The sequence below is a fragment of the Gymnodraco acuticeps genome, unplaced genomic scaffold (genome assembly GCF_902827175.1).
Source record: "Gymnodraco acuticeps unplaced genomic scaffold, fGymAcu1.1, whole genome shotgun sequence".
NCBI classification, from domain to species: Eukaryota; Metazoa; Chordata; class Actinopteri; order Perciformes; family Bathydraconidae; genus Gymnodraco; species Gymnodraco acuticeps.
In genome coordinates this window covers 400,441-472,529 of record NW_022989900.1, presented here as the reverse complement: position 1 = coordinate 472,529, position 72,089 = coordinate 400,441, and the positions used below count along the sequence as shown (strand labels likewise).

The 72,089-nt window shown below is 43.7% G+C and overlaps 2 protein-coding genes across 2 annotated transcripts; one reads left to right on the top strand and one right to left on the bottom strand.

Annotated features, from left to right (window-relative positions):
• Nucleotides 1-49,101: 49,101 nt before the first annotated feature.
• On the bottom strand, nt 49,102-57,069 carry mettl23 (methyltransferase like 23). Its single transcript, XM_034206718.1, has 5 exons — nt 56,690-57,069; nt 56,020-56,124; nt 49,738-49,975; nt 49,551-49,635; nt 49,102-49,414 (listed from the first exon to the last, which is right to left on the bottom strand). Exons 1-5 carry the CDS (start codon nt 56,810-56,812, stop codon nt 49,243-49,245), a joined length of 723 nt encoding a protein of 240 aa, XP_034062609.1. The 5' UTR covers nt 56,813-57,069; the 3' UTR covers nt 49,102-49,242.
• A 5-nt stretch (nt 57,070-57,074) lies between these two features.
• Nucleotides 57,075-70,242, top strand: jmjd6 (jumonji domain containing 6, arginine demethylase and lysine hydroxylase). Its single transcript, XM_034206704.1, has 6 exons — nt 57,075-57,487; nt 58,212-58,600; nt 62,066-62,352; nt 64,080-64,215; nt 64,820-64,958; nt 67,171-70,242. Exons 1-6 carry the CDS (start codon nt 57,359-57,361, stop codon nt 67,300-67,302), a joined length of 1,212 nt encoding a protein of 403 aa, XP_034062595.1. The 5' UTR covers nt 57,075-57,358; the 3' UTR covers nt 67,303-70,242.
• The last annotated feature ends 1,847 nt before the right edge of the window (nt 70,243-72,089 follow it).

Below are 72,089 nucleotides of genomic sequence, written 5' to 3'. Positions count from 1 at the left end.
ATAAGGAGTAGTGTGAGACCCCCGAATGCCTGACAGTGTTTTCAGGTGGTGAAGCAGCTTGTTCTCAAATTCCCTCCCCAAATCATGATGCAGTCTTTCTGGGAAACCAAACTTGAGACAGAAATCATTAAACAGTTTGTCTGCAACAGTCTTGGCTGATTTGTTGGTAGTTGCATATGCTTGTGTGAACCGAGTGTAATGGTCCATTATGACAAGTACATATTCATAACCCCCCCTACATTCTTCCAAATGTAGAACATCAACAGAGACCAGCTGGAATGGGTGAGTGGTTTTGATACTCATCATAGGTGCGAGTGCGTGTCTGTTAGGTTTTCTCTTCTTTAGACACTCACACACGTTTGTCACAAAATGTTCTATGTCTCTTTGCATTTTGGGCCAAAAGAAACGTTCTCTTATCAAGTTTACTGTCCTTTCTGTTCCCAAGTGTCCCATTTCGTTGTGGAGCTCCTTCAGAACAAGTGGACGATATACATCTGGGAGCAAAAGCTGACTTTTTGTGTGAGTTTTGCGGTTCATAGTTCCATCTTCTCTGATCTCAAGCCTACTCCACTCTCTGACTAGAGCTTTAAATTCTGGGCCCTCCTGTTTCAGTTGTTGTACAGTGGGTCGCTTGTTTTTCTCTTTGTGTCCATACATTTTGCCCATCACCTGATCTTGTTGCTGTGCTGTCTTTATTTCTTCCCTGGAGAATGGCTGTATGGCACTGAACGTATTCTCTATGTCTATCTGTGTCTGTAGAGCATTACAAGAGACTGAGTGTAGGAATGGGCTGTTTTCTTCCTGATGCACCAAAATGCCCTGCCCTGTTGCACTTACTTCTTCCTGGCAAACAACCTGTGTGCATTGGTTCACATAACTTTCAAAATCAAGTGGCATTCTGGATAAGCCGTCTGCGTCTGCATTTGCTTTGCCTGGTCTGTACTACCCATCTTTGTCCCACGGCATTTAACTTTGCTGTTGTCAGTATATATGTCAGTGGATTATTATCAGTATACTGTATACCACAAAAGAAGGAGCATGAAAAAGATAGTCTCTGAAACGCTCTCAGATGGCCCACTTCAGTGCGAGAAACTCCAGCTTACCAGAGTGCAGGTTGTAGTTTCTCTCTGGCGGGGTGAGCGTTCTGGATCCATAAGCGATCACCTTCAGCTTGCCATGACTGCGTTGGTACAGCACTGCACCAAGTCCTGCCAGTGAAGCATCAGTGTGCAAAACAAACGGTTCATTCAGGTCTGGGAAGCCTAGGATTGGAGGGTTAGAGAGTTTGTCCGCTAGGTGGCTCAGAACCTGATGATGCTCTTCAGTCCATGTGACTGGTGATGATGAGGTCAACTGCCCGTGTTTTGTTTTCTTTACTTTTCCCTTTTTAGCCACATTGTGGTTTTGTGGTGAGGCAGGAACAGGGGATTGGGCTGCCAACAGTTCATACAGGGGCTTTGCTATGACAGAAAAGTGTTGTATGTATGTCCTGTAGTAGGACAGGAAGCCTAAAATCTGTCTCACTTCTCCCACTGTGTTAGGGCGTCTTTCCTTCAGGGCCTGCACTGGAGCCACCTCTGCCGGGTCCATGCTATGCCCCTCTTTTGACACTATCCTGCCCAAGAACCTAACTTTGGATTTAAACAGTTCACATTTTTTTGGTGTGAGCTTCACTCCATGTTGCTGGTATCGGCGAAGGACTGTTCTTACATGCTCAACGTGGTCAATGAAGGACTTGCTGTGGACTAAATTGTCATCAAGGTAAGGCAGACAAATATCATCACGCAAACCCCACAAACACTCCTCCATACTTCTTTGAAATTCAGCTGGAGCTGAACTCAGGCCAAAGGGGATCCTCACCCACTGATACAGGCCCCATGGTGTGATGAGGCTGACTTTCTTCGTCTACAAAGCCTTGGTGGTACGCCTTGCCTTGGTCAAGTACAGAAAACCATGAACTCCCAGTAACTGTCCAACATATCTTGTATGCGAGGAATGGGATGTCTATCTGGCACCGACTTCCTATTTAGCTCACGGTAATCTACACACAGTCTCAGTTCCCCTGATTTTTTTCTTACACACACTATAGGTGACGAATAGGGTGACCTTGATTTAGTGATCCAGCCCTTATTAATCAAGTCCTGTAAATATTCCTTTACCTCCTGATGTAATGGCTTTGGAACACTGATATAAGTCTTCTGGACAGGTGTCTGGTCATTTAGGGTGATGTGCATACGCAGAGAGTGTATGGAGCCTACATCATTTTCATCCCTAGCAAATGCTTTACACTCCTCCCTTAACACTTCTCTTGCTAAGGTTTGCTGGTCACTAGTCAAATGATCTAAAGTCACTGGGGGATCCCAAGTTTCATCACAGTCAGTAGTGGGGCAGCTTGTACCCGAGCAGTCTGTGTTTTGCTGTGCATTTTTGTCGGGACCTGGTTGTGTCTGTCCTTGTGCCGCTGGTTCTGTAGCTGCTGGGTACACAGCCTTGACACTCTCAATGTGTCCGAGGCTAACTCTGGGGCCTAGTGTGACACTGTGTGCTGTAGTGTTAATAACTGAAACAGGGACAGTGGCAGAGTTACCTCTTCTCATAGTGAATAGTACTTCTTGGATGTGCAATTCCTCAGGTAAACTGGTGTTCATAATTGGGCTGAACAACATGACAGTGTCCTCTTCAGTCTGCATGCGTGTGCGACATTTCACTGTGGTAACTTCACCTGGGAGTAACACAACTTTATCCTTGCCTGTTTTGACTATGGTCTCCTCAGAAGTAGCTTGATGAGTGTGTATTAGCTGGATACAAGTGTGTGCAGCATAAGAGTCAATTTCAAAAGCACCGCTCACAACTGCTGTAGTGCTGTCACTTCCTGCTGTGCCCTTCTGTTGCTTTAATTGTTCATTGATCACTTCCTCTATTACATTAAAGCCAACTATAGGGTCTTCTGCCACATTTTGATCACTGGAAACTAGAACTGGCACTAGCCGACTTGCACTAGAAGTCTCTAACCCGCTCAGTTGGAACTCTACTGGTATCCATCCCATAAATGGGATTTCTGTTTTATTTGCAGCAAGTCCATTTAGTGGTTCTGGCCCTAAGAGTTCAGCTATAGGTCTGATAGTGCTGTGTGGAAGGTGTTCAGCTCGCCATTGTTCATTTATTACTGTTGCCTGAGGACCCGTATCCCACAATGCTGTCACCGGTACATTATCAAAAGTACATTTTACCATTTTCCATTTGCCAATAAGCTTAATAAGTCTTTTATCTTCTTTAGCTGAGAGGTAATTAACTTTGCATATGTCTGGAAAGTTGTTCTTATGTCTCTTGGTTTCTGCCAAGTGTTCTGCAACTAAACTTACTGCTTTACACAGAGGTTTGTGTTCTGGCCAATGATGCTTCTGACAGGACCTGGAGCAATAAGCTGTACTTGAACAACCTGCACATGTCACAAGTCTCCTGGTTGCATCCTCCTCCTGTAGACAGTTGTTGCAGCGGTGGGACCCTGACGGCTGTTGCTGGATTACTGCTGGTCCCCCTGCAGCAACCCTCCGAAGTTTCCCTGCGCCTGGCGTGGAGCTCTGCATCCTCTGGATATGTGTCCCAGCTGTCCACACTTGAAGCAGCAGTGGCTACAGTTGACTTCCTCTCCTTTATCCTGGCAGTCCCTGCACGCTCTTCTCCGGATGCTGTTGTTCCCTGTAGCTTGCCTGTAGTTCTGTGGCCTGCCAGTGCTCATGGAAGCTAACACCATACGTTTCATTTCAGCAACCTCAGTTTGAAGATCTCTTACCAGAGTGTGCATCACAAGCTCTTGTGGAGGTTGGGCTGTCTCTGTCTTCTCCTTGTGGGTGCCTTTAGCATCCTCCTGCAGTGTTTTCTGCATGGAGGGGTCAGGTGACTTGTCCAACTTATTGTTAGTTGTCTGTAGTTCAGCCATTCTGGGTGTTTTGGTGTTACGTTTGAGCTTATTTATTCTTTCTGCCTCAAGGTTTCCTGCTTCATTTACTCTTTCAATCAGAGTTTCATCGGTCACCTCCATGTCATCAAGGTATGGCTTAATCTGGTATTTGATGTTGTCACTGAGCAACCCTGTACCAACTGACCGTAGAAACTTCTTCTTGACCAGGTCTGCACTGTAGTGCTCCTCCGAGTCTCTGTCCTTGGATGTAAACAGCAGTCTATCTGTTAGTTCAATAGCTCTGAACAAAAACGCTTGTGCTGATTCTTTCGGCTCCTGGGACATGCTGATCAATTTTTGGTACAGATCTGAAGTGTCATCTTCGTTGTTATGCTCCTTTAATATGATCTTTAGCTGAGGCAGAGTCAATTCAGTCTTTATTTCTAGCATGTCACGCAGCTTTAAGCCAGGGCTAATGGCCCTTATCACAGGCAAGCCTCGATTACTTCCGACTCGCCATGACCCTTGCGAAGCCCGCTCTCTATCTGGTGTATTAGGTTGGTATATGACAGTTTGTCACGCTGCCCTCCTTCACCGATTTGGCCGCAGATGCGGAACTCTCGCCTGATAGTTACCTCTGGCATCTTAGCTGTGAATAGTGGCCCACTAGTGCTGCTGCTGACACCATCTGATACGTTTAGTTTTTCACCCAGCATTTTTATTTCGTCTTCCAAACTCTTTCGGGACTGCTGCAGCTCCATATATTTATCTCTCATCTCAGTGTCATGGTGGCGCTCGCGCGCTTTTCTGTCCCCGTCTTCTGTCAGGCCCTCCATGAAAACTAGCAGCTCTTGGATTACTTTACATGCTTCCTCTGCATCTGTTTCTTCTTCAATTTCGTCAATTTCGTTTTCTGCTATTTTAAATAATGTTCGTCTGTTTTTATCAGCAAAAGTATCTTCTTCATCATCTTCTATACAATGCAGATATTTACAGACCTCCACCATCCGGTCCCGGTTTTGCTGACTCAGATCAATGGTGGCGCGATCTAGGAGAATCTCCAAATCCATATTTTCCTCACGGTACAGTGTTATCTTTCTTTTCCTGGTTCGTCTCAGGATAAAAGCCCTCTTATAATCCGTTAAGAGCTAATATCCTGGCTAGCTCGCCAATATATGTTGCACTCAAGGACTCAGGCGGACATCACTTGTCTTTTCTCACTCGTGGCAACTTTATTAATAATATTTCCAAAAACTCCGTCACAGTTTTCTCCACCACCGAGGAAGAAACGCTCTTCCTCACCTTCACGCCCTCAGGCGGAGCCTTTTGGAGAAAACAGGCAACTACATGCACCAACTAAACCTGCTTCAACAATAAACATAACATGTTGTGAACTATATCGTCACATGTGCAATTCATTTCTAAAAGACTTTCACATTACTATAATTATATTTTTATTTAAATGTAAGCTACATTTTACACCAAAACGGAACACAAAAGCAGGACCAACCATCATACATTGAATTCCTTGACTAACAAGAGAAAGAGTCATTCATTTAAATAAATATTTAACAACAAATGGGCCGGTTCTAAGGGGTTATTCAGTTAAGCCCGATGAGAGGGGATACAGCTGTGCACATGTCATCATTAACAGACGTCGTTTAAAAGTGACGTTTGAGTGAACGAGGACATCCCAATTAATACCTGAGGACTCCTCTGTCCTCGTGTCACCTCCTCGTGTCTCTCGCTCGCATCTTACGGAGGCGGAGCTAAGACGCAAGGAAGGGAAGCGAGTGAGGGAAAGGAGGAGTCGAGGAGGGGTATTGGGATGAGGCTCTTGTTTTCTTTTCTGTCTCCCTGCTGCTCAGGTGCACCTGGGGCCTATACTACGAAGCTGGTTCAACCTAACCTGGATATGTTTGAGTTAGCCGGTTGGCCTAATCCAAAACATACTGTCACGGTGTGTGAAGCAGGTAGGACCCAAATGCAGATTAAAGTGAAAGTTCCTTTATTTCAAAGCTAGGTGATAACAGACAGAACAGAACACTCACCGACGAACTAGTCATGACAAAAGACAACCCGACAAAGAGAGACAGAAAACCCAGAACTTAAATACACCCAGGACTAATCACATAAACACGAGACAGGTGAGGAGGGAGGAGAAAACACAGAGGTACCAGGTGAACACAATCGGGTAATCGGGGAGGGAAACAGACAGAAAGCAGACAGGCAGGAAACGGGGGTGAACACTTTACAAAATAAAACAGGAAACCCAAAGATAGAAAAAGACAAGAAAACACCAACAGACAGATCCTAACAGTACCCCCCCCCCTCAAGGGACGGATTCCAGACGTTCCAAAACAAAACAAAAAGTCCAAAACCTTAAGCAGGGTGGGTGGAGGGGGTCCGGAGGAGGGACGCATCACTAAGCCACCAGGGTGGGTGGAGGGGGTCTGGAGGACGGGACTGAGCTGACCGCCCAGGAGCACAGCAGAGGACCAGGAAGGGATCTCGGGCGGACGGCCCGTGGGCAAGGCAGAGTTCAAGGAGGGGTTCTCGGGCGGACGGCCCGGGGGCAAGGCAGAGTTCAAAAAGGGGTATTCGGGCGGACGGCCCGGGGGAAAGGCAGAGTTCAAGGTGGGGGTTATGGAGGGGAGAAGGCCATCGCGGGCGAACTCAGGGGGCCGAGCATGAGGGCGAGGACCGCGGCCGGGAAAGTCAGGGGGCCGGGCTCGAGAACGAGGGCAGCGGCAGGAAGAGTCAGGGGGCCGGGATCGCGGGCGAAGACCACGGCTCACAGAGGGCCGGGATCGCGGGCGAAGACCACGGCTCACAGAGGACCGGGATCGAGGGCGAAGACCACGGCTCTCAGGGGGACGGGCTCGAGGGCGAAGACCAGAGAGCTCCGGAGGCCGGGCAGGAAGGCGCTGACGGGCCAGCGCCGGAGGCCGGGCAGGACCCGGTGTCGGCCGGACAGGAACCGGAGCTGGTGGGACAGGCCTCGGCAGGATCCCCCACGGAAGAGGACCAGGACACGGGATTGGCAGGACCCCCCGGCGAGACAGAGGATGGCGGGGCCTCCAACGGAACAGGACAAGGAGTTGGTAGGACCCCTGGCAGGAGAGTAGTCGGCGGGGCCTCCAATGGCACAGGACAAAGGGTTGGCAGGACCCCCGGCAGGAGAGTAGTCAGCGGGGCCTCCAACGGCACAGGACAAAGGGTTGGCAGGACCCCCGGCAGGAGAGTAGACGGCGGGACCTCCAACGGGACAGGACAAAGGGTTGGCAGGACCCCCGGCAGGAGACTAGTCGGCGGGGCCTCCAACGGCACAGGACAAAGGGTTGGCAGGACCCCCGGGAGGAGAGTAGTCGGCGGGGCCTTCCAACGGCACAGGACAAAGGGTTGGCAGGACCCCCGGCAGGAGAGTAGACGGCGGGACCTCCAACGGGACAGGACAAAGGGTTGGCAGGACCCCCGGCAGGAGAGTAGTCGGCGGGGCCTCCAACGGCACAGGACAAAGGGTTGGCAGGACCCCCGGCAGGAGAGTAGTCGGCGGGACCTCCAACGAGACAGGACAAGGAGCTGGCAGGACCCCCGGCAGGAGAGTAGTCGGCGGGGCCTCCAACAGCACAGGACAAAGGGTTGGCAGGACCCCCGGCAGGAGAGTAGTCGGCGGGGCCTCCAACGGCACAGGACAAAGGGTTGGCAGGACCCCCGGCAGGAGAGTAGACGGCGGGACCTCCAACGAGACAGGACAAAGGGTAGGGACTTGAGACGTGACTCGAGAGGGGACTCGAGAGGGGAACTAGAGAGGGGACTAGAGGAGAGACTAGAGGAGGGACTAGAGGAACTAGAGAAGGGAACTCGAGAGGGAACTGGAGAGGGGACTGGAGAGGGGACTCGAGAGGGAACTGGAGAGGGGACTCGAGAGGGAACTGGAGAGAGAACTGGAGAGGGAACTGGAGAGGGGACTAGGGAAAGGACTAGAGAAGGGGACTCGAGAGGGGAACTAGAGAGGGGACTCGAAGAGGGACTAGAGGAGGGACTAAAGGAGGGACTAAAGGAGGGACTAGAGGAGGGACTAGAGGAGGGAACTCGAGAGGGGACTAGAGGAGGGACTAGAGAATTGACTAGAGGAGGGACTTGAGTCGGGACTTGAGATGGGACTAGAGGAGGGACTCGGGAAGGGACCAGAGAGGGGACTAGAGAAGTGACTAGAGGAGGGACTCGAGAAGGGACTAGAGATGGAACTCGAGAGGTGACTCGAGAAGGGACTTGAGAGGTGACTCGAGAGGGGACTCGAGAAGGAACTTGAGAGGAGACTGGAGAGGGGACTCGAGAAGGAACTTGAGAGGAAACTGGAGAGGGGACTTGAGAAGGAACTTGAGAGGAAACTGGTGAGGGGACTCGGGAAGGAACTGGAGAGGGGACTTGAGAAGAAACTGGAGAGGGGACTTGAGAAGGAACTTGAGAGGAAACTGGTGAGGGGACTCGGGAGGGAACTGGAGAGGGGACTTGAGAAGAAACTGGAGAGGGGACTCGAGAGGTGACTCGAGAGGGAACTGGAGAGGGAACTCGAGAGGGAACTCGAGAGGTGACTCGAGAGGTGACTTGAGATGGGACTCGAGAGGAAACTTGAGAGTTGACTGGAGAGGTGACTTGAGAGGAATCTCGAGAGGGAACTCGAGAGGAGACTCGAGAGGTGACGAGAGGAATCTCGAGAAGGGACTCGAGAGGGGACTCGAGAGGGGACCCGAGAGGGAACTCGGGTAGGAACTGGAGAGGGGACTCGGGTAGGAACTTGAGAGGGGACTTGAGAGGGAACTTGTGTCGGTCGGTACGCCGACAGGACACGGGGAGCTGGCGTCGTCTGGGGAGCCAGCAGGAGACGAGGTGCTGGAGTCGGCCGGTACGCCGACAAGAGTCGGGGAGCTGGCGTCGGCTGGGGAGCCAGCAGGAGACGAGGTGCTGGAGTCGGTCGGTACACCGACAAGACTCGGGGAGCTGGTGTTGGCTGGAGAGCCAACAGGAGACGAGGTGCTGGAGTCGGCCGGTACGCCGACAAGACTCGGGGAGCTGGCGTCGGCTGGGGAGCCAGCAGGAGACGAGGTGCTGGAGTCGGGACCATGACTGCTGGAGCCGGTACTTGAGCCGGAACCATGGCTTGAACTGGGGCCGGAACCATGGCTGTATGGGCCAGCTCTGGTGCAGGGACCATGGCTGTTGGGGCCTGTACTGGAGCCTGGATTATGGCTGTGTGGGCTGGTTTTGGAGCCGGAAACATGGCTGCTGGGGCCGGCACTGGAGCCGGAACCATGGCTGTTGGGGCCTGCACTGGAGCCGGAACAACGGCCGCTGGGGCTCGGGCTGCCAGCCTGGCCCTGCGACGACTCCTCTTAGCAGCCTCCTGAATACTCCGTGGACCTCCATAAGCCTGACGAGTTCCGGAATACGACTCCTGGACAGGAGCAGGAACTGGGGCAGAAGCACGGGTTAACTTCAGGCGGAACCCACCAAGGCGTATGGTGCCAGGTTGGGAATTGGGAGAAATGGAGTTAGCATGCCTGGGGCTAGCAGGCCGGGAATCACATGTTTCAAGGAAGTCCAAAATCCAGTCGGGTAAGAACTCAACAAAACATAGTTTCTCTGCTGCCAACCGGTGCGCCTCTACCAGAGCGGCCCTCTTCTGCCGAACACTGGACGCTTCCTTCCACCAATCGAATCGAACACTTTAGAAAATAAAACAGGAAACCCAAAGATAGAAAAAGACAAGAAAAACACCAACACAGACAGATCCTAACACATACGCGCTCTCGCTAAACGGTACTACGACGCTGGTTATCAAGTGGATCGCTCAAGCCACATGAAAGGGGTGGTATTTGAAGCATTCGACCAATCACAAACATGGAGAAGCATACTGACAGCGCAGCGTCATACTTCCTGAATGAAAAGTGAACTTTAATACTAGTCAAAAATGAAGAAGTTAAACTTTAAACATCCATGACTTAAACACTTTATCCAGGATAAAAGCCACATAGCTGCACCTGCAAGATGAATACAGCTGGCAAAAGAAAAAGTGTTTGAATGCGTACATTAACAGGTTTATGATATCACTGCCCCGTCTAAGACACGAGTGGATCTGACTTTAATTACATTTGACTCGAGTGTTTCGTCAACTTAATGTGTTGCTTAAAATAATACTTCTGCATACAGTAGGCCTATGTGACACTGTGAGTGTTGCACAGCCAGATACGGCTCAGCTGACTCAGATAAGAAAATATATGATACATTATGAAGTGATATGCCGCGGACTGTAGGCTACTTAATGTTTCTCTGATCCGGTTACTTATGTTGTGGTAGATATGTGGTAAGTGTTCTTAACGCTAATGTTATAATAGTCAGATTGCTCTGAAGATGGAGGTGATATTCTATTCATGTTTACGTTCACACAGTCGGTGATTTTTGCCGGCCGTCTTTCCTGCGACGGCAGCTTTTCTGTATTTCCTTTCTCCTGTAATATGACTTGATCGCTTTAAACTCCGCACACTGAGCTCTGATTGGTCAGCAGGCAGTGCTTTCACTGAGTTGAGCTCTTAGCCTGCAACCTAACCTGGTCCCGACCAGGTTAGCCGCTAAGCATAAGTTACCATGGAGATCTAGCCTGCTAAAAAGAGAACCAGCTTCGTAGGACCGGAAAGCCGGAGTTTTCCCTGAATTTAGCCGGCTGAGCGAAAATCCTGCTTCGTAGTATACTCCCCTGGTAGTCCAATTTTCGCTGCTTTATTTTGTTTCCCATAGGGTTTATAATTTATTTCTGGTTAGGGGGGGAAGCTCTGGGTCCTACGGCCCGTGGTGTGGCTGGCTCGGGTTCCCTCCTTCTGTTTGTTCCTTTTGGCCAGTCCTCCAGACCTCTTTTAGTTTCCCGTTTCGCTTGTGTGAGCAAACGGCTGATTATCAATAAATGCTCGTTACCAAGTACCGGTTATTGCGTGTATTCTTTCATGTTGCGGTCTCAGCACGAGCCACTACTGCGGAGTAGAGGTTGGGGCCGTAACAACATGTCCAAGACACTGTGAAATGTACTTTGCACTTCAATGGAGTAATACAAAGTTAAAATGGGCATTTTCTTTGTTTTTTGTTGTTGATTGAGCTGATTGAATTGTGTAGTTATGGTAAAATCCCAGTGAACTAGTCAGATTTACAATATATTATCATAAATTACTGGCTATTGTGTTTGTGCATTACTTCTACAGTAATGGTGGGAAAATACAGGTAATTACTGTAATTTATGTACAGCAAGGTAACATAATACAACAGCTCTGTACTGCTATATCACAGTAATTCCATGGGCATGGCAACTGTAAAGTCTCAGTATTTAGTTGTACTTTTATTCTAATTTACTGTCAAATATCTACAGTAAATTACTGTGAAATATTTATAGTCAATTACTGTGAAATATTTACAGTAAATTACTGTGAAATCCATACAACTAGTAGCCAGTAATTTACTGTAATTTTACAGCCAAACATTTTACAGTGTGGCAGAGAGTTTGACATCATGACACAGAGTTCATGACATGACCCAGATTTGATGTCATGACACAGAGTTTGCTATAATGCAGAGTTTTGATGTCATGATGCATAGGTTATGTCAGGACCCAGAGTTTGATGTCACAACGCTGATTTTGATGTTGTGACATCATGAAGCAGAGGGGTAACATAAAACGTTGATGTCATGACATCACATTTTAATGTGACGTCAAAGATCCATCAATAAATAAAAATAATATATTTGCAGAAGCGTGTGTGGAAAAAGAGGCGGATGATGAGAAAGAAGAGAAATGCAGAACAAATTAAAGAATAGGAATAGGGAGTAGGATGAGGAAAACAAATACTTTGCAGAGGAGAACAAATAGATGGAAGAGAAAGAGGAAGTACAGGAAGATGAAGAGGAGCAGGACAATAATCGAATGACATCAAATAAAAGCATGAATGGCCTTCAGGTACTGAATTTAAAGAAAAGCTCTTTAGTCGATAAAAACTTGATGTTTTTCTTGCGAAAGGTCACTGTCTGTCTCAGGGTCGGGGTCATTCGCGGGCCATGCCCCCCCAAATGAGTCACTGTGCCCCCCACAACGCAGGGTGGGCAAGCCTTTCCACTTGGCCTTTTTTTATTTTCTAAATCATATAAGTGAAAACGTTTCCACTAAAGTTTTTTTGTGTGAAATACATCAGAAATAAAGAATACAAATATAAAACACAGCCTGAGCCTGCTCACTGCTGCTCTCTGATTGGTGTGTTGCTTGACCAATGACACCCGACCTTTGTTTTGTTATCATTACGTGGCTGTGTGTTTAGATGAAAGCCCGGTGGCGATCTGTTCATCTGTTACACTGATTATACAGTAAAGCCATCGAAAATAATATGATACAGTACAGTACAAGTAGCCTACTTCTGGGTCTCTGTGTTTCATTCAAGCTCGGCTCTGTGTGTGTGTGTGGCACGAGCGCATTTTGTGAGTGCGCGAGCGGTAACGTGGAATGTTGTTGTTAGCATCTGGTTAACTAGCTATGCTAACGGATATAAAGAGCTGTTTCTACACCAAGGTGGAGGAGAGTCCTCTCCTGTCAGACTGAGAGGATCTTATAACGTCAGCTCAGTGAGGTAAGGACTCTCTCAGTGTTTAGATAGTGAACTTTAGTGTAGGTTAACTTATCTCAGTGGGTCTCAAACGGTTTGCTCACCATTTATGTAAACAAGTATTTGCGAGGAATACCTTTATATGATCATTATAGTTATTAAAGAATAAGAGAATAAATAAAAAACGGGTATGAAATACCAGAGGTGTGGACTCGAGTCACATGACTTGGACTCAAGTCAGACTCGAGTCACCAATTTGATGACTTGAGACTCGACTTGACAAAATCACAAAACACTTGCGACTCGACTTGGACTTGAACACCAATGACTCGGGACTTGACTTGGACTTGAGCCTTCTGACTTGAGGTGACTTGATACTTTAATTCAGGGGTCTCCAACACGCCGATCGCGAGCTGCCGCTAGAAGAGAAGACTCCCGTCGGGGAGAGCAGAATCTTCAGCCGCTCCTACTCTTGCTGAGAATTAGTGATGTGTCGGTCACGAACGAGCCGGCTGAAAGAGCCGGCTGAAAGAGCCGGCTCTTTTAAGTGAACGATGGGAGCCGGCTCGCGCCCGCGAACGAGCCGTTTTTATTTTTTTGTGGCGGAGGGATCTAGATCGGCATGAAGGCACATTATGCAATGTGCACATTATCCCGCTTATTACATGGCCACATTCTCAACAAAGTAACGACATGACTCCCAATATTAATTGAAATGCTTTTATGGATTTAGAAAATGATTTTATTGATTTAAAAAATAGTTGTATTTATTTAAATTGACATGCATCCGCTAATAAAAATAGTCCGTTGTTACTGTTTGAACTAACGTAGCAACGGCAGGAACTGCTTCGATAGTGTTTTTGAGGAGCTTTTTGATTACAGATTTGAAAACATCGTTGCTTGCTTTAAAAGTAGCACAATTCATTATGTCAAACCTTGGATAGTATCTAGATATCCCTGCCCTAATGCCAAAGTAACTGGCAACTGAATATGTGTCGCCGTTTGATGTCTATGTCTGGACCGCTGGGTAAAAAGGAGGGTTTCTGCCCCGTTACTTCTCTTCTTAATTCTATAAGAATAAAACACGGAGGACGGAGATCTCTTTTTCCCCCCCTCTTCTGACAGCCCATCAGCTGATCTCAGAGCACGCTCCCCTCTCATGCAGGGGGGCGTGGTTTCTATAGCTAATAGTTACTGAAATAGAGCCCTGCTGTTTTGTCAGGGCCTTTTCTTTAAATATAATTTTAAAATGTCGATACAGTAGCCCCTTTTTAAAAATAGCCTAGTTTTTATAGGTGTTGCTATCTGTTTTGTGTAGCGTGGTTCTACAAGCAAGTCAGTGCATTCATTGGGTGCTATCAGAGAGTTACACGGGTCTGTAAATGCAATGAAAACATTTGGCCACAGCAAATCATTTAAATTAAACATGTAATTTTCACTTTTGAATACTTCAGTACAAAGGATGTATTGAATAATTTAAGTGATATATGTGTACACATATACATCATTAATTAGTCAAAACAGGGCTACATTTGATTTAATTAAAAGGTATTGTTGACAGAGTCACATGTATAGCAATAAACTGGTCATGACGACGAGGTCTTCTTTAGCCTTAACTGGCGTGGTTTATTTTCATATGTGCATTGCACCACTTGACCTGCTCTCCATGAGAGCTACGTAGAGAGAGAGAGATAGAAGGGGAGGGAACAATCCCTTATATCTGATACCTGACGTCAGCTACAATAGCTGCGCCTCCTTACGCCTATAGCGCCCTCTTACTGTGGAACAGTTATAGTGCAGTTACATGCAGACATATTAATACTTACACTTAACACTCCCACTTATGAATGACATGTATACTGTACAACTTTTCCAAGAAAAATAACAGTTCAAAACATCAAAAGAACATGGCAGTCAATATTACATAATAGGAAATATTTTACACACCGAACATGAAGTGGTCTTCAATTAGACATGTATGAAGCATCTCGTTCCAATTTCGCCCAGACTGTTTCAGGCCGTAAATGAATTTTTCTAGCTTGCACACTAGCTTCTCTCCTTTCTTCTCGTAACCTTCAGGTTGTTCCATATATATGTCCCTATCAATGGGTGCGTGCAGGTAGGCTGTCTTCACATCCATCTGGTGTCAAATCAAGTCTTCTTCGGCTGCCTTCTGCATAACTACTCGTACACTGGTCAGATTAGCTGTAGGGGAGAATGTCTCACCGTAGTCTATTCCTTCCCTCTGACTGTAGCCTTTAGCTACAAACCTGGCCTTGTACCTGTCGTGCCCTTCAATACCCTCCTTGATTGAGTACACCCACTTGCCTCCCACTGTCTGTCTACCCTCGGGTAACTTTGTTAGAGTAAAAGTATGATTGTCCTCCAGAGACCTCATCTCCTCATCCATCGCTCTCTCCCATTTTCCTGACTCAGGGGATATCATGGCCTCTTTAAAGGTATGAGGTACACCACTCACTACTCTGTAGCAGTAATCTATACTGGTAAGTGTACTGTCATCCTCGTCACTTTCTCTCTGGGCATAGTCTTTCAGATACTTTGGGGGTTTATGTTCCCGGGAGGGATATCTCCCACTGCATGAGGCACGTGACGTCACCCTAGGGTGCTTCTCGCCATCATCCTCCGGTGGCTGTTGACCGTCTGTCTGCATGTCTGTGCTCAGTACACTAGGCTGTGGCGTCTCTCTTTTCTCACACCCTATTCTGGAGTCCAGCTCTGGCTCCTGTGTCTGTGTCTCGTTCTCACATGTTGTCTTTGTGACAAACTTTACTAACCTGTGCTTTTGCACTTTCCCCTTACCGGGATAATAGACTAGAAAAGCGGGGCTGTCAAAGTTCTTGAATCGGTTGATTCGGTTCCTGTCGTTGATAATGTGGGACGACGCACCTGTGTCCACGATCAGTCCCTTCCTTTGGGCCTGCTGCTGCTGCGACCGGCTGGCGTATGCTGTCTGCGCCCCGAAGGTGAAGTCCTCTCTTCCCGCTGCTCTCCGGGCGTCGTCTCGACTCGCCTCACTTCCACCGCTGCCGCCATCTTGTCCACAGCCGCGATCTTGCACGCGCGCGTACCGAGCGCTCTGTTCGCGCTTCTTTCTACACACTCTGTCTGCGTGTCCCGAAGTTTTACAGAAACTACACCAAACAGTTTTTGTGCAATTATCCTTTCGGTGACCCTTTTCTCCACATCGCCAACACGCCATCTCCGTCGGGGGTCCGGTCTTTTTCTTTGGCGCTGCCCGGGCCTTCATTACCCTTTCTCCTCGGCGACCGGGTCTGAGTCTTCTGAGGCCTCGAAGTTCCGCAACTTGGCCTTGAACTCCCCCAGCGACATGTCCGCTGAACCGTGCGTCACCAACAGTGTGAACGGTTTATACATCTCCGGTAGTCCCCTCATAACCATCGCCATCATTAGTCCATCGCTCGGTGCGTCTCCTGCACTTTTGAGCGCCGTGATGATCTGTTCCGCCCTGATGACGTATTCAGTCACAGTCTCTGTGTTAGCTTTCTTCAGCGCGGTCAATGTTATATACAGGGATACAATCCGGGGCCTACCTCTGCCGATGTAGTGTTCTCTTAACACTTTTAGACTCTCTCGGCCTTTGTCCTTTGTGTCCCGGAATATCAGCCCCAAGCTTGTGTTGTCTAGGAGTGGTGCTAGTTCGCAGTATGCGTCGGCGTTCAGCTTAGTATCCAGGGCTCGCGCGGCCTCCGTTATTTCTCCCGTGAGGCCCGTCAAAATTGTCTTTTTCAGCCCCACTCCATGCATACAGCACAACATCCGCTCTTCCCAGAGCTCGTATTCTTCTGCCCTTCCGTCAAACGTGGGCCACTTGCTTCTGCCTCTTGTCGCCATCTTTTGATTGTAGCTTAGCTTAGCTGCCCGTTAGCTTAGCTTTAGCGTCCCGTGGTTTTCCCGCCGCTAAACTAGCCTAAACTTTTCAGCTAACTAGCTATCGTTATTTCGCTCTTCCGTGATCTGGGCCCATAACCTGTTGACAGAGTCACATGTATAGCAATAAACTGGTCATGACTACGAGGTCTTCTTTAGCCTTAACTGGTGTGGTTTATTTTCATATGTGCATTGCACCACTTGACCTGCTCTCCATGAGAGCTAGAGAGAGAGAGATAGAAGGGGAGGGAACAATCCCTTATATCTGATACCTGACGTCAGCTACAATAGCTGCGCCTCCTTACGCCTATAGCGCCCTCTTACTGTGGAACAGTTATAGTGCAGTTACATGCAGACATATTAATACTTACACTTAACAGGTATAATATGTGGTAAACTGAAGAGCCGTTTGGGAGCCGAAAGAGCCGGCTCTTCTTGGTGAGCCGAGCCAAATGATCCGGCTCACCAAGAAGAGCCGGAATTCCCATCACTACTGAGAATCCTTGCAGGCAGGGGCGGGTCTTTATTTAGCTGGGCCACCATGTGGCCAATCATATGCGAGGACACACTAGGATCATACCATTATGTGAAAGAAGGGTGGGGGGCACAGCACGTGTAGTGGTACAGGCCAGCTGCACAGAGCGACGGGGAGACGGATTTAAATGCAAGCGCGTCGGAAAAAGTCAAGAAATTAGCGAAATCCGAAAAAAGAAGCAGCATCTGGCTGCTTTTCAATGATATTGGAGAAAGCAAAGCTGAGTGCAGGATTTCTAAAATGAAAATAACCTTTTTTGGTTACCTTTATTTTGGTAACCACTCAAGATTTACTGTCAGAGGTGGGAGAAGTTCAGATCTTGTACTTGAGTACAAAAGTACCAGAGTGTAGGAATACTCGGTTACAATAAAAAGTCCTGCATTCAAAATGTTACAAGTAAAAGTACAAAAGTATTAGCATCAAAACATAGTTAAAGTACCACCTAGAGAGGGACCTAGATTTGGGTGTTATTTTCCCCATAGAGACCGCCTGGCTGCACATTATCCCTTGCATAAAGATAGATTGTGGGTCCCTTACAACATGTTGTACACAGTGGAAATAAACATTCTGGTTACCTCAACATCAGGGATCTTATACATTAAACTCCTTCTGAATCAAACCGTCACGGTAGCCTGGTCTTACTGATCCCTCTTAAAATAGAAAAAAAACACGTTACTTTACCAGCAGAGAGAAAATGGATTATTAAATTATTAATGTGACTAATAAAGGGCAGTTTGATTATTAAGTATTATTCTGTTGATCGATGTCATTACATTTGGTGAAAAGCACATAATGACTTGTTTAAGACTCGTTTTGTCAAAGTTTAGGACTTGGACTTGACTTGAACTTGCCCATCCTGACTTGAGACTCGACTTGGACTTGAGCGCAAAGACTTGAGACTTGACTCGGACTTGAGCGAAAAGACTTGAGACTTGACTCGGACTTGCAAAACAATGACTTGGTCCCACCTCTGTGCAATACTATAGGACAGTAACACAAGAATACAGTTTAAAAGGGGAATGATTAGTAAAATATCCATAAAGAAAAAGTAAATCTGTGTACAGTTCTGTTTCATATGGATGCTGAGAGATGTAGGCTATCCATAGATCTCTTCATTTAGCTCTCAAAGTGCACCAGATTGATGCATTTAACTTCAATATTTTAAAAATAATCTTCCCCGGGGAGCATGCCCCCAGACCCTCCTAGAGGAGGTTAGGTCCACCCCCACCTAAAACATGTTCACATGGATAGGATACTAAATACATTTGCACACTTTTTGTATGGTGGCCTATGTCCATATGTTTCTGTTTTGGTGGTCGTGCCACAACTGTGCATGTATGCACAGGTCATAGGTGCGCTATACAATAGCACTACACCCTGCAATGTGTGTGAAAGACAATAGACTTTACAGCAGGGGTCTCAAACTCAAGGCCCGGGGGCCAAATCCGGCCCGCGACTTCATTTTATGTGGCCCCGCAAGAGCTTGCAAAGAATATAATACGTTTATTATACGGTTACATGCCACTTTACAGAAGCAGGTTGCCCGTAAACTACATGTCCCACAATGCATCTCGTTTTGTGACATTGCGCACTGAAGTGACTTGCAATTATTTGCCATGGACTTCTGCTTTCAGACGTAGTTAAGTTATTATCCTATCCGATAATAATCCAATTCAGAGGCAATAATGTCATATATAATACATTATTTTATATATTATATATAGTTACAACCGGCCCTTTGAGTGCATCCTTTATGCGAATGTGGCCCGCAATGAAATTGAGTTTGACACCCCTGCTTTACAGCATGTTTTTTGAAGTTGCGTTGGTTCTTGTGTGTTGGTTGTTGATGGCAGTGTGTGCCCCCCCTTGGTAAATGATTGCCCCCCCATTCGATTTGTTCTAAAGCCGACCCTGGTCTATCTGCAGGGTTGACATTTAAAAATAATACTTCAGCCTCAGATTTGTTTCCATTAAGGTGGAGAACGTTTTTTTGTCTGGCAAATAAGATTACAACAGATGAAAACTTGTTTCAATATTAATGAATCTTTATTTATGTCAATAATGAGATTTGACAGGTTTGGCTTACTGCTTAAGTGCATGTATTTATTTCTAATTTAGGGAAATGAAAACGATATATGTTTAAGCAATATATAGCCTAGAGAGAACAGGGATTGATTGATTGATGGAAAAAGACATCCAATAAAGTATTCAATTGTTTAATTAATTCCTTTAGAGCAGGGGTCGGCAACAGGCGGACCGCGATCCGGATCCGGACCCAGACGCCGACTATACGGACCCGGACCTATAATCAATACATTAATAGGGGATTTCAATTTTGACGAGGTGATTCTATTTTAACCGCTGCCGACAGGGGGCGAAAGAGAAGAGTGAGCGATACAGGGAGAGAAACACAGAAGAAGAGACGAGAGCGCGGCAGAGAGAAGCGGAGAGGAGAGTGAGTGAAGAGAATAATTAGCGATACAGGGAGAGAAGCGGAGAGGAAAGTGAACAGGCAGACAGGGAGAGACAAATAATTACACATGGCGCTCTCCAAGAAGAGGAAAGTGGACAGTGAGAACAGAGCTTTTAACCCTGAGTGGACTCATTCATGTTCATCCTGCCCACTGGGAGCACAGAACCAGTGTGTCTCATTTGTTCAGAGACCGTGGCGCTCATTAAAAGTGCCAAAACGCCACTTTGAGACAAAACACAAAGTGTTTAACCAAACATTCCCTCTCAAGTCAGAACTGAGGTCACAACAAATAAGCAGTCTGAGAGCCCAATATGATCAGTCCATGATCAAAATTAAAACTAAATATCGTTCCAATTTAAACTCCTGGCAGGACAATAAGCTCGAGCTCAATTCTCGCACTGAGTTAAAAAAAAAAGTGAGTGAGGGACTGCAATATAAGAGGGAAAGAAAGAGAAACTTTAAAACTGTTCAATTGTTATGATGTGTAAAGACTGATATTGTTCTATAATCGTCTGAAACTGTTAAGTCATGATGTGAAACGGTTAACAAAGAAAAAGGGAAACTCAAGCTGCTGCTACACTTTATTTTATTTATCTGAAATTAAGCACTTTTAAGATGCACATATTTTCAAAAGCTATTTTATTTATTTTCTCTATTTTATTTGTAAATGCAGCCCGAGAGGAACATTACACATATCCACAGTATTTACTGTATATCTGTATAGTTCAATGTTAATAGACAATACATATTGTTGTTTTTGAATTGTACTTTCTTTATTTGATTGGCAGTCAGTTGTTGATTACATGCAGACGTTGATAAAGCTACAGGCTACTTCAATATATATCACACTAATTCATAAAGCAACTTAGACATTTTGATGTTCCGGACCTTTGCATGGGGACATTTTCTCTAACTGGACCTCGTTGAATTTTAGTTGAATAACCCTGCTTTAGAGCAACCGGACATATTCAGAGCATTTTAATTATTTTACATAATTATTTTATTTTTTCTGCAAATATGCTGCTTAACACTCAAGTCCACTAGATGGCGGAAATGCATACATTTTCTGCCGACTGCCAAACAAAAACATTAAAAACAAGAAAAGATTGATCAGAAGAGGTTAGCCGCTGCCGCTGTGAATGCTTTCGGGTTAAAAATGTTACAGCATCACGTGAGACTATTATAATGTGCAGAATGTACAAACATTTTATTAGCGATGTTAACAGTTAGCATGCTAACTGTTTGGCTCGATAATCCTCCACCTGTCCACTGTGCGTGCTTCATCCATATCCCATCACCTGGTGAGTACGAACAAACACTGCACGTGCACTTTGAATGTGTTTTAGCCCTCCAGTTAACTGCAGGGTACACCGAGTCCTGTAATTAATCCTATTTTCTTTTAATATAATGTCCAACCCCTCCTGCAACACAAAGTAAATCATATTATTCCTATGTTCTGCTACACTATACTTAGGAAATATTTTTACTAAACTGTATTTTTCTGATAGCTTCAGTTATTTCTTAATGTACTTATAATAATTAAGACTTTACTTTGAGTTTTAAACTACATTTTACATCAGAATCAAAACTTTTACTTAAACTAATTTTTGCTGCACAGCCAATGCATTTTCTTTACTTACTTTAACCACAGTTTGCAGACTTGTAAAATGCTTTCGGGAAACACTAGAGAATTATTTTATTATTATTATTGTGTGTGTGTGTGTGTGTGTGTGTGTGTGTGTGTGTGTGTGTGTGTGTGTGTGTGTGTGTGTGTGTGTGTGTGTGTGTGTGTGTGTGTGTGTGTGTGTGTGTTCGTTCTCCTGTCAGTCTTGACCTTCAGGCTCAGCGTGAAGCGTCAGGCTCCATGGTGTGTGTGATGTTTGTGCCCTTGCATAGAGCACAAGGCAAGGCAAAGCAAGTTTATTTATATAGCACTTTTCAACACAAGGCAATTCAAAGTGCTTTACAAAAAATGAAAGACATTAAGAAAAGGGCATTTAAAATCAGTCATTAAAAAGAAAAGCTAATAAAATAAACGTTAAAAGAAAAAATACATACAGCACAGTGTGTTTAATGAATGTTCAAAGAGCTCCAGCTTTGTTTCACAGTCCCCAATGTGTCCCTCACATTCCTCTGTGGTGTGTATGAATGTTGAGCTGGTTAAAAGACATCGGCCAGATGGAGGGAGTTATGAGGAAACCTTTTATTTCAGAATCAGATTTTTTTAACAGTTATTCCATTTAAGAAAAATATAATGAAATTAAATACAAATATTTAAAGTTCAAATGTGCACTTGTACAATATGTAACTACAATAAATAAGTAAAACATTTAGTAATGTAATTAGTACAATATTAAAATGGAATAATCTCCAAATATCTAAGTCCTACATTTTAAAGAAGAAACTCCAAGAGATTTAAATGACACATTTACAAGAAAAAATACATCTTAATTACATTTCTGTCACAATAATTATAATTAATCTCATAAAGTACCCAACCAAAGACAAATGTTTTTTGTTAATTTGAAAACTGTTAAGGCTTTACAAAGGCGTGGAATTAAATGCACGATGCAGAGACAAACAAAGTATCAAAATAAAGTGTTTTAATGTAATCAGGTAACAACACACTGAATACATAATGTAACAAAACAAACACTCAATAAACTGTCTAACCTATACTATCAAAAAACGACTTACTTAACCTAACTCTCTATGGACGATAACTCTAAGGACAATGACAAAAGATCTTAACGCTGGAATGCTTGGAACACACAAGACAATCTGGCAACGAGACAGGGGAAGACGAGAACTATATATACTAGACAGACCACACCAGGTGAAGACAATTTAGACAATCACAACAGCGGGAAAACAGACAAGGCAGGAAACGTACTTTAGACACATGAGGGTAGACAAGACTATCAAAATAAAACAGGAACCTATCTAAACACAGAACATACAATCTAAACTAGGGAAGAATCTTTAGCAGAGCCGTCTACGCACAACAGTACCCTCCCCTCTAGGGACGACACCTGACGGCCCTGGGACCTCCGGATGACACCTGTAGTAGTCTTCGATGAAGTATTTGCCCACGATAAAACTGGACGGGACCCAGAACCGTTCTTCAGCACCGTAGCCCTCCCAATCAACCAGAAATTGACGACCTCGGCCTCGATTTCTCACTGACAGGAGACGTTTGACAGAGTACACCGGATCGCCATCAACAACACGGGAGGGGGGGGTTTGGAGGGTGGAACCAGGGGACTGTCCAGAACCGGCTTGATTCGGCTGACGTGGAACGTTGGATGAACCCGTAGTGACCTGGGCAGACGGAGACGGACAGATACAGGATTATTGATATTATTTTATTGACAGGAAATGGACCCACAAACCTTGGAGCGAGTTTCTTTGACAAGACCCTGAGTGGCAGATCCTTTGTGGACAACCACACCCGCTTCCCCGGTCTGTATGTAGGTGCTGCCCGCCGCCGTTGATCCGCCACCGTCTTCATCCGAGCCGAATTCCTCAGGAGGACCCGACGAGCTGCAGCCCAGATACGGTGGCATCTTCTGACTAAGGCGTGAGCAGATGGCACCACCACCTCCTCAGTTTCTGACAATAGAGGAGGCTGATAGCCAAAGACACAGTGAAAGGGAGACAGACCGGTAGCAGAGGTGGGCAAATAGTTTTGTGCATACTCCACCCATGTCAGATGCTCGCTCCAGCTTGCAGGGTTCTGAGAAACCAGGCAGCGCAGGCACGTCTCCAGCTCCTGGTTCAGCCGCTCCCTCTGTCCGTTGGACTTGGGATGATAACCTGAGGTGAGGCTGACGGACGCTCCCAGGAGGGTGCAAAACTCCTTCCATAACCTGGAGGAAAACTGAGGACCTCGATCCGACACAATGCCTCTGGGAATACCATGAATACGGACAACATGAGTCAATATTGCCTGAGCAGTCTCTTTAGCTGACGGCAACTTTGGCATGGCAATAAAATGGACCATCTTAGAGAACCTGTCCCCTACAGTGAGGACAGTGGTGTTACCCTTGGATGGAGGAAGACCCGTGACAAAATCCAACGAAATGTCAGACCAGGGCCTGCTGGGAACGGGGAGAGGCTGCAGCAGTCCCATCTGTGATTTTGATGACGTCTTGTTCCTGGCACAAACTACGCAGTCAGCCACATATATTCGGAGACATCCTTAACCAAGGAAGGCCACCAAAACCTCTGTCGAACGACGAATACGGTCCGCTTGACCCCTGGATGACAAGTGAGCAGTAATGTGTGAGACCAATGAATAACCTGTGACCGCATGGATTCAGGCACGAATAGACTGTCCAATGGACAGCCACTAGGTTTCGGCCCCTCACCATTGACACGTTTCACCTGATCTACTATAGGCCATGTCACCACCCCAACCACATGGGAGAGTGGAAGGATTGGCTCTGGATCCTTGGCCATGCATGGGCTCTGGGTCATGGAGGCGTGAGAGGACGTCAGGTTTGCCATTCTTGGACCCGGGTCTGAAAGACAATGTAAAGTCAAAACGGTTGAAAAAAAGTTGCCGCCTGGCATGAGTTCAATCTCTTAGCTTTGCGGATGTATTGATTGAAGGTTCTTGTGGTCGGTCCAAACCAAGAACGGCTGTGGCGCCCCCTCAAGCCAGTACCTCCACTCCTCCAGAGCCATCTTAACTGCCAACAGCTCTCGGTTTCCGACGTCGTAGTTTCTCTCTGTGGGAGATAGTTTGCGAGACAAGACAAAAAGGCACAAGGATGCATCTTATGATCCCCAGTCGCTCTCTGTGAGAGAATGGCCCCCACCCCATCATTGGAGGCATCCAACTCCACAACAAACTGTCGTTGAGGATCAGGAACAGTCAGTATGGGAGCTGTGGTAAACCTTCTTTTTAACTCATTAAAAGCCTCCTCGGCCCTGAGGCCCCACACAAAGTTAACCCCTGCTGAGGTCAGTGCATGAAGGGGAGCAGCAACAGAGCTAAAGTTCCTAATAAATCGTCTGTAGAAGTTAGCAAACCCCAACAACTGCTGTACCTGCCAGCTAAAAAAGTGTTTATGAATTTTGCTTACGTAATTTATGAATCGGTTCCCTTTTTAAATTGATCTTTAATTCACAGTTAGTGCTCTATTAATTAGTCAATACTTGTTATTATATTACATTAAAAAAAAGTATTAAGTCGGCATAAAAACATCTGCAGGTTCAATATGAAACCTGTAGAACGAACAGAAATCCTCGTTTTTAGATCATTATCGTGCACCTGAGTAACTGCAGTTTTCTATAATCTGGTTTACTGGCACCAGGTCGGGAGGGGGGGATGGCACGGAGGAACGATGCACAGATTAAGATAAAGTGAGAAATATATGAGAGGAGACAGCTGGAGAGAATTACAGTCAACCTTGAGGGATTTCATTATCCCGCTCTGACTCAATTATCCAATCGATGGATTGAATTAAGGCGGTGCCGCGTTTTCTGTCTTCTGTCTGCCTGATGTCCTCTGTAATGGCTGTCATGGCACCTCGCTGATAATATTCATTTTTAGAGGCTACATGTATTTATCCTTTGTGTTTTTTAAATGTATTTAAGTTTATTTGATAGGCACATACAAACATTGGTCTGTGCCAGAGGTGAACACACAGCCTCATATCTGTTCAGAAACTAGACAAAAGTGAAACAAGTACAAACCTAGGGCTGTCCCGAATACCATTTTTCGGGCTCCGGATAATCGGTAGTAATCAGCAGCGAATATTCGAATATTCGGTGCGGAGAGATTTGTATTTTTTTTTTCCACATTTCTTTTGCTGACCGCCCAGAGGCACAGCAGAGGACCAGGAAGGGATCTCGGGCGGACGGCCCGGGGGCAAGGCAGAGTTAAAAAAGGGGGATTCGGGCGGACGGCCCGGGGGCAAGGCAGAGTCTAAGGTGGGGGACTCGGGCGGCCGAGCATGAGGGCGAAGGCAGCGGCAGGAAGAGTCAGGGGGCCGGGATCGCGGGCGAAGACCACGGCTCACAGAGGGCCGGGATCGAGGGCGAAGACCGCGGCTCTCAGGGGGCCGGGCTCGAGGGCGAAGACCAGAGAGCTCCGGAGGCCGGGCAGGACCCGGTGTCGGCCGGACAGGAACCGGAGCTGGTGGGACAGGCCTCGGCAGGATCCCCGACGGAAGAGGACCAGGACACGGGATTGGCAGGACCCCCGGCGAGACAGAGGATGGCGGGGCCTCCAATGGAACAGGACAAGGGGTTGGTAGGACCCCCGGCAGGAGAGTAGTCGGCGGGGCCTCCAATGGCACAGGACAAAGGTTTGGCAGGACCCCCGGCAGGAGAGTAGTCGGCGGGGCCTCCAACGGCACAGGACAAAGGGTTGGCAGGACCCCCGGCAGGAGAGACAGACTCCGCGAGGCTGATACTCCTGCGAGCGAGCAAGAGGGCTGTCTCTCTCGCGAGCGAGCGCAGAGCCGCTCGCGAGGGTCATTTTATGCGTGTGTAAAAGCACATTTTCCGCTCGTGAGTAGCTTGTTTTACGCGCTAGAATATTGACCCAAATCTGACTCCATAGTTCTACTGCAACAATCCCCACGCATATACACAGTGTGACTGTTACAATGAAGGCTCGATAATCAGCTCGCGGCATATAGGTGTAAGCAGGGGTAAAGTGCTATTTTTATAGGTGGTGTGGTGTCTTCTCGGGGGCAAGCTCCCCGGGAAGATTTATTTTTAAATATTGCATCAATCTGGTGCACTTTGAGAGCAAAATTAGAGATCTATGGATACATCTCTCAACACCCAGATGAAACAGAACTGTAAACAGATTTACTTTTTCTTTATGGATAATTTCACCCTTTTAAACTTTATTCTTTTTTTAATTATAGTATTTCATACCTGTTTTTCATTTATTCTCTTATTTTTGTATAACTATAATGATCATATAAACGTGTGCCTCGGAAATAATTGTTTACATTAATGGTGACCAAAACGTTTGAGACCCACTGAGATGACACTGAGAGTCCTTTAGCTCACTGAGTCTCTCTGTCTGGCAGGAGAGGACTCTCCTCCACTTTGTTGTTGAAAAAACTCCTTATATCTGTTAGCGTAGCTCGCTAGCACCAGAAGCTAACAACAACGATCTCCAGTACTGGGTTGCGTTCCAATAGTCAATTTAGCTTAGGAACCTTCCTAACCCAGTGAAATGACCCGGAAATACGTCAGTGGCAGCCATGATAAGTGCCGTTCCAATTCTCTAAATGAAAGGAAAGGAGGTTTCAAACTTCCTTTATAACCTCCTTTAGCTTAGGAACCACTGGACCTCCCTTGACGAAAGGAGAGGAGAAAATGCTGCCCCACAATGCATTGCAGCCGCAGCATTTGCCGTCACTCAACAGTCGGCCGTTCACGGAAACAACCGATTATGACCGAGAAATTATATCATGAAAGTTACGGTGCTTATTAAGCATTTTAAAATGTATGTGGTAAGTTGCCAAAGTGCTTTGTTCTGAACGTTCATCAGTATTATAATCAAAAAGAGAAATATGAACGTTAGTTTTTACTGAAATGATCAAATAAAGTCAACATCTCACAGTCTTTACTGAGCTGTGTGGAGTTTGTTCAACTTTTAAAAGATGTTTGAATGGTGATATACACAGTGATAGATGTTAAGGACTAACGTTTATAATAAATACATCTGTATTGATTTTAAGATATTTTCATAGTTCATACAATCATACGTTTTGGGATCATTTGTATTAATGTGGACCTGAGGGAGAGGGTGACGAGCATAAGTTTCACTTTCCTTTTTTATTTCAATTCCAACTTTGGTCATGAAGAATATGTTTCTCTGTTGTCCACGTTCATAAAGCATAAAGCAACAGCATCAGAGCACGGTGCAGAGTCTCTAGATGAGTTTACAGTAGTCCCTCCTTCTTATTATACATCCATGTTGTAGTCCGCTGTATAGAAAACTGTAGTTTCCATAGTTTCCCCACAGCAGCAGACGCACATTCATGACGTCCGCTGGCGCATCATAAACACGTCGGATAGTGAAAGTGCAGTCGGATTCTCTAAGTACCGCAGTCTCTTCTCCTAAATCATTTTGAATTCTCCTATCCACTATCCCTTAACCCCGTGACGTTTCATTCAGAGGTCAAGGAATAGGAGATAGTGTTAGAATTTAGAAGCTGATTTTTGGATTATCGGAACGCAACCCTGGTGTGCTCTCTCTCTCGCACATACAAAATGGCTCATTCCACACACACACACACACACACACACACACACACACACACACACACACACACACACACACACACACACACACACACACACACACACACACCACACACACACACACACACACACACACACACACACACACACACACACACACACACACACACACACACACACACACACACACACACACACACACACACACACACACACACACACACACACACACACACACAGAGAGAGAGAGTCGAGCTTTAATGAAACACAGAGACCCAGACGTAATAGTACTGTTTCATATTATTTTAAAATCAATAATTTTTCAAATTATGATTTTTTTAAAAAATCTTTTATTTTTTATTACCATTTTTCCTCCTGGTCCCACTTTGAGAACCACTGTGTTAATGACAGCTGCAGCTATCATGAATGAAAATGGGTTGAGATATCAGTCAGGACATTATAGACAAATAGATTTGGAGCAGCAGGAGCAGAGTGCAGCGGAGGGTGAAGGGGATTCTTCAGACAGCAGCCCGTTGCGAACCCCCTCTCCTCGTCCTCCGCCACTCCGTTTACACGATTACCCAGGGACGCCGTACGGCAGCAGATTTCCAAAGACTGTCCAGCGTACAATGATCACGAGAATGCAAACATCTCAGAATAATAATTCTGCTGAAACTGTGACCGCCCCGAAAATTCTGATAGGAGAGGTTCCAGTTTTTAAGCCTTGGACATGTCACTAATCACGCTCCCAGTCCCACTAAAAGCCCAGATGAGTATCTGTCGTGGTTGACTAATGTCTGCTCAGTTTATAACTGTTTGGTTCATGATGTTAAACAGCTGATAATCCTAACATACAAGGCAGATTGGCCCACGTGCAGAGACGAGTTTACATTTCCTGAGTGTACGCCTGCAGGTGATTGGCCTCTGGCACAGACGCACGACATGTGGATTCAGAACGTCGCTGCTTTGGCTAGAGCATGCGCTAAGACTCACACAGATTTTTCCCAAGTGATGGCTTGCGTACAAAGCCCAACAGAAACTGTCCCAGAATTTATCCAGCATTTCATGACAGTGTGGGATAATAATGCGGGCATTAAAAGGGAGGGCAATGATTTGTTCGCCATACAGAGCTTGTTACATAACTTAATCCCAGAGACAGCTCAAGCCTACATGATGGCGACTCCTGACTGGAAAGTTCAAACCTGGAAACTCACGATAGCCACAATGCGTGCCCTGCATAGGAGCCAGATATTTCTGACCCCCAGAATTGCCCAGCTGCTGCAACAATTGCCTCAAAATACACAGGCTTATCAGGGTGTGGATAACTCCCAGCAGTTTCAGGGACAAAACCGCACACAGCAGTATCAAAATCAGGGAACATCACAGGGTTATCAAAACAAGAGCAGTCAGCAGCAGAACAAAAATTCCAAAAAGTTGATGCCATGTCATGTTTGCGGTGCAACGGACCACTGGGCGGGGCAGTGCGAAAAGAGGTGGGGAGCTCAGCAGAACACACAATCCTTGCCTGCTCTCCCCCAGCCCCCCCGGCATCCTGCATTATTGCCGCCCCCACACTATGACAGACAGGCTCAACATGGGCAAAACGGTCAGCAAAGTGGATTTAATAGAAGATAGGGGTACCATGGAGAAATAGGATCAGATTCACAGCATTTCCCCATTCAAGCAGCAACAATTCGCCTTTCCAATAACCCGCGTGAAGATCCGATTATGCCCGTTGATTTTAGTGGTACGGCTGTAGATATTTTGATTGACAGTGGAGCCACATTGTCTGCAGTACGTACTAAGGAGAAAGTGTGTGAAGCAACTAATGATTTTGTTACAACAATGGGCGTTTCTGGCATTCCTAGGTCCGAGCCCATTTCAGAGAGTACTAATGTTTCAATCAATGGGTCAAATGTGCAACACTCTTTCATTATTTCAGATGGAAGTCCTATTAATTTAATGGGCAGAGACTTACTTTGTAAGTTACAGGCAACAATACATTGCACTCCAGATGGATTGGTTTTGACTATTCCTGACAGCAAAGTCTATCAAGCTGTCCAATTCATTCAATCATCTCAAGACAACCTTTATTGTTGGTCATTTCCAGATTTCAACATGATTTCTGTTTTCTCCACAACAGGGATTCAGAAAATTGCTAGCATTTCCCCTGTGTGTGCTTCCTTCATGTCTCTTATGCGGCCTTTGTTGAATTGTCACTGCACAGCTGCTTTTAACCCGTCAGATGACTATGCGCTATCAGTAAGAGGTTTTTGCAACAGCTCAGATCAGTTGGAATGCGAGCAGTTTTTGTTTTTAGGACCACAAGGATGTGCGTTGCCTCTTAGGCTCACACCCCCACAGCAGGCTCTTCTAGCTGTAAAGACTACCCCTCACGTCACACTAGCTGTCACTCCAGGCAGTAGTCCTAAGGAGGTGGGGGCTATGGCAGCCCACTGCCGGTTTAAAGCTCGGTTGGATGCTACAAAATCAGATGCTGTTGGTACCTGTACTTGTGGTTAAATATGTAAATTGTAATCCCTGTACATTTTGCTGTATGATGTCCTTTTGTTGTTCTGTTGTTTATGTCTTCTTGTGGAACCTACTGCTGCAGGTCTCCCTTGAAAAAGAGATCATTGATCTCAATGGGATTTTACCTGGATGAATAAAGGTTTTGAATTTGAATTTGAATGCTCGGCTGGGAGCTGCAACAGCTTCTCTCCCTCACACACACACACCTAATCTAATAAACCTCGGGGAGGAACACTACATGCTGTGTCTCCCGGAGCCCATTTCTCTCCCCCAAAGCATATTTCTTCATTTACAACCACCTGCTGTCACAGAATATGGACCCCCTTCGGACTTCTCTGAGGTTCCAGCCACATTATGGGCCAAGCACAAGAATCATGTGGGATTTGTTAGTTCAGCCCCTCCACACAGAGTGACACTTAAAGCCAATGCCAGATTGCCAGCTATCAGACAGTACAATTTACCCCATAGAGCCATTTTGGGAATTGAAGGAGTCATCCAATCTCTGCTCGATCAGGGCGTATTAATCTACACGACCAGTCCGTGTAATACTCCAATTCTACCCATACCTAAGCACAATCGCCCTGATGAGTGGCGTTTTGTCCAAGATTTGCAAGCTATTAACGCTATTGTCATTCCGACAGCTCCTATAGTGCCTGACACTAATTCGATCCTTGCTTCTCTGCCCCCAGACTAAGTACTACACAGTGATTGACTTATGTTCAACGTTTTTCTCTGTTCCTCTGCATCCAGACAGCCAGTATCTGTTTGCATTTACTTTTAAAGGTAAACAAATCACATACACGCGCCTCCCACAGGGGTTTGTTGAATCGCCTACTGTGTACGCAGCAGCTGTTAAGAGAGATCTGGACACTTTGGTCCTGACAGGAGGTAGTACCTTGCTTCAGTATGCAGATGACCTGTTGTTAGCTTCTCCCAATAAAGACGCCTGTCGCATCGACTCCATTCTGCTCATGAAAAGACTTTCTGAATGCGGGCACAGAGCATCCCTGGCTAAGTTGCAGTACTGCCAGACTGAGGTCACGTATCTGGGTCACATTCTGAGGGATGGACACCGCCTCCTCTCGCCAGCAAGGATTTGCCTTTTGAACAAAGTGCCACCACCTCACACAAAGAAGGAAATGCTTTCTTTCTTGGGCATGGCAAACTACTGCAGACATTGGATATACGAGTACGCTGCTATGGACTCCGTCCTGCGTGCTGCCACTCTGCAGGCTGCCCCTAACATTGTTCAATGGTCTGAGGACATGCACACAGCTTTTCAGGACTTAAAGCAGGCCCTCACATCGGCTCCTGCCCTGGGGCTCCCTGATTACCATCAACTTTTTCATCTACACGTCCATGAGAAGGGGGGCTTTGCAACGGGCATCTTGGTACAGAAGCATGGCTCTAATTTCCGGCCTGTTGCATACTACTCATCTCGACTCTCCCCTGTGGTACTGGGTATGCCTTCATGCCTGCGTGCAGTAGCCGCAGTTGCAATAGTTGTCAAACAATCCTCTCCCATTGTACTGGCCAGTAACTGTGTAGTACATGTCCCACATGCAGTTTTGCATATTCTGAACACCTCTGCTACTCAGCATATGACGGCAGCAAGGCGATCTGGTTATGAAGCGGTAATTCTTTCAAGTCCACACATCACTCTTAAACGTTCCCCCCCCCTAAACCCAGCTACACTGGTGCCAATTCCAGATTTTGAAATAACACATGACTGCGTCACAACGATTGACATGTCTTCTTCCCCCAGAACTGATATGTTGCAAACTCCTATCCCTAATTCAGATATGATTCTATACACAGACGGGTCTGCGAGCAGGCCGTCTGACACAGTACACTTAGCAGGCTATGCTGTTGTGAACGACTGGGAAGTCTTAGAAAGCCGGGCCTTGCCAAATGGCACGTCGGCTCAGGCTGCAGAGTTGTATGCTCTGCTCAGGGTGTGTATTTTGGCTAAAGGTAAAGTTGCAACCATTTTCACAGACACCAGGTATGCATTTGGTGTGTGCGATGATTTTGGTGTCTTGTGGAAAATGCGCGGTTTCTTAACATCGGCTGGTAAGCCTATTCAACATCATGCGTTAGTAGCTGAGCTATTAGACGCTATCATGCTCACTGCACAGCTAGCAGTAGTTAAATGTGCTGCTCACACAAATTCTGATGATCCTATTTTGCGTGGAAATGCGTTAGCCGACACCGCGGCTAAACAAGCAGCAGTTTCCTCCTCTTCTATGGTGCTCCAATGCCCCTCAACACAACCCGCAGAACCCATTTGTTTGCCTTCCTTTAATGATGTCGCGGACATGCAAGCCCGCGCTGATGTTAGGGAGAAAGATTTATGGCTAAGACGAGGTTGTACACTTGACGCTGAGTCCAGCTTGTGGCTCCACCCAGACGGACAGATGGTTTGTCCCCGTTCGTTCCTCCATATTTCGGCACATGTTGCACATGGCAAATCACATGTAGGAAAAGGAGGCATGAATGGGATTATAAAGTCACAATGGTTTGCTCCAGGCATCACACTAGCTACACAGACCCTTGTAGATAGATGCATGATATGCCAGCAGACAAGAAGAAGATGTGGTCCAGTTCAGCATGAACACTTACCGCCCCCCTCGGGGCCCTTTGTAAATAAGCAAATTGACTTTTCGCACATGCCACCATGCCAAGGATTCAAATATATTTTGGTAATAGTGTGCCAGTTCTCCAAATGGGTAGAGGCCTACCCTACCAGAAAAGAAGACGCTAGAACAGTTGTAAAGTGTCTTCTCAAAGATGTTATCCCTAGATTTGGTGTTTCAGCAGGGATTAACAGTGACAGAGGTCCAGCATTCATTTCTAAGATAACCCAGAGTCTAGCTACAGTGTTAGGGTTAAAATGGCAATAGACCTATCGCTAAGCCACGCCCCCTTTGAAAACTCGGACAAACAAAGCCGACCGTGAATGACTCTTGACAATGGCCGCGGGGGGAGTTCAAGTTAAAATAACATTAAAATAGAAGCAAGAGCTAATAAAAGCAACAGCAGATGAAAGTTAACAGTTAAAAGCAAGAGTAAAAAGGTAGCCATGTATTTCTTTATATAAAATATCTAATCTTGTTGCCTGTCGTGTGTAGTGGTGACTGTTGTGTAACCATTGAAATGATAATATGATGTTGAATGTTAGCAGTGGTGGTCACTACATTAAATCTATAACTATAACTGTCCTTGTTGGTCATCATTTTCACTGTTATGCACCTGGCTGACTGTAGCGTTACCTTTTTTTGGGTGAGGGTCTGTGTCTTTTCGGAGCAGCACACACGAGAGCCTGGATGGGATCTGATATTCCAGAGTTGGCTTCCCATCTCTGAAGTGCTTTGAGGTGAAAAGACAGTTAGTAAAAGTTAGCTAAAAACACCAGCTAACTAGCGAGGACGAAAAGTCAGACAGCAAACGTTGATGTTGATAACACTGTAGCTAGTTAGCTGGCTAACAAGTTGGCAGCTAACGTTAGCTAGCTGGGCTGGATATACGCTAGCTAGTTGGCAGTCAAAGTCAATCGTTAGCAAACTAATAGTTTGGTCTACGTTTCTAATACATACCGTCAAATATGATGTCTTTATGAATTGACCTTACCTTTGAGCAAACATAAGTGTCCTTGATAATTGTCTTCACATTCAGTTGTGTATGTGGTTGACGACACAGCATAATCCACCGCTTGCATTTGTCGAGTTTTCTTTTGGGCTTCGGAAAAGGTACGAAATATACTCCTCCATCCAGTCTTTCAGGGTACCTGGTGTCCGAAATTACAGGTACCCCACGCACAGCGTTTCACCATCAGATATTAGCTAGATAATAAACATAGAAACTGAACTCTTCACAGTGGTTTCGATCACAGACGTCTGGTTTTGGTTTGATGCGCCCCACAAACGGCTTTTCTGGTGATGTCCGAGTTTTCTGTCAGGAGGGATTTTCGCTGTGATATGATTGGACAAATTCTATTTGGGGCGTGGTTTAGCGATAGGTCTATTGTATGTTCCCTATCACCCACAGAGCTCAGGCCAGGTTGAGATAATGAACTTGACTATAAAGGAGAAACTCACTAAAACAATGTTGACCACAGGACTAAAATGGGTAGACGCGCTGCCGCTAGTTCTGTGCTCCATCCGAAGCTCACCAAATGCAACGACAGGGCTCAGCCCACACGAAGTATTGATGGGAAGGGTAATGTTCACAGGTTCTAGCCCCCCAGTAACACCCCACAGACTCACTCTTTTGTGGACAGATGATTACATGACTAACTATGTCAAATATCTAACTGACATGTTGAGAAAGTTTCACAGGCAGGTGGCTGACAGGCTCCCTCAGCCTGGAGAGGAGCCCACCCACCCTTTTAAGATTGGTGATGATGTATTAATCAAATCTCTTGAAAAAGATGCTTTGTCTCCCAGGTGGAAAGGTCCTTTCCAGGTGTTAATAGTGACCAGAACAGCCCTGAGAGTACAAGGTAGGGCGGAGTGGATTCACGCCTCCAGATGTCGTCTCTCTCCTCTACCGGATGCTGGCGTGTGAAGGCAGTCATCATCATCGTCATTCTGAGTTTACTATACCTGGCCAAGGACGCCCTGCTAGATGAAGCTATGAAAATCCCAATGACAGGTGGCGAGGGCTCTCGCCCCTCTGAGGGAGAAAATAAGGTGCTCTTATCTAAGAGCGCAGACGACTTGACCACTCAGGGCCCAGACCCTGAGGGCAAAACAACACCAACGGGCAAATCAGTGCCTAGCGACAAGGACAGGTTGTATCCGATCACCACACAGACATTCAGTATGGTGCGAGAGACACAGAGAGGGATAGGAAAGAGAGAAGAGATATTTGCGAGTTGCATACTGATACTGAGTCTTCTCGATTAATAGCTTATATAGACAATACCATGCTTAAATAGACTCCTAAGTTATTATTTCATATGTGACATATGTAAGAAAAGGGAGGGGAGAGTCAATTATATTGAGTAATTGATTTCATATTGGAACATTCATTTCTCAAACCTATGTTTTATGGAATAAGAAATGTACTTCTGATAAACTAATCTTTTATCAAACGGTAAATGGTGAATTAATATAATATTTAGAATCATTGAGAAAGGGTTATATCCACAGGGACTAGCTCACATTTAACTTAAAATAACATTTCTCTGCTTTGGACTGATGAGTATATGATTCTTGCATGTTAAATGACTAACACAAACCTTACATTTATGCATGTGTCAGGAAGGCTCCCAAATAATTCTGAGGGGCCTATCCCATTTTTGTAATTGAATGATAATGTGCTAATCCATTACCTTGAGTTGTCTTCACTCAGGAAAACATCCCTATCAGGTGTTAACCCAATAACTAGGACAGCTCTGAAGGCCAAGGGTCAGAGAGAGAGGATCACACTCTGCGGCTGCAGAGAGCACCCCCATCCACGGGCAAGGAGGCACGAGGTCGTTCGAGATGAGAGGATTCTAATCTTCAACTTTCTGATGAGATGGGATGCTTCTTCATCTTTCTACTCGGTGGGCTCAAGCAGACAACCCTGCAGGACGAGCGATGGTTTCAGAGGCTTCATACAAGGTTCCATGTTTCTTGGAGGAGCAGATGTTGTCATAACCTCTCCCATCACGGCATCTGGATGTGCCACTTGGAATAGGCTCTGCTCTCAAGCAGATAGCAGAAGGAATGCAGGCAGATGAGCCTCCGTTTCACTGGGGGATCATACAGTGCTCACTGAATGAGCCACAAAAGCAGAGCAATTTGGGCGGTGAAATATGGCGCTCTGATGAAGAAGAGTTTTGAGCCAGTCAGCACCTCAGTGCTAATCTACAGTATCAGGATGCCTTTACACACCAGACATTCTGTGTCATAAAGAGAGGAGGAGAACGAGTCAGGAGGACAGGTTCTTCCAGCTCTTGTACAAAGATAACATTTGAATTGAACGACCAGATGTTTACAGATGTACAATTAATGATTGTTCTTATATTTCCGATGAACAGACATGTGTTAAATAGTGGTGATAAATACATTTTGTCAGATCAGATTACACTTTCACACTAAACAAATAAATTAATTGATATTTTCAGATTATAAAGGTATTGAACAATAAGATATTTATAACAAATAATGTTAATATCCTTAATTGTCCAGCAATCAGGTTTAACAACACTACTCTTCAATGTATATCCATGAAAGACCTACAATGATGTTTCAAGTTTTAAACATTGTAACCTTCCTTTCCAGGTTTTACAAAAGTCTTTGAATATTTGCCTAACTTTTCCTTTTCAGATTTTGAACAAATGTATTTGAATTAAATATATGTACTACTAAGTGCCTTACTCTTCAATAAAGCGTAATGAAGTAAACGTAAAGTAATGTTAAAGATTGAGGACACTGTAACTTTACAGATTACAGATTGATTGATTCATCACTGTGAATTTATACCTTATCTGGGAATTTTAGCTGGATCTCTCATGATTCTGATTTTATACCTCAATTGGATTTCTTATAATCCTAAATTATAATTGTGTTTTAATAAGTAATTGCCTTGAAGTAAATCTTTGAGATGTAAACTGATTTTGAATTTGTGTTTGATGAATGAGATTAACTGAGTGATAAATGATAAAAGATCTTATTTTTGAAACATATATTTTTCTATTATATTTTTGTATTTCATGTGTGTTTATTATTGTGCTTTTGACAAATGATGCCAAGCACTGAAGAGAGATGATTTTTCTATTATGATTGACTGTGTTCAATCATGGTGATTGAAATGTTTTCAATCTTGTTTTACTTTTTGATGTAATTGATGTATCTGAGCCCACACAACTCTGAAGACGCTTATTGATTTAAGTATTGACTGAAATATTCTTAGACTAATGTTAAATTGGTTATCATAAATTGATAAAAAAGAATGAAACTGTCAGAGAATATTTTAATCTGATCTCTTTGTGTCTTGAGTTTCTCAGCTATTCTGAGAAACTGTTAATCACAAAGATATGCTTTTCGTTAAATCGCATATACTCCTACCTGGAATGTTAAGGAGGACACAGGTCAAGAGGTCCTCTGTCTTCCTGTGGGTGAGGGGTTTGGCACATGTGGGTTTGTAATACAACGGGTCTTTGTTCCAATGTCTGGTAATGATTACGGTAGGAAAGGCGGGCTTTTTAGGACCCTCCTTTAAGGATATATCTATCCATGTTTCCACTCTTTGTCTTTAGAGTGTTGCTAGGTGGCTCACATGAAAGTGTGATATACTTTGTGATCTCTCCGGCCATATTCTACTCTCAATAAATAACAGTGTTTGACTAAAGCCGCTCCAGCTTCCATCCTTTCCTGAGCCTTGGCTCTGCATTGCTGCAAAGAAGTTTCACTCACACAGATCACAGGTTACTGTTGGCCGTAAGGAACCACGCCAAAACAATCTACTAACCCTGTCGTATGCTCACTCTCCGTCACATCCCCGCTAGCTCTCTCCTAGCTTCCCGCGTCTCTCCCCCCAGGAACTAGTGATGGGCATTTAGATTCCCTTGGGGGACACAAATCTTTTGATTCAGTTCACTTTAAAGATTCGTTCACTGATTCGTTCACCGGTTCGCAAACGACTTCTGGTGATTTGCACGTTCGCGAACGATTCGTCTTTGTACTTAATTCGTTCAGTGAGTCTTCACTACTGCCGAAGTCCGTACAAGAAGTTTGCTGGCGTAAAATTTATGATATTAAAACACATTTTACACCTCACCTTGTTGCCCCATAAATTATGCTCTGGGAATAGGCTACATATTATTTAAGAAATATAATTGGCCATTGTTAAATCTCATAAATGTGTGCCTGACTATACGATGTATTACAGCAGGCTAGCACGTTATACTTTCAAACCCATGCACGTACTATGTGGCCTAACTTAAATCCCAAAGCATTCAACTCCATTTGGCCGAGATCAAAGTGAATAAAAAAAGATATCCTCTACATCGGTGACGATTTATTCATATTCTATGTACCCATCTATGTTTACCTTTAGCTAGCGACTAAACCAGGGTTGCCAACTTTGGGTACCTGGCTGGAGTGAGATTTTGATATCATGGGTTTAATTACACATCTGTGCACGAAATGACTGCTATCGTGTCAGTAGCGGGACCTTAGCATATAGGATATACAATATATACAAATACACAATATTGGACACAGACTACAAAGGGGCAAAGGGCACACAGTTTCATTCACTAATCAAAGTCAAACACATCTTTGTTTCCACTGTTTTATTGTGTGCCTCCTTGACAGTGAAACGCCACGCGTGAGGTTTAGATTATTTCCCTGTCTCAATCCAAATTGAACTGTATGAAATAAAAAGGCACATTTGTTTTGTAGTAAATAAAAAGGGCGACCTGGAGCCAATCCTGCAATTTCTCCACAGGTGAAAGAGTTGACATGCTGAAAACCCAACCCCTGTAGGGGGTCTGGGGGGATTCTCCCCCAGGAGATTTTTTGAAATACTAACATATAAAATACACATTCTGGTACTCTCTTGAGAAGAAAAATAAATAAATCTATTACGACACGACATATTTAAATGAAGCTGAACCTGCTGAACCTTCTCTCCTCACAAAGAGAAGAGGCTGTGTGAATTACTTAGATTGTGGATAAGAGTGGATAGCCCCCATTGTTCTGTGTGTCAAAATGGAAGACAGCCCACACACCTACCAATCATCAAACCGTGGGGTCTTATTTAATTACGTGTTGATTTCTATCAACACGTAATGTTGTATCGATGTATAGAGATGTACTACAGCAAAAGTATTCTCCGTCGGGACTTCCTGCAACAACACCACGCCGTTATCTTGATTCTGATTGGCCAGAAGACATTATCAAAGATGTTCTATTGAGAAGACGATCACTGCGTGACAACAGTTTTCAAAACCGTTTCTAGTCTTCGATATTCTTGTTTTGGCGTGAGAATAGTTTGGGCAGCGTAACGGCCCGTCCACACTACAGCGTCTGCAGCGTCGACAGCTTCAATCTGCCCATTCACTTTGAATGGGGTGACGTCACGTTGCCGCTTTTTTTCGCCGAACTGAATTGTGGGTAGCAGAGCGGTCCGTCTCCGGCGTCAGAAGTTGAACACTTCTGATGCCTGAGACGGACCGTAGCCAGCGCCAGCCAATCAAATCCCGTTTCGGAAAATCTGACAGATCAAGCCGTAGCCAATCAAACCGCGTCTAAGCTGGGAGAGAAATCCCGCCGTTCATTTCTATATTTCAAAAAAGATGGAGGAGAAACTAATTATCGCCGTAGCAAATCACCCGGTTTTGTATGACCAGACCCTCTTCACCTACCGGGATACAAACCGGAGGAACCAGGCATGGAGGGAGGGTGGCAGAGACAGTGGGTGAAACTGGTAGGTTTCGCCTGTTTGGGGAGTTTATATATATATTGCTCCCATAAAATCCCCGGGGGTTTTTGCTTTGTATGTCGGGGGCGGGAGATTCATGTGATTGGTTGTTGGTCGCGATGCTTGAATACAATCCCCAAGCTTCAGACACGCCCAGCTCCAAGCTTTTTTTGAAGCTGTAGTGTGGACGCTCCGTAAAAGCGTGAGATTGAGAGTGAAAGCGTGTGTCACACGCCAGATGCGTGAGAGTTGGCAACGGAGCCCAGCTATCCGCCCTCTGAAGCTTTTAGGGCCGACAGCGGGAGGAGAATGTCCCGCTAACGCTGTGTGTGTGTGCGTGTTTCACATTAGCGGGACGCTATGGAGCTCAGGTATCCGCCCTCTGAAGCTTTTAGGGCCGTCAGGGGGAGGAGAATGTCCCGCTAACGCTGTGTGTGTGTGTTTCACATTAGCGGGACGCTATGGAGCTCAGGTATCCACCATCTGAAGCTTTTAGGGCCGACAGGGGGAGGATAATACAACGCTGTGTGTATTTATCGCTAAGCTAGCAGCTAACCTAGCTGGACGCTACGGAGCCCAGCTATCCGCCCTCTGAAGCTTTTAGGGCTGTCAGGGGGAGGAGAATGTCCCGCTAACGCTGTGTGTGTGTGTGTTTCACATTAGCGGGACGCTATGGAGCTCAGGTATCCGCCCTATGAAGCTTTTAGGGCCGACAGGGGGAGGAGAATACAACGCTGTGTGTATTTATCGCTAAGCTAGCTGGACGCTACGGAGCCCAGCTATCCGCCCAAACTGTAAAGTCCACTGAGACAAATGTAACATTTGTGATATTGGGCTATATAAATAAACATTGATTGATTGATTGATTGAAGCTTTTAGGGCCGCCAGGGGGAGGAGAATGTCCCGCTAACGCTGTGTGTGTGTGTGTGTGTGTTTCACATTAGCGGGACGCTATGGAGCTCAGGTATCCGCCCTCTGAGGCATTTATGGCGGACAGGTTGAGGAGGATGTCCCGCTCCTGTGTGTGTGTAACGGACAGTGTTGCCAACTCCATAGTAAGGAAAGTAGCTATTGGCTGTCCGAAAAGTCGCCAGAAGTCGCTAAATGATGTCATCACCTAATTTGCATATCATGTAATGGCGGCTGTAGGCAAAAAACGTTCCCAACCCTTCAAGGATCAAAACTTGAAACCACCGGAGTTAAATCCAGACGACAGTAGATCAGAAATGTCTTTGCCTTTTGAGTATGTTTTGGGGTTTTAACATGACAGTTTGGCATATAAATCCCCCTTACAATAAAGGCAGTATGCCCGTGTGTCATCTCCAATAAATGGCTTCAACCATCCTTTATACTCAGGGTTTGATTCCCACTCCTTTCTGTATTTTTGAGAATACAATTTAGACTGTGCCATGATGTTTAGCTTGTCACAGAGAGGCACACACACAGTAGACGAGGTGATTGAGTGACTGAGGCTGTGTGAGGCAAAGCAAAGGCAGTTATTTATTATAGTATGAAAGTGAGTGAAGAAACATTTACATTCAACATTTAAATGCCGCTCAAAACCAGGACGGCTTGGCAGTTGGCGCATGCGCAATTCATTTGCAGTCTCGACGCGGGGGAGTGTGGTTGTCTCCTCTCTGCTCTGACTGCAGCAGCAGCTCTGCTGCGGCCAGGCAACTGTCAGTCTGAGCGCCTGTGAGTACTATGGGAGGGAGGCAGGGCTCACGGCAGCACCCGCGGCTCGTTAACTGCAGAACAATGTGAGTCTCCAAACACCAGAAAAGTCGCTAATAACACCATTATAAATCGCTAGATTAGTCGTTAGTCGCTTTTGACACAAATAAGTCGCCGGAGGGTTTGGAAATCCGCCAAATTTAACGAGAAAATCGCCAAGTTGGCAAAACTCGTAACGGAGCTCAGATGAGAGGGCTCTGATTACAGCTTTAATCCTCTGTCAAACTGCATGTTTTCTGCTATATTTGATGAGAGATAAAATGATTTTCTGCCACAGGAGTTTGACAGAGAATAACTGAAAGTACACAGTAAAATAACTTCATAGTAGCCTACTTGTGGTAGAAGTCCAACTAGTACTGAGTCCAACAGTAAAGTACTTCATTGTATTTGTGGTAGCCTAGTTGTCTAACTGAGTCCAACTCTGTGTAGACGGAACATCCAGTATTTCGGAGGGGCACTAACGGGACCCTCCTCTTGAAAGAAAGGGATATAAGATAAAATAACTGTAGGAAACAGTTCTGAACTGTTTCCGCCAGTTCTTTAAGTTCGTCGTTCGCGAACAGCTTCTCTTTAGCTTTTGGCGGAAGGCGGCGACTCAAACAAACGAATCGTTTTGTGGGCGGAATCAGTTAATCTCGTTCACTTCAAAGATTCGTTCAAAAAGAACGAATCGTTCGCGAACGACCCATCACTACCCATCACTACCAGGAACCTCCCTCTTCCAGCCCCAACCAACCAGAAAACACTCTCCCACCCAAACCCACATTTACAGGTCAAGAGAACCGTCCATCAAAACAGTGGCACGTTCACTGACACCCGTTAGAATACACATGTGTCCCATGTGTGGAAGGAGACTCACAAAGTGTCAGAAAATACAACCCTCTCTCTTTTCCTCCTTACCCCCGTACCCACATCTCTAAAAACGGGGGTACAACGGAGCTGATCCAGATTTTCTGAGAACTTGTCATTACTAAAATGTGGGCTGGCTTTACATTGAACTCCTGGCAACAGCCCGCCTATATCCCAACCGTCTATGGTCCCAACCTATCGTCCCCAGCCGGCTAGCTGAATCCCCTCCCTCAGCTGTGTGTCTGTGTATTCAGCAGGATGTCTACGAGAGGGACTCAGAGTAAAGTTGTGATATATATATATAATACATACAATGGCACTGTTAGCGGTAAACACTGAATAAAGAACATGTCAAGCTATGTGCTGTATCAGAAACAATGCGTGAAGTGTTTTGGAAGTAATATGGTCTATTAAGCAAGCATCGCTAACACTCAGAGCTAACACTGTACTGGAGAGAATATGTGTAAAGAAGCCGGATATAAAAGGTACTGTCCTTGTGGTAAATACTGTTTCAGAAATAATGCTTGATGTGGTTTGGAACATAATATGGCGTTTAGTCACGGCAGCGTTTAGCTGAGTTTCTGCTGGTAGAGAGCCTTCTCTTCACAGAGCTCACTATTTGCATGAGGACGCTCCAAAGGGGCGTGGCCAGCAGCAGCTCGGTTACATTTAAAGGGCCAGACCCAGAATCAGCCCTTTTGTAACAGGGCTGAAATAGAGGGGTATGAAGCATGCTACAATGGGTGATCTGTTTGGTATATTGAGCAACACACTTCAGAGACTTGTTTTGTATAGATATGGCCCTATAATATATTGATCAAATATAGCATTGTGGGGGAAACTTCTGAAGCAATTGGAGTCAGGACTCAGAGACACACGAGCTGGAGCTTTGATGGCAAACACTGATGGTTTATTTGGAGCTTCGGCCGGAGAATTCATAAGACATATCTAAGGGCCACGGTTTGACCACAAGGTTGAGATGCCACAATCAATTCTGAAGAACCCTCCTGTAGCTCCAGGTTTTAACTAGTTCTGAGTGTAATATCAACATTCTTCAATAGATAGACTAAACAGCTGAGGACACTGAATCTACTGAAGCGAAAATGTGTTGTCACTTATGGCTCTGGGTCATCTACACCCCGAGAAGGATGTGTCAGGGCTTGACATTAAGGACTGCCCGATGGCCCGGGGCCATCTAGTATTTAGCTCGGGCAATGAAGCCTCACCTGCTGGTTGCCCGATCGGGCAATCTATTATGCCAGTATCATGCAGCTCGCGGATCCAGTAATGAGTGACCCGACAGTAAAACTAAACATATCTATAACTAGTTTAGGTAGTTTGAGAGGTAATTAAAATAGCTACGTGTGATATTCTAACCTGAAGTGTGTATTTTGTCCGCTCACCGCTGCATGTGATTATGCAGAGCTGCGTGTCGACTCGTCAGCAGCAGCTGATCTCTCTCTCCCGTCAGATTAGACTTCACTCGCGTTTATGTCCATATCGATCAGATCCAGCTAGTTCTAGCTAATGATATGACTACCTGCTTATTAAAAGACACCTAAACAATAAGTGTCGCTATGCAACCGGGTGAGGCCACAAAGTATAGCGCAGCATTATGCATTTGTTTACATGCCCACCGGAACCCCGAGGCATTACCAACAGATCAACGCACAATCAACCCATACAGGACATCTCTTTCTCCACATTAAGTGTTAGACATTAGAATTGACTATTCATGTCTGTCACATTCTCTTCTTGTCTGTCACATAAGTGGCGCAACTGAAGCGGTATTGCTCTAAAGGGAAATTATTTTGACCGGACATTTTGACCGAAGAGATTTAGATTTGCCGGCTAACGAGAACTCTGACGTCGCCATTTTGCGTGCTTCGCGGATGCGCTCGGCTCCTCTCGACTGCTGCTCGGTCAGCTTCCGGATGAGGAGGCATTCGTTCGACCAACTTACAGTAGATAACATTACAAACATTTTTAACAGGGGCCATAATAGTGTAAATAATGTTTGTTTTGGCAGTTATAACTGAATGTAATGTTTTCTACTTTTTTACATCTGGGAAGGCATTTGCCTTCATCAGATGGAAAGTGTCTTGACCAACAACTTAAAGAGCCTGTGACAGCATCCCAACAACTGTTGTGCAATGACATATTGGGCTACTAGTAATCTCGAACCGTCAGTTTAAAAAAGAAAAAGCGATACCGTTCCGTTAAATAACAATAATTTCGAACATCGCGGGGAAATTCCTTCGACTCATTTTGAAGTTTTGGGGGAAGCCGGAAGTGACGTCAATGCGGGAACGCTTCACTGTGCGGCGAGAGAGCCAAACACGGACAAAGTGAGTTTAGGCACGTTAATAACGTTTTAATGAAGTTGACTACAGTATATTCATATTTGTCAGTGCTTTCATGTCAATTCGGCAAACATAAACATAAATGATCGTGGTGAAGATGATGATTACATTAGGATTAAAAATCGGTAGTGAGAGCTACTGAATTTCCTCCCGTAGGATGTGATATAAAAACAAATCGATTATTTTTGTAGTTGTAAACTCAAGTGGATGAAACTACATTTATTAGTGCTTTCATGTCAATTCGGCGAACATATGATAGATTAAATGATCGTGAGGATGATGATTAAAAATCGTTTGTTTCTGCATTTCCTGATGAGAAAACAAACCGATGCTTTGTGTAGTTGTAGTACACCAACATGGATTAAACGTGTGGTTTTTTCACCACAATGTTGGGGAAATTAATGGATAAAATGCACGGATTATTATTATTATTATTCCCACTCCGATCGGGACACTAGGTCCACCGTTTCCCCGCAGCGAGGCTCCCCCCGTTGACAGTTTACGTGGGCTGGGTGCAGTGGCGGACTGGCCATCGGGACGAATCCCGATGGGCCGGTACCGAAGTGGGCCGGTCGGATAAGTCACTAGCACATCCCCCATAGGCGGCGCGTGAGGCTCAGGTTTGGTAAGGCTAAATCACTTTTTTTACCTGACGCTGCCCGCCTCCGGCGTCTATAGAAAAGAGATCAACAGTGTGCGGAGTTTAAATCTCTCAAGTCATATTACAGGATAAATGAAATACAGTTTAAACTGCCGTATGCAGAGAAGACGCCGACGTGTAGCACTTATCATTCATATTACATCATCAATCAGATCATCGATCATATAATATCATAATATATCATATATTTCCTTATCTGCCGTGTCTGGCCGTGCAACACTTACAGTGTCACATACTGTATGCAGAAGTATTATTTTAACACATTATGTTGACGAAACACTCGAGTCAAATGTAATTAAAGTCAGATCCACTCGTGTCTTAGACGTGAACGCGCTCTCAGCTGGAGAGAGAAACCCTGGCTTGATTTACCGAGTTGATAACCAGCGTCGTAGGACCGCTTAGCGAGATCTCGTTTGTTAGTTTGTTGTTGTTAGTTTGTTTGTTACTCAAACGTATCCAGGGTCTGTTGAACTGGCTTCGTAGCACAGGGCACAGGTGGCTAGCAGCGCTAATGTCAAATACACAGACATTATACATTATATTTGTATTTTACCAGGATGCAGTGACACAAATATTTACATATTTACATTTACTATCTACAGCACCCGCCGCCCCTGACATCCCCCACTCCCCCCGTTGACAATTTACTAGCGGTACCGAAGTGGGCCGGTCGAGAGTCCCGGGATGATTTTTGGTCCCACTGGCTACATGACCGTATGATCGCCCATATTGACGCACCTAATTCCTAAACTTCTAACAGATACAACATAAACCGATCCTTCAGCCTCATATGAGCTCTCAGACACGTTCAAAATTAAACTGTCATCGCTGTCTGAGCTTGCTGCTGTGTGCGCCATCGTGCGTTTACATGCAGATGCTGGGATCCTGAACGGTGCAGCTGGAGCGCTGTGCCCGCAATGACGTCACATGTAATTTGGCGGGACTTGAAGAATCCCCGAGAAGATCCAGAAAATGGTCAACATTGAAGGGCAAATGAATGGTTATCAAAGTACAAATATCAGTTCAGTAACGGTTTTCAAGGGGACAATATTTACTCAAATTGATGGGTTTGGATGATGGGGGAAACTCGTGTCACAGGCTCTTAAGTATTTCGTATAGCTATGCAGGGCATGCAAGCGAGCAAACACAAACAAGAACAAACAAACAAGTGAAATGAAGTATAAAATTGAAACTGTACAATACAATATTGTGGTGGTTCATCTTATAATTCAGTCTAGAGAATGCACTAGACAGCATCTAAGACCTGCACAAATCTAAATGTTCTAGAGGGAGGCCCCCCAAACCCTTCGTGTGTCATTTCCCACAACAATAACTATCTCTGACAGAGAGTTGCCCTGTCATAAACTGGCAACATCAACAATATGCTAGGGCAGCCCCTCCTTATGGGAGATAACAGCTGCTCAAGGTTGGTCAGCTGTGTCAGAGGGGGAAAGAGGACATGCAGGGCAAATTATTCCCCAACAAGCATAATCGGTGAGCTTTAAGTAAATGTACTCGTCACATGTGTTGATGACTACTCTGCAGTTGTTTAATGATATGGTGCCCTCTGGTGGCCACAGGTAATAAATGTGCAGGTTGACATTTCATATTTTGTATTAAAGGTGGGATAGGTAATTTTGGAGAAACCAGCTCGACTGCGCTAGAATTTGAAAATACACAACCGGAGAAAATCTGCCACTTCCTTCCAGAGCCCCTCCTCCAACACACACGAACATGACCAATGAGGGCACGAGATAAGTTAGTGCACAGATGGAAGGCTGACAGGCAGGTAGGCCATCCAGTTATTTTAGCCGGGCCGGCTCAGATGATTGGTCGTGCTTTTTACAGAACCACGGCTTCCACAGATGACTTTTTTAATGGATTTTTTGTCAAAGCACTTCAGATATTCATTGCTATCGGGATGTTAAGAGCATTCCATGGAATATAACAACAAGTGTATCTCAAGCCGGTTTCTCAAACTTACCTACCCCACCTTTAAGCATTATTTTTTATTAAATATGTAAATAGTGATATTTTCTTTGGAAATATACCTGTATTAAAGCCTAACGACACTGCCTCTACCTGCCACAGTTCTTTTATATTAGGGCTGTCAAGTTAACGCAAAAAAAAATTAACGCCACTAATTAATTTAACGTGCGATTAACATGTGTATTTGTCCTCGGCCCGCCCCGTAGTTTCAGAGCCCAAAGGCTTGACATTGTTGTTGTTGTTGTTGTTGTTAGTTGGATGGTGGGAGATTCTAGCGAGAGATATGGATACAAAACAAGGTGTTTTAAACAGCAAGCCAAGCACACAGCTGATGCTGACAGCCCCGCTCCTGCCGCTCGCTTGCGGTCGACGGCGCTTGAAAGTTTGCCGCATTTTGACCCACAGAGTGAACTTCAGTCCCATGCTTTGACTGTTATGAAGACAGAGGAGCGGCATTTCGCCGACAACTGTAAACAGGCTTTTCTGTTTGAGCAACTGGCTCAGTGCTCAGAAGTAGGGTTGGGAGAGAGTGAGAGGTTCCAGGTTGTTGTGTTGAGAATATTCAGGAGAATATTTGTCATTGTTCCAATAATAATAAACAAACATTTATATAAAGCATATTTGTCCACTCATATGTTGATAAGAGTATTACAAACTTGAAAAATATTCCTCTAAGGTACATTTAGCCTGGCCCGGGAGACCTTTTGGTACAGCCCTCGAGGTCATTTATAAACACACGCAAAAAAGAAAAAAATTATGAAATCTAGACCGCAAAAAAATGAAACAAGCAAGTACCTGTTTTTCCTGGCCAAGTCATGGTGAGATATCTGGATTAAGAGGTTTGCTTTTTCTTTGCACAGCATGAAAGAAAGGCAAAATGAATGGGCTGTGATTTTAGTATTTTTAAGCAGAGGTTAATAAATTGTACGGCCCTCGGAGGATGTTGACATTTTTTTAAATGGCCCTTGAGAGGAACAAGGTTCCCCACCCCTGATTTAGACCTTCAATAGCGCTTTTAAATTTGATAAGTAGGTCAGCACTGTAGTCAAGACCTGCTTTTTTTTAAATACGACTATTGGCCAAGACCAACTCGTTTTTATCTTTTAAAGACCTAGAAAGGGTTATTAATGCCTTTGTTACCTGGATTACTGCAACGCTCTGTATGTGGGTATGGACCAGGCGTCAATTAGACGCCTGCAGCTAGTGCAGAATCTTCTCACTGGCCATAAAAAGCGTGACCACATCACCCCAATTCTGGCCTCACTGCACTGGCTTCCAATTCGGTTCAGAATTGATTTTAAACTCCTTTTATTTGTTTTCAAAGCCCTAAATGGGCTGGCTCCTGCCTATATAGCCGATCTCCTCCATCGCTACACCCCAGACCAGGCTCAAAATCCGAGGGCACAGAGCCTTCGCAGCAGCTGGCCCTATGGCTCTGGAACACTCTGCCCCTCCATGTGAGGTCGGCCCAGACCCTAGGGGTTTTTAAATCTACTCTTAAGACATACTTCTTCTCTCTGGCCTTCTAGTCTGAGCGAAGCACGACTCCTGACATTTCCCTGCGTGTTATTTTTTTATTTGTGCTGTTGCATTTGTTGTAGTGTTTTTATTGTAAAGTATTTTTATTGTATGTACAGCACTTTGGCTCGACCAAAAATCGTTTTAAAAATGTGCTATATAAATAAAACTTGATTTGATTTAGAACAGATACAAAACGTGCGATTAATTTGCAATTAACTATGGACATCATGCGATTTATCGCGATATAATATATAAATATTTTAATCCACTGACAGCCCTATTTTATAGACATAGTCCTTATAAACCCAGTTTACGGTCACATAATCAGATTCAGAGATACTTTAATTATCCCGGGGGAAATCGTTTTTTTTAATGTTCCTTTTTACAATGAAATCAAAATATAACAACTATCACGAAAATACATTTCCCTGGGAAAAGTAGCTTTTTTAAATACAGTCCACATTCTCACTTCTGATACAGTCTACAATCCCAGGTCTCCAGTCTCCAGGGTGATGATCATCATGTCGATGCTGTGGTTTCCTGGCAGAGAGGATCCAGCCAGCTCAGATTTATCTGCATCAAATGTTTCCAGATCAACGTCCACACAGCTCATCTTCCACCTGTTGAGCAACACTTCTATGGACCAGTCAGCACTGTTGTGGCAAAGGGGGGTAGGAGGGTGGCATCAGGAAGAAGGAGAAGAGAAGGAGGAGGTAGAGAGGAAGGTTAAAATTGAAACATTGTACTCAATCCTATTTTATTTAAAAGTGTAATGAGTGTATTCACCACCTCCTTTCCTGGTATGTGGTCCAAAACTGAGCTCTGGGGTTTTTCCTCAGAAGATAAGCGATGGTCAGGAGAACGTCTTCAAAATCTGAAACAGGGCAGAGGCGTTATTACCCGGGTGTACATGCACACTAGACGTTATTACTCAGGTGCACATGCACACAGGAAGTACGTGCACACAGGGACTGACCCCGGGGCTCGTAGAAGACGTCTGATCCCAGGATGATGTCCAGCTGGGGTAGCTGAGTGAGCTCAGGTGAGACCTCACCCCAGGTGAGAGGCAACACGCTTATGTCGTGGAGGCCGTTTGCTGCACAGCTGCGCCGGCAGTTCTCCAGACAGAGAGGCTTCTCGGCGTTGTCCGACAGGATCACCTTGGCCCCGCACCGAGCAGCCACCACACCGGGCAGACTCACACCTGCACCGAGCTGTGGAGACACACATACACTCAGAAAGTATGTCCAGCAGGCAGAGGTGGGGGACTCGAGTCACATGACTTGACTCGAGTCAGACTCGAGTCACATATTTTTGGACTTGAGACTTGCTTGACTAACATTGATAAAAGACTTGACTTGACTTTGACTTGGTATTCATGACTTGACTTGAATTGAGACAGATGACTCAAAAGGACTTTACTTTTTAAAATATTTACATTTGTTTTTGTATTATACGGAACCCCTAAAGGGCAATGAAAAAATATATATACTGTATCTCGTTCGCACGAGAAAGTTACTGGAGCGCCAAGTAGGAAGTGAAGCACACAGGAGACAGCCGTTTCATTGCAGACTGTAATGTTTATGTTGGGAAGTGGCAGTGCAAACATTATTTGAGATATATTTCGAAACTCGGACTCTCATTCACTTCATGAAATCGCTACAGCACCAGGAGGCAGCGGGACATGTAACTCCGCCTCTGAGAAGTGCAGCACCAGCGCGCAAAGAGCTGTGCCTTTAAATGCCGCTACACACCAACCTGAGACCAAAGAACGCGTACCGAAGGCGTCCCGACTTCTACGTCCGCTATGTCGGCTACGATTCAACATGTTGAATCGGCCGCGGGAGGTGTGAAAATGTGCCGTAAAGAGACGACGGTGCGGGACACACCAACCTGAGTAGGGCGCCGCTAATGCCCGACTTCCTCTGACGGCCTCTGACTCCCAAAATTGGGTAGGTGTGTCAGGGCCTTTAAGGCCGCTACACACCAACCTGAGACCAAAGAACGCATACCGAAGGCGTCCCGACTTTTACGTCGGCTACGCCGCCCGCCTACGCCGCCCGCCTACGAACACACCGCAAAGACTTCAGTTGACGAGTGGCAATACCTGTCCTTACCAGCAGTAGTGTGTATTTGTCATTCAAAAGAGGCAACAACCGGAAGACAGACTATACACCGAGAGAAGAAGAACAGACTGCGTGATATAAACAAACAACAAATAGCGTCTGGGTTCCATTTTCACTCTCTCTCGTCGATCAAAAACATGTAAACATAAAAAAGAAACTCTTGCGTCCGGGTGAGATGAAAATGAAAAAGATGAACCGTCTGTGTGTGCCTTCTTAATCGTTTGTTTTGGTCCCTCGCTTCCGCTTCGCTTCTCATGCCCTGATTCGCTAAGCTGAACAGCCAATCAGAGTGATTTATTTGTCCCGACTTACTCTGACCTCCCAACATGTTGAATCGGCCGCGGGAGGTGTGAAAATGTGCCGTAAAGAGACGACGGTGCGGGACACACCAACCTGAGTAGGGCGCCGCGAATGCCCGGCTGCCTCTGACGGCCTCTGACTCCCAAAATCGGGTTGGTGTGTCAGGGGCTTTACGCAACGCCTTCACTGTGTTTACTTTCATTAGAAAAGCTAAAGAGCGACCGCAGGCTGGTACGTTTTAACCACATACACCTCTACACACATCGAACTGCCCGATTAATCCCCCTATTACTCGTTTTATGAAGGAGATGTCCGGTCACTAAGGCGCATGATGTTTGTGTTTGTTTGTGCTCTGCTCAGCTCAGAGGCCTGTACTACGAAGCCGGATTTTCGCTTAGCGAGCTAACTTCAGGGAAAACTCTGGGTTTCCGGTCCTACGACGCTGGTTCACTTCTTAGCGGGCTAGATCTCCATGGTAACTTATGCTGAACGGCTAGCCTGGTCCGGAGCAGGTTAGGTTCCAGGATAAGAGATCACTTTAGCAGAGCTCCGTGTGCGGAGTTTAAAGCGATCAAGTCATATTTCAGAATAAAGGAAATACAGAAAAACTGCCGTTGCAGAAAAGACGGCCGGCACAAATCAACTGACTGTGTGAACGTGAAAATTAATAGAATATCACCTCCCATCTTCAGAGCAATCTGACTAATATAACATTAGCGTTAAGAAAGCTTACTTAAATATCTTCCACAAGTTAACATAAGTAACCGGATCAAAGTAACATTACGTACAGTCCGCGGCACTGTGAATGCAGACGTCGATGTGTCCCATTATCATTCATATCATATCACATCATAATGTATCATATATTTTCTTATCTGAGTCAGCTTCTTGAGCCGCATCTGGCCGTGCAACGCTCACAGTGTCACATACTGTATGCAGAAGTATTATTTTAAGCAACACATTAAGTTGACGAAACACTCGAGTCAAATGTAATTAAAGTCAGATCCATTCGTGTCTTAGATCGGGCAGTGATATCAGAAACCTGTTAAGCGCATTCAAACACTTTTTCTTTTACCAGCTGTATTCACCTTGCATGTGGTTTTTATCCTGGATGAAGTGTTTAAGTGATGGATGTTTAAAGTTTAACGTCTTCATATTTGTCTAATATTATAGTTCACTTTTCATTCAGGAAGTATGACGCTGCGCTGTCAGTACGCTTCTCCATGTTTGCGATTGGTCAAATGTTGCTAACCCCGCCCCTTTTATGTGAACGCGCACATAACTAGATAGGGCAAAGCTGGCTTGAGTTAACGAGTTGATAACCAGCGTCGTAGGACCGCTTAGCGAGAGCGTGTTTGTTTTGGATTAGGTAAACTGGGTAACTCAAACATATCCAGGTTAGGTTGAACCGGCTTCGTAGTACAGGCCTCTGCTCTGTGTGTGTGTATTCGGTGTGTTCCCAAATAGAAAGAAATGTGTTTAATCTTAATGTGGCACTGTCTGCACACAAACACACACATATCATGCAATATTTATTTGTGCACGGACAGTTAGGAAAACAATGAGACAGTGTCATATGGGAGCACCTTAGACAGACCATGGAGAAATGCTGTGATTCTGCTGAAGGGGAGCCAGGGCAGGAGGCTTAACATGTTGATGTAAAATATTTGTGTTGTACTCCTGTTATCACTTTAGAGCCCTTTTAGAACTTATAGGGTTATAATTTCAGCGCCCCACTCTCCATTGCTGTTTATGTTGAAAATAAAACTAAACTTTTCATAACCACAATATGTTAACTGATTTAAATGTGGAAACTGGGGTTATTCATCCGAATTTCGTTGGACTTGACTTGTGACTTGCTTGACCTGAGCAATGACTTGACTTGCTTGACTCTGACCACAGTGACTTGGGACTTGCTTGAGACTTGTAGGTTAAGACTTGAGACTTGTAGGTTAAGACTTGAGACTTGCTCATGACTTGCACATGTATGACTTACTCCCACCTCTGCCAGCAGGTGACAAAGGTTGACAAAAATAAATGTAAATTGGAACATTTGATCCCATGACATTCCTGCTTCTTTTCTCGCACACATGTATCATCCTACATATCATTTTGTGTGGAGTCTAACATTCCTTGTAAAGACATTACCGTCTTCCCTAATAAGCCGTGGGTCACGAAGGAACTAAAGAGTGTTATAAATAGAAAGAAATGTATATTTTATACTGGAAACAGTCAGGACAAAAAAGAAATTAACAGAGAATTAAGAAATGAGATAAGAAAAACTAAAATAGTTTATAGGGATAAGGTGGAACTCAAATACAGCAGTGGAGATCTTCGGGAAGCCTGGAGGGGAATCAAATCAATGTCCTCCATCTCCCAGGGTAACAACAATGACAGGGCTAGGAATACCATTAACATTGAGGGAACAAATGAGGCAGACCTCCCCAATGCTTTTAAAAAATGTTATTCTCGATTCGAGAAAAATGATTTCTCCATAAACACCTCAACCCTTAGAGAGTCTCTCTCACCTATCTCAGACATAGTCATTGAACAGGATGATGTTAGGAATCTCTTAAAACGAGTCAATATTAGGAAGGCCCCAGGTCCTGACCATATTTGTGGGCGTACACTCCAGTATTGTGCTAGCGAACTCTGTGGTGTTTTCCAGCATATCTTCCAATTGTCACTTGAGAATAGCCAAATTCCTGATATGTGGAAATCCTCAACTGTAATTCCCATCCCTAAGAAGCCTCATCCTAAAGTCCTAAACGACTTCAGACCGGTGGCTTTAACGTCATTGGTAATGAAAATGTTTGAAAAAATTGTTAAAGGCCTTGTCATGTCAGTAGTAGGTGGTGAACTTGATCCACTACAATGTGCATATCAGGCAGGGAGAGGCGTAGAGGATGCAAAGCTTTTTATACTGCACACCCTCCACAAACACCTTGAAAAACCACAAGCCCATGCCAGGCTTTTGTTTGCTGACTTTTCTTCAGCATTTAACACAATGCAGCCGCATCTCCTGGTAGAGAGCCTATTATGTCATTTTAAACTGCCCGATCAACTTGTTTTATGGATTTTAAACTTTCTAACTGATAGAGAGCAGAAGGTGTCTGTCAATGGACGCCTCTCTGACTCTGTCATCACTTCCACGGGCTCGCCTCAAGGATGCGTTCTTTCGCCCCTACTTTTTATAATGTACACTGATAAATGCCGGAGCATGCAAGACAACAGCTACTTGGTTAAATTCTCTGACGATACCGCCCTCTTGTCCCTCCTTAGCGGCTCAGAATCAGGCCACGAGTGTGCTCTTGCCGATTTTATTTCCTGGTGTGATGACAGTTTTCTGGATTTAAATGTCTCTAAAACCCAGGAATTGATCATTGATTTTATTCGTCACAAGGATGTTCCTAAGGAGTGCATCATACACAATGACAAGGTAGAAATTGTCACATCATACAAATACTTGGGCACCATTTTCGATGACCACCTCAAATTTAATGTGAATACTGAGTGTATTGTGAAGCGGGGTCAACAGAGAATGCACCTTCTTCACAAACTGAACTCTTTCTCTGTCAGGCCTTTCATTCTTTGTCGTTTTTACCAAGCATTCATTGAGAGCCTTATTTGTTTTTCTTTTATCTGCTGGTTCCATAGCCTTACACTGAAAGACAGGAACAGCCTGAACAGCATTGTTAAAACCTGCTCCAAGATCATCGGCGTGAAACAGAGAGACTTAAATTCCTTCTGTAACCAACAGATTCTGCGGAAAGCCGAGAGCATTCTGAACTCTCCAGGTCGTGTACTTTCACATGAATTTCGTCTGTTGCCATCAGGGCGTAGATATGCTCTACCTGCTCAAAGGACTAATCGCTTTTCTAAATCATTCATCCCTTCTGCACTCAAACTTTTAAATTCTTGAAAAGGCTTTTAACTTGATTATTTATTTATTATTGTGATGCTTTGAACTATTTATAGTGTAAATTGGAATTATCCACATCTGTGCTCCCGGGTGTATCTGTGTGTTTTCTTCTTTTATGTTCCTGCCTGTGTACATGACATAAGCTGCTGCTCATAACCAATTGCCCCTTGCGGGATTAATAAAGTTGTTGATTGATTGATTGATCATTCATGTATTTGTGATTTTTTTCACCAGAATATATCACTTAAATCTCAGAATATACAGAGTCTTTTTCTAAGAACATATTTTATATCAATACGTTGTTTTTCTTTGGAAAATGTAGGACCTTATTACCTCAGACAGTATTCCATATTTTGCTCCAAAATGTGTGTATTATCTATTATAATGTTTTACCTGTTTTACTTGTAAGTTAGAAATTCCTATTTATTTTCTAAGAATATTACCCCCCTTCGCCAACTCTTTTGAATCTACAATGGTCCTAAAACGGCATTGTACATTTTAAAGATTAGTGATATTAAAAAAATGTAAACAACACATTATTAGTGTAAGTTAAAATACAAAGTGAAACAGGTAGATATCAAAATTCACCTTTAATTCTTATTTTTAGTTAAAGAATTTTGCGCCATTGAAAATGCAATAAAAATAAATAATGCTTTGTCATGTGTTAACCAAAAGGCAGGGCATTGTTCTGTTCTAAGTCACCTCATCTCTCTGCATGGAAATATGCTTGGAAAAAGGTAAATGTCATGTTGACTGAATTGGGTTTGACTACAAAAAGATCAAACTTGTCTATCAAGCCACTTTAACCGGCCTTGTGAACGTCCTGGTTTCCAAAATGGCAGCATAGATCACATCCATGGATGTATAATAAGAACGATCACATCATGTGAACTGAAATTCTTCTTCTCACCTCCAACACTGTCTTGTCTCTCAGCTCCTGTCTCTGTGACCATAGATACTGAGCCAGCACCACTGCACAAGGCCACACATACATGCCATAGTGTGGATCCAGGACCTAAGAGTGTGGATCATAGTTTGACTGCAAGTTAGTGAATGGTGATATCACATTATAAATTCAACATTTTAAAGATGAATTGCATATTACATCACTCATGTGTACGTGGCTGGCTCAAGATTTTTGAAAAATCAAGTCGCCTAAAGATCGGACTCTACATCATCCAATACAATGTTTTGCGGTATGCTGCGTTTAAACTGTAATCTGATTGGTGGACGTGAAGAGGCAATCCAATTGGTTGAAATGTTCTTTAATGAATGCATTCTGGGACACTTTATTAACGCCGAATAAAAGTAGTGGGTCTAATGTATATAATTACAATTGCTTGCGGTCTAAGCAGGTAAAACCCACGTATATAACATCGTTCATTTAGATTAACCATACGTTAATAGTTAAAAAGATGCCAATCATCCAAGTTATCATTTTATTTAAATAACGTTATAATAAAACTGCATGTATGATGATTTAAAGGGAAGACTCTACCGTCAAAGTCAGTTTCCGAAGGGCTATAAACACAACTGCTCTACCTGTATTATAATAATGTTCTTTAAAAACTCCAACGTACCTCAGGTATTGAAACAGAAAGGGACTCTTGTGTGTTTTCGTTGTTGTCCTCAAACGTAAATGTTTTGTATGCTATGTTAGGTGTTTCGGCTTCACTGTGGTCCATCATGAGGGCTAATACCATATAACATCACCAGCTATTATTACGACTCTTTTTTTCTGAAAACAATTTCTTGTTAACTAATTTAATTTATATTTATGTTCATCACTTGCAGCCCACGCTATGTCTAGTTCCGTATTGCTATCTGCAACAGCCAATCAAATCACAGTTAATGCCTGGCGGGAAGGCTCACCTACATCCCATCAAATAAACGTATTGCTTTTGCGGACGCCGAAGCCAATGAGCTTTCTGTTCCGGAAAAGAGGCGGGCGCTACGGATGTCAATCAGTTGCCAGCACTAGCTAGCTAGGCTGTCTTGTTAGCTATTTAACAAAAGTGTGTCGACCAAGCAGGTTTTAAAAAGTGTCTTTACATGTGTTGGTGTAGATCTGAGGACGTGTTTAACACATTCACAGAATTGTTTTGTTATCTAATCAAATACATAAGGTGAGGCTGTCAGAACAGCGCAGCTAGCCGCCGGGTTGCAGTGCAGGCTAGTGGATGTATTTCTGCATTAGCCCTGGGATAGCTCGATAGCTAGCTGAGAAGCGGTTAACACACGGAGGAGAAATGAACCATAAAAGTAAGAAGAGGATTAAAGAGGCGAAACGGAGCGCCAGACCCGAGCTGAAGGACTCGTTAGACTGGATAAAATACAACTATCATGAAACGTATGACCTGTCACACCGCACCGTGAAGGTAAACTGTCAATGTAGCAAGCTAACATTAGCAAGCCGCAGCCCACAGTAGGTGTGCAGCTTGTCACGTACACACTGAGCCGGGGTTTCACAAAAAAAATCAAAGTGAATCTTAGTATAATTTCAGACTCTGAACCCTTTATTCATACTTCATCACATACTTAATTGTTTTAAGCTGTTTGATGGAATACATGTGTTTATATTAATGGACTTTAATGTATTTATTTATTCTGAAATGCACAATTATGGTATAACAAAGAAAATCGTACCAACAAATCTGGCTCCATCCAACAATGCTCATTATTTATGTGTTGTAAGTTGGCGAATAGATATATACTTAAGATATAAAAAGTGCTAAATGTAAGATAGATGGACACACACTACGTTAAAGTGTATTAAAGGTAAAGTGACGATGTAATGGTAGTTTCAAATAGATCAATAGTCAAACATGAAAAAAACAAAATTACCTTTACACATTTGAAAAAGAAATCGGAGGACTTTTCACAATTTGTTGACACGATATTGTTCTAAAGCTCTTATCCGAACATAGAATAGAGATGGAAGCTGGAAATGTCCTGTCTCAAAGGTTGGGAAATATATATTTAAAAAAGAAGATGTATTATAATTTAACAGGTTGAACCCTTTTGTTATCCAGATGGACAGAAGAGTATGTGATGATTTTGGAAATTCCGTTCCATGTTTTACTAATATCTGTTGTGTTACAGGATAATGTGGAGCGAGTGGACACGCTCCACCTCAGCCCAGAAGAGTTCATCCGGCGCTTCGAGCGGCCTTACAAGCCTGTTGTCCTGCAGAGCAGCCAGGAGACCTGGCCTGCCCGGGAAAAGTGGACCCTTGAGCGCCTTAAACGCAAATACCGCAACCAGAAATTCAAATGCGGGGAGGACAACGATGGGTACTCTGTGAAGATGAAGATGAAGTATTACATGGAGTACCTGGAGACCACCAGGGACGACAGCCCGCTCTACATCTTCGACAGCAGCTACGGTGAACACGCCAAACGCCGCAAACTGCTGGAGGACTACCAGGTGCCGCTCTTCTTCAGGGACGACCTGTTCCAGTTTGCAGGGGAGAAGCGCAGACCACCGTACAGGTCAGATCATTTCACTTTCCAGATAATTACATTTCACCTCCATGAGTTGTATCAATGAGTGGGTCTCTGATTTCCTGTTCAAACTTTACACAGTGCTACCAATTGTTACACAATTTCACTAATCAATACATGGTGATAAGACACCAATATATGCCACAATGGGCCTGCTAAGATAAAGAAGAAGACTATAAACCAGTACGGAGTAAGAATGTTGCACAGTTGCATTTCCTCTCCCTCTCCAATGCCACTCAGTCTGCGAATTCGACACATTAAGTGCATTTCCAAACCGACTAGCAGACACAGGATGTTTTTAAACCCTCCAACAGGAAGTCTGGATAGATCATGGAACATGCTGTGTACAAATAGTTCTGTGCATACATTTACTAGTAAACTGCGCAAAATAAGATGGGCAGCATACTGATGCAAACAGCTCGAAGGTTATTTAATATGTGTGTATATACACATACATATTAATCATGTAATAGGCACTGATTCGAAACTATGTTTACAAAAAGTTACGTCAGTTCCTATTGTTGCCGGAGAGGGAAATACGTCCCTAAGCTTGCTGCTGTATCCTACACTGCTCCTAGTACTAGACTCCTGGTACTAGGATGGGTTAAATGCAGAGAACACATTTCACTCTGTGTGCTGTGCTGTGTGCTCTGCATGTGTGACCATTAAAGACGCTTTCATCCCTCCCAATTCTTCTACACCAAGTATGAAGCCTCATTCAGCTGAGCGTTACTGTCGAAGTTTACAATAGGACGTTCTTAGTATTGATGGCGAGATGAAGCCTTGTGAAGCTTTGAAGCTTTCCAGCCAATTGGCCTACCTGCCTGTCAGCCTTCCATCTGTGCACAAACTTATCTCGTGCCCTCATTGGTCATGTGCGTGTTCGTGTGTGTTGGAGGAGGGGCTCTGTAAGGAAGTGGCAGATTTCTTCCGGCTGTGTATTCTCAAATTCTAGCGCACTCGAGCTGGTTTCTCCAAAATTACCTACCCCACCTTTAACCGTACAACCACCTACAAGGTAACAAAAACTAAAATAAAAAGGAGTAACAGACCAAAATACCATTTCAAGCTGGTTTTAATTCTGCAATGAATCCCTGAATGAACAATTCAACAGGAATTTTGATATGGCTTCCTCAGTGTTCAAGTAGGTAGGCCTACACCCTACAACAAACGTTAACATTGGTTTACTCACCAAGTAAAGTGCACTCTCTTGCTAAATAAAATAAAATATTCAAGGCACAGTTTCTCAGTATAAAAATGCACTTTCTGTTTTAGGTAGCACTAGCAGTGATGTAACATCAATAAACATGAAAAGGAGAGTAAAACATAACTAAGTAAAACATCAATGAGGAAAAGTCAGTGCCAAACAATTAAAATGTAAACTTTAGACTTGAAGTGCAATCAAGACTTTAAATAACTGAACATCTGTTTCCAAAGGGAAAAACAATATAAATACCTTATTGATAAAATATAATATAAGCCAACAGAATCAACCAAGACAATAAATGAAGTGCAATACTGTCTGAATCCTGACTAGACAGCATGGTTTTTACTAACCGTTATCAGTATGTAGTTACTTCGGCATCATTTTGAAACGTGTATTACAATTAAATTACGGTAAAATAGGTTAATTTTGTCGTAGTTGGTTTCCACCACAGTATTTACATGGATATAAGCTCCGCCCCCTCTCCAGCGTGTCCTGTTTGAATGACAGGAGTAAACACAGCTGACAGCCGCGGTGAAACTCCAGCGGTTAGGGTGAGAATATTTCGCATTGCGTCCGTTGTGAACGCAGCATAACGCAGTTCAGAAACCACTGTTCTGACGCTTTTAAAGCAACTTCGAGATTTTAACAGTATCAGGGGCACACAGGCCATGGTGGCCGTAGGACGTACAATTATTTTCGGGGCTTCACGGCCGCCGTGAAAATCCTACCCTGGTGCACCATCACGATAGATATGATATCTCTGAAAAGGCATATCGTGGAGACCTAATATCGTCTCGACGATATATATCGTCATATCGCCCACCAACCTCAACATAGGGTTGAGTCTATCTAGTCCGCTGCGCTTCGCCCCAGCTCCGTTACTGCACACACACCCACAGACCGACACAGTACACACATCAGCAAGTGAGACAAACAAACAAACAATCTTCAGAAGGGGTCTGAGCTGTTCCGTTTCCACCGTGGCACCGGGCCCGGGTACAGGAGGGATATTATGAGTAGGGATGCTCCGATCGACCGGCCGCCGATCGATATCGGCCGATAGTCACTCTCTGCCGATCGATCGGTGCTCTCTAAAAAGGCCGATCGGGAGAGCCGATCACATGACTTAAAATACATGACACTTTTCTCTGTGCGGCAAAGCAAGCTCGCCAAAATGGCTTCACCAGTCTGGCAGTATTTTAAGGTGTCAGAAAAAGACAATAAAATAGCGCTATGCAACGTGTGTGAAGCAGAAATCCTGCTGCTCCACCCGCTGTGTGTTGTGTGTTTGGCTCCGCTCACCGGTCCGTACCGGTGAGCGGAGCCAAACACACACTAAGAGTTAGACCTAACACACTTAACTATTTTATCTTCCTCTGGAACAAGCTAAACTAGTTCTAAATATATGTATTCTTCACTCATTCATTCACTCATTCTTCAGTGAGCTGCATCAGATACTGACAGGCTGTCAGGAGGGAGAGAGAGGAAAAGAGAGCGCTTCCGCTCATTTCTCCCGTGTTATTATCCAAAGTTAATGTAAACTTGAATAATGTACTTATTTCCAATGTAATATGGAAATGTAATGTGGAAGCGCCAGTGAATGAGCCCCATTAACTGAGTTTTAAACTTTAAATGGAAGACCCCCATAGCCCCCACCCACGCGATCGGCCCCAACATTGGCGATCGGAGCATCCCTAATTATGAGTGTTGTAAAACTGAAGTGTCAGTGGTTCCACCGATCTGAAGCACTATCTGAAGCAGTCCCGTGGTATCGCCGGGCAGCGAGGCCTTCGTTTGTCATCGATGACGTCACACTGGCCTAAAACAATATATCGATACAACGATCATGTTGGTGCAATACATGTGGACATGAGCACGAGCCACCACTTACTTTCACTTTCCTTTTCTTTTTTTTTTAAAGTGCTAATGAAGTTTTATTTTTCACTTTTTTTTCCACTTTCATATAGATCACATGGATCACCACCATTAAAACACAAGAAAGAAGTGTCTAGATGCGCTTTTAGTAATCCATCTTTAGAAAATTGTATTGAGGTTTCAGCACGGCACATCTACTTCATTCACATCGCCCAAGTGCAGTCTCTTTTCTTCTTTCCTTTTCACATTTTTCATCCAGTTCACGGAAAAGAGATTAGGAGAAGGACGTGATTTCTAATTAGTTTTGCTTCCTAATCGACCGAAGCCATGATGTTACCGCTAACGGGGTTTGTCTTCTGGTCCCCTCACAGGTGGTTTGTAATGGGCCCCGCTCGCTCCGGCACTGGCATCCACATCGACCCACTGGGCACCAGCGCCTGGAACGCCCTGGTTCAGGGACACAAGAGGTGGTGTCTGTTCCCCACCAACACGCCCCGTGAGCTGATCAAGGTGACCCGAGAGGAAGGGGGCAACCAGCAGGACGAGGCGATCACCTGGTTCAACGTGGTGTATCCCCGGACGCAGCAGCCCAGCTGGCCTCCAGAGTTCACACCGCTGGAGATCCTCCAGAGACCCGGGGAGACCGTTTTTGTGCCTGGTCAGTGAAGAAACATCATTTTATAAGACGTAATAATTCTCCATCAGAATCTCAACCATGAAAACACTAAAACCAATAATTGATAATACCTTCACATAAGCATGTCCCAATGATCTTGTAAAGGATTCTCCTAGGAGACTTAAAACTGACGTGAGATCAGTTGATGATGGAGGGAACAAAGGAGATGCTTACCCAGTCAGACTACCAAAACATACCATCCCTACACCCCTGTATTAAGGAGATTGTAGGTAAGACATGTTGGGGGTAATATTCAGGGACATTTGCCCAACATTTAAGTCTGAAATTGTGAATGGGCCAAATCTGAGTTTTCTTAGAAGTGATGAGTCACCTGGAATGTGCTCTGTCATTTAAATGGTTTACCTTCAATGGCTTCAATACCTTAAATCCTTTTAATCCAAATTACACATTTCTCTTGGTTTGAAAACAATTTAACAGTTGGGATGATGTAAGTACAGAACTCCACAAAATATACAACATGTTTTTCGACATTTGAATGCATAAATGGAACATATTATACATTAAAGACACATTGTTTTCACCACACAGTGTTGGTGGTGTGTACATCTGTGTGTATCAACAGAGAGACACTCGGTGACCTAGACTCACATCAATTTATGCTAACAAGATTAATCCCAGGATTTAGACTTCACCTGTCTGACAGTAGATTACATCACAGACCAAACACCGACCTGTGTGTCTGTTAAAGCACACTGGCTGTTGTTTTGACCCTCTTGCTTTGTTTACTCGTTTCCCCCCACAGTTTGTTACAGAAGTATCCATCTCTATTAGATTTAATAATTAGATTTAAAGAACATTCGGGATCAAAAAAATAATGAACAACGAAAAGGCATTTTAGGGAAATATGCATTATCATATTATTATTATTATTATTTCGATGGCGAATGTGATTTTGTTCCATCACAAATATTTAATAAATTAAATATCTTCTAGCAGCTACACTAATACGTATTTATAAAATATTTGCGGATGAAAAGTTTGGTCCAATTAAAGTAAATGTTTGTCCTAAATAAAGTCATAAATTATGTAAAAATCTTATGACACAAAGAATTAATATTTGGCCCAAATCAAATGGTAGTTGTTGGATTTCTGTACAAATATCATCCACAATAAATCCATATATGTTCAGGAGTTCTGTACCAAAAGTTATTTTTGGTCAGTATCTGATAATCAGCTTCAAACAGGAACTGACATTTCATCAAGTAGATTTGTTTTATTTTTTAGACAGAAATTGAGGTTTCTCCTCAGGAACTTCTCAACATTTCTTAACCAGATAGAATATATTTTTAAATTGTAATGTCAACAACATTATTGGCATTATTATCATATAAATAATCCAAATGTGTTTATTCATCGAGATTTCTTCCCATTAAACACAAGCTCTAACAGGTAAACACTTACTTCACTGATATTTGCAGCCTTTTTATCAACTCTTCTAATTTTCTGTATCATCTTAAAACGTTTATTTGATTTTTTTTTTTTTAAGATTTAATTTTTTTCAAACAAATGAGTATCCCTGACACTCATTAAGCACCCACTGACAACATGTGAGTAAACAATCTAAGAATGATGTTTAAACTGAGGAAAGAGCAGCTGCAGCATTTAGACAAAACATGGAAGCAGTGCTGCAAGGTGTGCCATCTAGTGTTTGTTTCTGATGTTAACGGTGACTAGCTGTGTGTCCACAGGCGGGTGGTGGCACGTAGTCCTCAACATGGACACGACCATCGCCATCACTCAGAACTTCGCCAGCTCGACCAACTTCCCCATCGTGTGGCACAAAACCGTCAGAGGGCGACCCAAACTCTCTAGGAAGTGGTACCGGTAAGAGTTCAGAAACACACAAGTAAACAAGACTTTAGCTTTACTCCCCTTATGCTGCTAACCATTTGCCCACTTTCAGTTTGAACGCAATAGTGATAGTTCTTCTTGTTTATCCCTAGCAGTGTTGTAATCAATTAATAATATTTAAAATGCGCATATTATTCTCATTTTCAGGTTCATATTTGTATTGAGTGCCTCTACTCGGTAAACTACTAATTAGAGCATGGAGACATGTCACAGTAGAGTCTCCTGGGACATGTCTCCATGCTCTAATGTTCAATCTCTTTATTGTTCTCATACTGCCTGTGCTGCAGCACATCTTTTCACCCTCTGTCTGGAACCAGAGCCCAGTCTGCTCTGATTGGTTAGCTGGCCAGCTCTGTTGTGATTGGTCAACTGCTTGGAGATGTCCTTAACCTAAGTTATTTTTATGCATATTGTCATAATATCAAAATATCGGTATTTTATCTGAAAAAGGTGTGATATTTTTTGATGTGGATGCATGTTTCTGTGCTCAGATAAAGTTGTAATCTTAAAGAAATGCTTATTGGTTATGATGCAGTTATTCATCTTGTAAAGTAGAGCTCCTTCGTGGTTGTTTCAGGATCTTGAAGCAGGAGCGCCCCGACATGGCAGTGCTGGCGGACAAAGTGGACCTGCAGGAGTCGACCGGCATCGCCTCAGACAGCTCCAGTGACTCGTCTTCATCGTCCTCCTCCAGCTCCTCTGACTCCGACTCTGATGTATGTGCTAAAACACACACACACACACAAACAGACACACACACACACACACACACACACACACACCACACACACACACACACACACACACACACACACACACACTGAGGTTTCATTTATGCTAATAATACAAAACAAACTGAATATTACATTTATGATTGATATCAATCACCCTAATTATTTAGAATGTAAAGAGATAAATGTTGAAGTAAAGGTAGGGATGCACAGACATGCACCGATGGTAGCAGATTATAAATTTGCTCTATCACTGGAATTGTCAATTATTATGGACAAAATCTGATGTCTGTGCTTCATTTTGAAGGATTAGAACACTGTCTGAGGGCGGTCTGCCGTAACTGTAAAGTCATTCGGGGGGGGGGGGGCTCTCCTCTCTATGATGAGCTGCTGCTGTGGGGGGGCACATGCTGCAGGATTTTTGCCCCCCCCGGGATGGCTAAATGTAATCTAACATTCAGAGCGTGTACTTCACATCTGAGCTGGGAGAGATGTTTCACAACTTCAAAACGTTGTCAAAAGTGGCACTATCCTGTGGTAGCCTCTCTATCGTCAGAACAAAATGAATACAGACCCAGGAAGTGGTCTATCCGAGACAAACACATGTACTTTCCAAAATAATTAGTTGTCCTTGTTGCAGTTGAGGTTAGGGATTATAAAAGTTGAATAAAAAGTTTTAAAGGGTTGAATTAAAGAATTTCAAAATTGGAACTTTGAATTTAGAAGATTAATGACGGTTCTGAATGTTAATTAAGAGGATAAAACATTACATTTCTGTCGGAATTTGATTTCAAATTTGGGATATAAACAATTAATTAATTGAATTAAAATAAAAAGTATAATTATCACATATAAAATCAAACTAATAATGAACCTTTGAAATATAAATTAAATGTAGAGAGCGCATGAGTCACAGCGCACGGACGCAGCGGTATAAACAGCAGAAGCTCCGCTAAGGATTCTTATTGTGTGTGTGAACAAGCAGCGAGGACACACACGGAACATTTAGTTCTAGTTTCTATTAGTCATATCTGAATATAACAACCCAATAAATACTACAGAGGAAACGGAAACACTGAAAATATAAGCGTCGGCAAAAATCGCTCATCATGAAATGAAAGCTTTATCGTTTTCTGAGGTCAGAATGATGATATATTATAGGTCTATATATGTTGATACAAAGCTAGGCTACTGCCCGACTCACTGCTGCCGTTTTCCTCCGAGTCTGAGAAAGTAACACACGTTGGGGATAATTAAGCTCCGTGTTTTGTTATGAAGCCGGCATTCAGGAAGCTGCGCTCTGATGGTGTGGATATGGAGGAGACTTTTTGCCGTCGTAGTTTGCCTTTACTCGCTCAGAAAGTAGATCCACACTTTGGATTTCCTGCTGACCAAATTCAGTTAATGACCAGGCTCCGCTCGGAATGAAGTCTGAGGGTTTCCGGCTGGCGCGTCATAGCACATGCAGCACACGGATGGTGCATGTCTTTTAAAAAAATCTATAATTACTTTTTCTTTATACAATTTCTTTTTTTTCAACTAATCGACTAATGAAAAATTGCTCGATTAAGACTTTATTTGTCGACTAGTGATTATTCGACCATTAGGGGGCAGCCCTAATATAAAGGAATACTTATCTATCTTTCAACTATCTTAAAGGGTCAAATGTTGAAACAAAGGGTTAACATTTTAACTAAGGATAACGTTTTTACTTTAGGTGTTTTAAAGATAAAGGGCTGAATAAAATGAACTTCCAGAATCCCCCAATTTGGAATCATTAATACAAATCTAATTTAAAGAGCAAAGAGGTAAATTGCAACATAAAAAGTTCAGTTTAAGTGTTGAAAGTTGAATTAGATATGTGGGATTGATGGGTTCACTAAAGTACATATCTACTTAAAAGGTTTTTAAGTTGAATAGAAGGTTAAAGTGCTTTTACCAGTAGATTTAACCGGAAACACGTGGAGTTAAAGGGTTCAAGTTGATAATAAAGTTGATAATTGAATATAAGTGTTGCAATCCTGCTGACATTGCAGTGTGAACACGCTGTGACGACCCCTGCTTATATAAATCCTGTCAGCATCACACGTGGCGCTCTGAAGCGGTCAACAGGTGTCAACATGTGACCGTAACACGAGACACGCATGTAACATGGTGCAACACGGTGCAGCGCTCTGAACACTTTGTCCTCCCGCAGGCCGCCTCGGGCTCCGAGGGCGACCCCGTGTCCCATCGCAAGAAGAAGAGACGCACCTGCGGCACCGTGGCCAACGGAGACACCAGCAGCAAGGACGACTGCGTCAGCAAGGAGAGGAGCTCATCGCGGTGACCTCCGACCTCTGTCACACATACACACACAGAAAAAGATGCTTCCTTTGTGGTTTTAGGTCTGAAGCGAAGGAGACCTGTCACTGTGCTTTCAATCAATGTTTGTGTCTGTACAGAGAGATTATCCGCAGTAAACACTCCGGGGAAGGTTAGGAGCGTGACACATGGTTTTAAAAGTCTCCCAGCTGCTCTCTCATGTGAGAAATAAAGGGACGAGAACATTTGTGTAACTGTAAAACATGACATCCATCCACCAGAGGAGAGAAAACACACTTCCTTTAAGAAAAATAAATATCAACATTTCTGAAGTGTTTGATAATCAATAGTTATGTGGATTTGAGGGAGTGGATAAAGGCAAATAATGATTGGTAAATTCAGAAATGTTAATCTAAATAAAATAATTCAGCTTTACAACAATGAAAAGACCCCACTTATATTACAATATCCAAAATATAAAACAATATCTAGTCTCATATCACATTATCGATATTTTGCCAAGCCCTCTTATGGACCACCTTCACAAACAGACGCATTTCTGTACACCATATTAAAGGCCAACTTTAACCTGGACTCTATTTCCCGTGTTTAGGTGAGTTACGGGGACAGTTTTGAGTGGGAGCGCTGCAGCTGCTAAACGCGCAAACCTTTATCAATGAATATCCTCTAAAGCTGCATTTCTCCCGCACGGTACGGCTTCACTCACAGAACTTCCTTTTCACTTGAAAATTGTACATCTTTAGTGAAGGCATGTTTGCCGGCTGCATTAAAAACAATGACCTGTTTGTTACCTGTGATGCTCTAACGACGGTTCTCTCAGACCAATCAGTCGTCTGCGGAATTTTTTACGTGACTATTTAGAGAAAACATACAAATAAGTCTAGTGAGTCGTTCCATGCAGTGGAAATGGTTCTTTAATGCGTTGGTTTTACCCCCCCGACACGCTCATATTGTTACTATACATGTCTATTATCATTATGAAAAGGAGCCTACTAAAAAATGTACTTACTCGTAAAATGACGTGAGATTCCGAACCAGACTGTTCCTTGAGAAATTAGGCTCCATTTTGAAAATCCTAGAGAATATTGTGATATGAGAAGCTGAGTTTGGCTGTTAGCCAATCACGTTATCACTGGGAAACTAGAGACTCGCTCAAGCAAAACAAAAAGAAAGCACTCTTCTAAATGTTGTTTCTGCGTATAACTGGTGGTTTTTCCTTAGAATGGTTGGAGGTTGTGTCGCTCCTCTACCTGCCTTGGTGATTAACCTTCACATTGAGAATTGAAAGTGTGATTCAGTCAGCCAGCCTTAAAGAAATGAAACGTTTAAAGGAAATGTGCGCATGTAAGAATGGTTAATTCTGTATGAAATACAGCAGAGAAACGGCTAACTGAAAACGTTTCTGCCATTTTCATGTTCTGCCTGCTTTGTGCCAAAATGCTGCAGATGGGAGAAACTGGCGCTAAATGTTGAGGCTAATCATTTTTATGCAGTCGCAAAACAAAAATCAGCAGAGGGCACTACGTTAACCAGAATGCACTGCTGTGTTTTGTTTTAGTTTATCAATCAGTTTGTGCATCTTGTTAAGAATAGAAGAAGAAGCTAACTAATTGATGATGCAGATTCAACACCACATCCAATATCAACAAATAAATAATTTGATGTATTGATTAGCTGTCGATTAGAGCTGAAACGTTAGTCAACAGACATCAAATTAATTAGCAGCGATCAATTAATTGCTTTGGATTACTCGCATCTCGGTCTGCTTCTAAAATGGGACTATTTATCGATGTCCTTCTCTTCTATAGTGGCAAACGGAATCTCTTAGTTGAGGACTACAAACGAGACATTTAAGATGTCACCTGGACCTCTTGGAACACTTTTTTTTTTGTATAACTGCTGCCTTTCTACAGACCAGTGTATCCCATTAAAATACCAGTAATACTTTAAATGAAACCTGCAGTAACCAAAAGATACACAGGATTATTGGCTCAGATAATACATAAAAATAGCAGTAATGATGTGGGGAAACCTCCACATAGCAGCAAATAAACACATAAACAAGATTATAAATGAAACCATCAGCTTTGAAAACAATACCTGCTGAGATTGAGTTCATCAAAAGTCATTATTATGTAAGAAGCAAGCAGAGAAGGTTAAATAGTTTACTGAAAGTGTTTATGAATTGTTTCAACATGCATGTTCTGTCACCTAAACTAAAGCCACGGGGGGAAAATAAACAGTCTAAACATGGAGAATTCCTGTTTTGTTTGAAAAAGTCTATCAAAAATACTGCATTCATGCCCACTTTTATATGATTAATAATGTTAAATAACGTGCAGTTCAAATCCGTTTCACACAACATGTAGGAAAGACTAAGCAAGCCACACACGACCGAGAAAAAAAGCAGTCGATTAATACAAAATACTGAAAATAGTCAGGTTGCAGAATTATTTAAAGAAAACATCTTGATTTGATATATTAAACATCAGAAAACAGTTAACGTCTTTAAATGTCTTTTGCGCAACACCCAAACATTCAGTTTACTGAGATTTGAACCGTTTTTTGCTTGAAAAATGACTTGGTTTTCTGACCAGTTTTTGATTTAAAAAATCTCTTGATCCACGCCTGGCTCAAGAGACGTTTGAAGCTTTTCTACAAATCCTTTAAAAAGAGCTGTAAAATGTTGCTGTAGACTAAAGTGCCTCTAAAGAAAGTTTGTAAGTTTGACTGTCTGTCTGTCTGTTGGGAGGTTTCTGTTTTTTATTTGTTTTTAAACTAATGTGAAGGCACCGTGTTGGTCCCTGAGGTCGCTCACATGGTGCCTTTAGGTTCTCTGAATCCTGTCTGCAATGTTAATAAAGTAAATCTGAGGAGCTCAGACAGACCTTGAGATGATAAATGTAATTTCTTTCGTCAATAAACTATTTTCTATGACTCCAAACTTGTTTGTTTGAGCGTTTTTTAAAATGTATTTAACTTAAGTATTTATTTTGGGACTGTTCATGACCTACATTTTGGTAAGGTGGTGAGTTTTTTTTAATTTAAAAATTCAACAAGTTATTTCATCTCATCCTAAAGATCCTAAACAGAAAAAATACACAAATTAAAAGTTTAATTTGTGCTGTAAAAATATTGTAACATTATTTCAATATTATTTTTTTACATTTGTATTTAAGTATTTACTTGTATATAGATATGAAGGTAAATACATATATAAGAAAATTAAACTAAAATATTATTTGTGTTTATTTATTATTATTTTGTTTTTAATATGTATTTGAACATTGGGTCTTCTATTTTAATTTTTGTTCGCAGCTTTTGTCCTCCATACTCATTAGGGTCTAGAGTCAGGGCTATTCAATTAGTTTGCAATGGGGCCGGTTGATGATCCAAAGCAAGGGGCCGGGAAAAAGATGGCTTGAAATATGAGCAATCATATTAAGAGCTTCAGATACAGTAAATACTACAACAGCATAGTGGAGTGCATATATTATGTTTAATGAAATCAAACAACATAGCCCCAAGGCCTTTATAAATCTAATTGACTCAGAACTCAGTAGGCCTACATCATACATGTGAAGCTAATTTAACCATCAACATCATTTAATCTGATTTAATTTAGGTGAAATTATCTAATCATTCAAGCAGAGATGCAATAAATGACAGGAGTTGTCACTACAGTAGCTAGTAGGTGGATTCGAAACCCGAGCCTGCCGAAGTTCTATGGGCTTAGAACAGTCTCATAATACACACATGCGCACAGAAGGATTCACACTTGTATTTCATGATCTGCAAAAGGATTCACACTTGTATTTCCGGATCCACACTTGTGTTTTTCAATGCACACACAAATGTGTTCCGTTTCATATACATGTAAATAAAATCCAAATACAGAAAAAAGTTTTACATGTGTATTTTTGATCCTCACATATTTGTTTTCCGTTTAAAACCTCTGAACCTGCAAACACAAACCACTTTCTGTGCACGGATCGCTGTGCATTCGTGTGTGGGTTTTTTGAGACTCCCCTGACGGTCAGCCGATTCGTACTTGTAATTATTTCTATCTATAGCCAATCTACGGTGGCCCTGAAGTGCAAGACACCACAGCATTTCAGAAAACACTACAGCATTTCAGAAAACACCACAGCATTTCAGAAAACACCACAGCATTTCAGAAAACACTACAGCATTTCAGAAAACACCACAGCATTTCAGAAAACACCACAGCATTTCAGAAAACACAACAGCATTTCAGAAAACACAACAGTATTTCAGAAAACACCACAGCATTTCAGAAAACACAACAGCATTTCAGAAAACACCACAGCATTTCACATTGGACGGAAAGGGTATTCCTTTAGGGAGAACACTTCTTGTTTGTGATTGGACAGAGCCGCAAGAGAAGCACTGCTGTGATTGGTTGTTTTTGCTGCCAGTCAAGAAATGACGCTTCGTGATTGGCCAAACACTCAGAGCTCACAGCTCCTCATATCTGTTCAGAAACTGGACAAAAGTTAAACATATACAAAACACAGACTGTCTATGTCATGGTGAATACAGTCGCTGCTTTATTTATGTCTGTATGACGTTGTTGTGAGTGTGGACGGAGCAGCTACATGTTAGTTTAGCCTGATCAATCCGATTCCGATAGGATTTACATGGAGATACGGCCCGCCCCCTCTCCAGCGTCTTGTTTGGATGACAGGAGTAAACACAGAATTAATGCTTTATTCATTCATGGTTTTTAAGGGGCTTATCTCCATGTAAATACTATGGTAGACTACCCAA

Coding starts and splice junctions, on each gene's coding strand:
- mettl23 (XM_034206718.1), bottom strand. CDS start 56,812: ATGGTATTAGCCCTCATGATGGACCACAGTGAAGCCGAAACACCTAAC. Junction 49,636..49,737: donor CGTCTTCTACGAGCCCCGGG/GTCAGTCCCTGT, acceptor GCCCTGTTTCAG/ATTTTGAAGACGTTCTCCTG. Junction 49,415..49,550: donor ACCACATACCAGGAAAGGAG/GTGGTGAATACA, acceptor TTGCCACAACAG/TGCTGACTGGTCCATAGAAG.
- jmjd6 (XM_034206704.1), top strand. CDS start 57,359: ATGAACCATAAAAGTAAGAAGAGGATTAAAGAGGCGAAACGGAGCGCC. Junction 57,488..58,211: donor TGTCACACCGCACCGTGAAG/GTAAACTGTCAA, acceptor GTTGTGTTACAG/GATAATGTGGAGCGAGTGGA. Junction 62,353..64,079: donor GGAGACCGTTTTTGTGCCTG/GTCAGTGAAGAA, acceptor GTGTGTCCACAG/GCGGGTGGTGGCACGTAGTC.